This window comes from Eleutherodactylus coqui, chromosome 5 (assembly GCF_035609145.1).
Source record: "Eleutherodactylus coqui strain aEleCoq1 chromosome 5, aEleCoq1.hap1, whole genome shotgun sequence".
Lineage (NCBI taxonomy): Eukaryota > Metazoa > Chordata > Amphibia > Anura > Eleutherodactylidae > Eleutherodactylus > Eleutherodactylus coqui.
In genome coordinates, this window is record NC_089841.1 from 3,536,468 (window position 1) to 3,608,556 (window position 72,089).

Genomic DNA, 72,089 nt, shown 5'->3' on the forward strand with positions numbered 1-72,089 from the left:
GCTATCTGTGACATGCATCTCATGTAGCAGAGCTGTGTCTGTGACACACATGTAATGTAGCAGAGCTGTGTCTGTGATGCGTATGTCATAGAGTAAAACTATGTCTATCAATTGCATATAGCAAAGCTATGTGTGTCTCTCACACACGCATGTACAAGAGCTGTATATGTGATGTGCATGTAGCAAAGCTGTGTATGGGTGCCTGTACACGAACGGAATTTCCAGCGCGTTATTTTAGGCACATTATCTGCCCCAGACCGCAGCCAATATACTCCTATGAGGATCCGCAGTTGTCCCCAGATGGACGGATTTGTATCGCGTTTTTTCACGCGCGTGAAAAAATCTGTGACCTGTTCTAATTTGGGTCGGGTTCTGCGCGTGAAGCCTCCAATACAAGTGAATGGGTGCGTTTTTTCACGCAGTACATCCGCAGTGCAGCTGCGGATGGAGTCACTGGTTGCCATGACTACAGGAAGTAGGCATGGTAGGAGGCGTCCCAACACACAGCAGAGCTTCACAGGCAAATTTCAGCAGCAGCACTATCCTTCCAGTCACCTCATCCACCAGACAGCAGCCACAAGCCACCAGCCTGCAGCCACCTGCCATCAGCCACCAGCCTGCAGCCACAAGCCACCAGCCTGCAGCCACCAGGCGTAATGAATAATGATCGACATGGGCAAACTTGTCGCAATGATGCAGGACTTCCCTAGCATATGGGACAGTAACTGCCCAGAGTACTTAAACAAGAATCGAAAGGAACAATCCTGGCTTCAACTCTCCGCTCAGGTTTATGGGGATGCCTGGACGAACACAATAGAAGCGGAAAAGAAGAACTTGCGTGAGTATTATTCGCTATTGCGTCAAATGTCCGTTTTTTTTCATTTTAACCCCTTAGTGGCCAAGCAGTTTTACTTTTGTTTTTATTGTGCTTTTTTCCATCCCCACTTTTAACCCCTTAGTGACGGAGCTTTTTTGCTTTTTTCCTTTTTTTCCCCCTACTCCCTAAAAAAAATCGTAGTTCCTTTATTTATCCATCAACGTCGCTGTATAAGGGCTTGTTTTTTGCGGGACGAGTTGTATTTTGCACTATTTATTGTACCATATAATTTACTGAAAAACCTTTAAAAAATTGTAATCGGAGAGAAAAAAAAAAAGACATTCCACCATCTTTCGGTCGTCCTGTTTCTGCAGCGCGCAAAGTGCAACAAAAACGACCTGATATTTTTATTCTTTGGGTCAGTACGATTACTACGTTACCAAACTTATATAGGATTTTTTTTGCTGTAGTACTTGTATATTTTTTTTAAAGATATTTAATTTTTTAAGATTATTTTCTGTGTCCATTTTCTGCGTGCGATAACTTTTTTATTTCTTTGGCGACATAGTTGTGTGAGGGCTCATTTTGTGCGGTATGTCCTGACGTTTCTGTTGGTACCATTTTCGCATACAGTTGACTTTTTGATCGCCTTTTATTACATTTTTTCTCGGAAATAGGGTGACCGAAAAAGTGCATTTTGGGCGTATATTCTTTATTTTTTTTGACCACATTCACCGTGCAGGGTAAATCATACATTACTTTGATAGACCAGACTTTTACGGATGCAGCGATACCAAAACGGTCACACTGCAGGACGGGCGACTCTCCGCAACGCTGGCAGAAAAGAGCACATGACCGGCTCCATTGCCGGACTTGTGTTCTTTCCTCCAGCTCTGTGGAAAGACGTCCATCCTGCATTGCAGCCGTCTTGTGCAGGAAGACGGGTGCATCAGCTGCCAGGATGCGCCCAAGTTACTAAGCCCTCCCTGTTTGTTTTTTGCGGGAACAGTTGTATTTTCCACTGGTGCCACTGAAGCGGCATTTATTGGGTTAATAGCCTTGTTCAGCAGACACCCGCCATGTGTAGAGGGAGATAGGTAGGATTTCTTGCCAATGCAGGATGTAAGAACGCAAAATCTGTAGTAATGAATTCCTCTTGTGAATTTTTTTGCAGTGACTGAGATAAAGTCACGCTGGAGAAGCGCCTGAAAAAAGTTACATGGATCAACCATGCCCACAAAGACATCTGCTCACCGGGTGAAAGCATGCTGCCAGAATAATGTAACGGTGCTCGCACAAGCAAGAGGGACAAAACGGAGTCTGGGTGTTGGTTTTTAAGCTGTTTTCCAAGGAATAGGCAGTTCTCTAGGGGTTGGGTTTACAATAAGGGGTGTCTGCTGGTTTGTCTGCGCGTTTTTTTCCGCAACACATCCGCGTATATCCGCGCGTGATTTTTCACGCATCCGCACCTATCCGCAAGCACATTTAGGTACCATACGCGCGTGAAAATCCGCTAGCGGAATCCGGAACGCTCGTGTGCAGGCGGCCTATGTGTGATGTGCATGTAGCAGAGCTGTGTGACGAACAGCAACATTGCTACTATAATTTCCTAATAATTACTACTATCGCCATATACAGGGAGATGTATAACTTATACCAGCTGTACATATATAATTATATACAGAATATACCCATGTTATATCAGCATGCTCCATATCACTATATACAGGATGTATAACTTATACCAGCTGTACATATATAATTATATACAGCAGATACCCAGGTTATACCAGCATGCTCCATATCACTATATACAGGAGATGTATAACTTATACCAGCTGTACATATATAATTATATACAGAATATACCCATGTTATATCAGCATGCTCCATATCACTATATACAGGATGTATAACTTATACCAGCTGTACATATATAATTATATACAGCAGATACCCAGGTTATACCAGCATGCTCCATATCACTATATACAGGAGATGTATAACTTATACCAGCTGTACATATATAATTATATACAGGAGATACCCAGATTATACCAGCATGCTCCATATCACTATATACAGGATGTATAACTTATACCAGCTGTACATATATATAGTTATATACAGGAGATACCCAGGTTATACCAGCATGCTCCATATCACTATATACAGGATATATAACTTATACCAGCTTTACATATATAATTATGTACAGGAGATACCCAGATTATACCAGCATGCTCCATATCACTATATACAGGAGATGTATAACTTATACCAGCTGTACATATATAATTATATACAGGAGATACCCAGGTTATACCAGCATGCTCCATATCACTATATACAGGAGAGATATAACTTATACCAGCTGTACATATATAATTATATACAGGAGATACCCAGGTTATACCAGCATGCTCCATATCACTATATACAGGATGTATAACTTATACCAGCTGTACAGATATAATTATGTACAGGAGATACCCAGGTTATACCAGCATGCTCCATATCACTATATACAGGATGTATAACTTATACCAGCTGTACATATATAATTATATGCAGAAGATACCCAGGTTATATCAGCATGCTCCATATCACTATATACAGGATGTATAACTTATACCAGCTGTACATATATAATTATATACAGCAGATACCCAGGTTATACCAGCATGCTCCATATCACTATATACAGGAGATGTATAACTTATACCAGCTGTACATATATAATTATATACAGGAGATACCCAGGTTATACCAACATGCTCTATATCACTATATACAGGATATATAACTTATACCAGCTTTACATATATAATTATGTACAGGAGATACCCAGATTATACCAGCATGCTCCATATCACTATATACAGGAGATGTATAACTTATACCAGCTGTACATATATAATTATATACAGGAGATACCCAGGTTATACCAACATGCTCTATATCACTATATACAGGAGATGTATAACTTATACCAGCTGTACATATATAATTATGTACAGGAGATACCCAGGTTATACCAGCATGCTCCATATCACTATATACAGGAGATGTATAACTTATACCAGCAGTACATATATAATTATATAATGAGATACCCAGGTTATACCAGCATGCTCCATATCACTATATACAGGAGATGTAAAACTTATACCAGCTGTACATATATAATTATATACAGGGGATACCCAGGTTATACCAACATGCTCCACATCACTATATACAGGATGTATACCTTATACCAGCTCTACATATATAATTATATACAGGAGATACCCAGGTTATACCAGCATGCTACATATCACTATATACAGGGAGATGTATAACTTATACCAGCTGTACATATATAGTTATGTACAGGAGATCCCCAGGTTATACCAGCATGATCCATATCACTATATACAGGATGTATAACTTATACCAGCTGTACATATATAATTATATACAGGATACCCAGGTTATACCAGCATCCTCCATATCACTATATACAGGATGTATAACTTATACCCGCTGTACATATATAATTATATACAGGAGATACCCAGGTTATACCAGCATGCTCCATATCACTATATACAGGAGATGTATAACTTATACCATCAGTACATATATAATTATATAAGGAGATACCCAGGTTATACCAGCATGCTCCATATCACTATATACAGGAGATGTATAACTTATACCTGCTGTACATATATCATTATATACAGGAGATACCCAGGTTATACCAGCATGCTCCATATCACTATATACAGGATGTATAACTTATACCAGCTGTACATATATAATTATATACAGGAGATACCCAGGTTATACCAGCATGATCCATATCACTATATACAGGAGATGTATAACTTATACCAGCTGTACATATATAATTATATACAGGAGATACCCAGGTTATACCAACATGCTCTATATCACTATATACAGGAGATGTATAACTTATACCAGCTGTACATATAATTATGTACAGGAGATACCCAGGTTATACCAGCATGCTCCATATCACTATATACAGGAGATGTATAACTTATACCAGCAGTACATATATAATTATATAATGAGATACCCAGGTTATACCAGCATGCTCCATATCACTATATACAGGAGATGTATAACTTATACCAGCTGTACATATATAATTATATACAGGGGATACCCAGGTTATACCAGCATGCTCCACATCACTATATACAGGATGTATACCTTATACCAGCTCTACATATATAATTATATACAGGAGATACCCAGGTTATACCAGCATGCTACATATCACTATATACAGGGAGATGTATAACTTATACCAGCTGTACATATATAGTTATGTACAGGAGATACCCAGGTTATACCAGCATGCTCCATATTACTATATACAGGATGTATAACTTATACCAGCTGTACATATATAATTATATACAGGATACCCAGGTTATACCAGCATCCTCCATATCACTATATACAGGATGTATAACTTATACCAGCTGTACATATATAATTATATACAGGAGATACCCAGGTTATACCAGCATGCTCCGTATCACTATATACAGGAGATGTATAACTTATACCATCAGTACATATATAATTATATAAGGAGATACCCAGGTTATACCAGCATGCTCCACATCACTATATACAGGATGTATAACTTATACCAGCTGTACATATATAATTATATACAGGAGATACCCAGGTTATACCAGCATGCTCCATATCACTATATACAGGATGTATAACTTATACCAGCTGTACATATATAATTATATACAGGAGATACCCAGGTTATACCAGCATGATCCATATCACTATATACAGGATGTATAACTTATACCAGCTGTACATATATAATTATATACAGGAGATACCCAGGTTATACCAGCATGCTACATATCACTATATACAGGGAGATGTATAACTTATACCAGCTGTACATATATAATTATATACAGGAGATACCCAGGTTATACCAGCATGCTCCGTATCACTATATACAGGATGTATAATGGATACCAGCTGTACATATATAATTATATACAGGAGATACCCAGGTTATACCAGCATGCTCCATATCACTATATACAGGAGATGTATAACTTATACCAGCTGTACATATATCATTATGTACAGGAGATACCCAGGTTATACCAGCATGCTCCATATCACTAGATACAGGATGTATAACTTATACCAGCTGTACATATATAATTATATGCAGAAGATACCCAGGTTATACCAGCATGCTCCATATCACTATATACAGGAGATGTATAACTTATACCAGCTGTACATATATAATTATATACAGCAGATACCCAGGTTATACCAGCATGCTCCATATCACTATATACAGGAGATGTATAACTTATACCAGCTCTACATATATAATTATATACAGGAGATACCCAGGTTATACCAACATGCTCTATATCACTATATACAGGATGTATAACTTATACCAGCTTTACATATATAATTATGTACAGGAGATACCCAGGTTATACCAGCATGCTCCATATTACTATATACAGGAGATGTATAACTTATACCAGCTCTACATATTTAATTATTTACAGGAGATACCCAGGTTATACCAACATTCTCTATATCACTATATACAGGAGATGTATAACTTATACCAGCTGTACATATATAATTATGTACAGGAGATACCCAGGTTATACCAGCATGCTCCACATCACTATATACAGGAGATGTATAACTTATACCAGCTATACCTATATAATTATATACAGGAGATACCCAGGTTATACCAGCATGCTACATATCACTATATACAGGGAGATGTATAACTTATACCAGCTGTACATATATAGTTATGTACAGGAGATACCCAGGTTATACCAGCATGATCCATATCACTATATACAGGAGATGTATAACTTATACCAGCTGTACATATATAATTATATACAGGAGATACCCAGGTTATACCAGCATGCTACATATCACTATATACAGGGAGATGTATAACTTATACCAGCTGTACATATATAGTTATGTACAGGAGATACCCAGGTTATACCAGCATGATCCATATCACTATATACAGGAGATGTATAACTTATACCAGCTGTACATATATAATTATATACAGGAGATACCCAGGTTATACCAGCATGCTCCATATCACTATATACAGGAGATGTATAACTTATACCAGCTATACCTATATAATTATATAATGAGATACCCAGGTTATACCAGCATGCTCCACATCACTATATACAGGATGTATACCTTATACCAGCTCTACATATATAATTATATACAGGAGATACCCAGGTTATACCAGCATGCTACATATCACTACATACAGGGAGATGTATAACTTATACCAGCTGTACATATATAGTTATGTACAGGACATACCCAGGTTATACCAACATGCTCCATATCACTATATACAGGAGATGTATAACTTATACCAGCAGTACATATATAATTATATCATGAGATACCCAGGTTATACCAGCATGCTCCACATCACTATATACAGGATGTATACCTTATACCAGCTCTACATATATAATTATATACAGGAGATACCCAGGTTATACCAGCATGCTACATATCACTATATACAGGGAGATGTATAACTTTTACCAGCTGTACATATATAGTTATGTACAGGAGATTCCCAGGTTATACCAGCATGATCCATATCACTACATACAGGATGTATAACTTATACCAGCTGTACATATATAATTATATACAGGATACCCAGGTTATACCAGCATGCTCCATATCACTATATACAGGAGATGTATAATGTATACCAGCTGTACATATATAATTATATACAGGAGATACCCAGGTTATACCAGCATGATCCATATCACTATATACAGGAGATGTATAACTTATACCAGCTGTACATATATAATTATATACAGGAGATACCCAGGTTATACCAGCATGCTACATATCACTATATACAGGGAGATGTATAACTTATACCAGCTGTACATATATAGTTATGTACAGGAGATACCCAGGTTATACCAGCATGATCCATATCACTATATACAGGAGATGTATAACTTATACCAGCTGTACATATATAATTATATACAGGAGATACCCAGGTTATACCAGCATGCTCCATATCACTATATACAGGAGATGTATAACTTATACCAGCTATACCTATATAATTATATAATGAGATACCCAGGTTATACCAGCATGCTCCACATCACTATATACAGGATGTATACCTTATACCAGCTCTACATATATAATTATATACAGGAGATACCCAGGTTATACCAGCATGCTACATATCACTACATACAGGGAGATGTATAACTTATACCAGCTGTACATATATAGTTATGTACAGGACATACCCAGGTTATACCAACATGCTCCATATCACTATATACAGGAGATGTATAACTTATACCAGCAGTACATATATAATTATATCATGAGATACCCAGGTTATACCAGCATGCTCCACATCACTATATACAGGATGTATACCTTATACCAGCTCTACATATATAATTATATACAGGAGATACCCAGGTTATACCAGCATGCTACATATCACTATATACAGGGAGATGTATAACTTTTACCAGCTGTACATATATAGTTATGTACAGGAGATTCCCAGGTTATACCAGCATGATCCATATCACTACATACAGGATGTATAACTTATACCAGCTGTACATATATAATTATATACAGGATACCCAGGTTATACCAGCATGCTCCATATCACTATATACAGGAGATGTATAATGTATACCAGCTGTACATATATAATTATATACAGGAGATACCCAGGTTATACCAGCATGATCCATATCACTATATACAGGAGATGTATAACTTATACCAGCTGTACATATATAATTATATACAGGAGATACCCAGGTTATACCAGCATGCTCCATATCACTATATACAGGAGATGTATAACTTATACCAGCTGTACATATATAATTATATAAGGAGATACCCAGGTTATAACAGTATGCTCCATATCACTATATACAGGAGATGTATAACTTATACCAGCTGTACATATATAATTATATACAGGAGATCCCCAGGTTATACCAGCATGCTCCATATCACTATATACAGGGGATGTATAACTTATACCAGCTGTACATATATAATTATATACAGGACATACCCAGGTTATACCAGCATGCTCCATATCACTATATACAGGATGTATAACTTATACCAGCTGTACATATATAATTAAATACAGGAGATACCCAGGTTATACCAGCATGCTCCATATCACTATATACAGAATGTGTACCTTATACCAGCTGTACATATATAATTATATAAGGAGATACCTAGGTTATACCAGCATGCTCCATATCACTATATACAGGATTATAACTTATAGCAGCTGTACATATATAATTATATACAGAAGATACCCAGGTTATACCACCGTGAAGATGATGCAAACATGTCACCACAGAGGGGTCAATGCTGCCATGAAGCTGATGCAAACATGTCACTACAGAGGGTTTGCTGCCATGAAGCTAATGCAGCTTACATGATATGGCTACAAGCCACAATGTCACCTCAGCCATCAGCTGAAGTTCATAAATCATGTGTAGCTCATATGCGAAAGCAACATAGCAGAGCTCTGTGTATAACGTGCATGTAGCAGAGCTGTGTGGTTATAATGTGCATGTAGCAGAGCTGTGCGGGTATAATGTGCATGTAGCAGAGCTGTGCGTGTATGTGTATGTAGCAGAGCTGTATGTGTGTATATAATGTGTATGTAGCAGAGCTGTGTATAATGTGCGTGTAGCAGAGCTGTGTTTGTATAATGTGCATGTAGTAGCCCTGTATATGTATAATGTGCATGTAGTAGAGCTGTGTGTATATAATGTGCATGTAGCAGAGCTGTGTGTGTATAATGTACATGCAGCAGAGCTATGTGTGTATAATGTGCATGTAGTAGAGCTGTGTGTTTATAATGTACATGTAGTACGGCTGTGTGTATAATGTACATGTAGCAGCGCTGTATATGTATAATGTGCATGCAGTAGAGTTGTGTGTGTATATAATGTACATGTAGTAGATCTTTGCGTGTATAATGTGTATGTAGCAGAGCTGTGTGTGTATAATGTGTATGTAGCAGAGCTGTGTGTGTATAATGTGCATGTAGCAGAGCTGTGGGTGTATCTTTCTATAAATGTAGTGTTGGTGAGTCCTGGGTGATACAGATAGCAGTGTTCTGGTATATTCTTAGTCTGGGAACATGATAGTTCTGCAGGTACAGCGAAGGCATCCAGTGCAGCCAGAGAATGCAGTTCATTCCAATGGTCATTTTCAGACCATTCTGTAATACAGGGGAGATATATGAGAACTTGTTGTACATTTAGGGGTACATTAGTCCCCGCTATACCCTTGGGCCCCCAGACTTATCTCCATCCAGCACCAACTTCAGCTCACTATCTTTGCAGCCTTCTGGATATCACAGTGATGAAAGATGAGCAGGAACCCGAGGAGTGCCAACAACAGATGGGAATAACTTCTCCTGCTGCCGCCGTCCGCCACACAGGAATATTTCAGTATTAGGGGGTCTGTGGGAGTGGACTAATGATGACCAATGTTAGCTACGACTTGTGCTGCAGGAAGGACTATAGTGAGAGGTTCCACCACATTTTCAAAAGTGGGCAGGCCTAACATTAGGAGGCGTGGCCACATGTGGCACATCACATTTAGGACAATTGTCAGCAGTAGCAGCTTCCCCGGGGTCTGGCTGTGGGGTCTTCTGGATGAGGAGCAGTGACATTATATTTGTATATCACTACATGAGACTTCTAGCATGCTAAACTATAGTGAGGAGGAAAGACTTAAAGGGGGATTCCGGTTACTAGACAGCCCTTTATCAATCGGACCCCCTGTGTGAAAATAATGGATACTCACTCCTCCACAGCCGGTGGGATCCAGCGCTGCAGCCCGCTGCGGTCCAGGGTTTGTTGTGACAGATGATGTCTCAGGAAATCACATGACCGCTGCAGGGTTACATTCTGGAGTTCATGATGTGAGCGTGGATGCTAGGAGAACAAGGAGCTGGGGGGGGGGGGGGGTTACAGTTATGGGGTTTGTTTGGAGGGGACTCAGGAGCTGATATTGCTTTATCCACACTGCTGCCCCCTGTGTCACACAGCTGACACTCACTGTCAGCATCAGAGATAAATCCAGTAACGGCTGTGTAATGGGATTCTGTCATCGGTTTCAAGCTTCCTGAACCACGGGCATCATGAGCTCAATATGGAGATGCCTACTGCTGCCATGAGGACCTTATTCTGAACCGCTGTGACATTTCACAATAAATGCACTTTAAAGTTTGAGTCGGAGCTCTGAGTCACAGGATGGGCCGCACCGCCTCTCCCCGCCAGCAGCATGCGGAGTGACCACTCTCTTCTGTTTAGCAGCATAAAGCCGTGTCTCCTGAGAGTCCATCCAGTCCAGCTTCTTCCTTGTATGTGGGTCTCACAGCATGGTGGCAATCTGTTTACAGCATGTCCTCCTCCTTCTCCCACACTGCAGCACTTCTCACAAACTCCCAATTCGTTCTACTGGCTCCCGCACTCTGCAATACCCACATACACTCACTGCCCCCAGATAAAGATAATTGAAACTGGGACCCAGACCAGGAATTATGAACACAATCCTCAAAGTTATGATTCGTTTTAAAACTAACAAGACTTGACTAATAAATTGCAGATTTATTCTAAAAAAAGACCAGAATGCAAATATATATAAGTATACAAGAATATACAGAAAAGGATGTTAGAACGTGAATAAGGTTATACAGGCATATGCAACAAACAGAATTCTAAAATACACAGGAAGAAAATAAAAGAAAGATAACGGGCGGGCTTTTGGTCCAATTCCTGGTCGTGCAAAGTCACTGAAGCAATGGCAAAGTCCTTACACTGTTGTGCATCTCCACAAGTTTGACAATTTGAATAAGGGACCCACTTAGTTTTAACGCCTCCACAGAACCACACCCCCGCCGGTCTTTTTCTGACGCCATCAAGGCGGGTTGAGTAGATGCAGGGAAGTTCTGTAGGAAACCCAGATTTAATATTTTGGCCATATTTTCACAGGTGGTGCTCCACTGAGGAAGATATGGCCACAATGTTTAATATCAGGAATTTACCAAACATGATAGGGGACAGATGCTTGGCTACGCCTATAGGTAATTCTTGGGTGGGGTTGCACAAGAATGGGAGTAACTGTGCCTGGTCTACGTGTGTTCTCGGTTCTGAAAATGTATCCGACGTTGAGCTGGGGCCTTCGTGTGACCCATAATCTCCAAAATTAAATTCTCCATTGACATGGACACTAGCAGTCATGGTGCCAGAATGTCTGCGAGAAATATCCAAGGTGTCCTCACCAGCAGGGGAGTAATTAGTATCTACCTGTCACTAGCTAACCTTATCATGATCAAAAGACTTCCTGAAGAAGAGTACATATCAGGGATGTGAGGGAAAGAAGGGGAAAGACAAGTGGGGAGGATGCCAGCTCAACGTTTCTAGTGTCCTGATCAGCAGCTGATTGATACCGGACAGCTGGGGAGAAACTTTAGCAATATCTTTGTACCACAGTTGTATACAAAAAAAAAATGCACATATTCTGAACGTTAGCACACATTTCTTTCTATATGACTTTTCTCATGTCTATGAAAATTTGATTTATGAGTAAAACATTTCCCACATTCTGAACATGAATACGGCTTCTCTCCTGTGTGAAGCTTGTTATGTTGAACAAGATTTGATTTAGCTTTAAAACACTTGCCACATTCTGAACATGAATATGGCTTCTCTCCAGTGTGAACTCTCTGATGTCTACCAAGATGTGCTCGCTGAGTAAAACCTTTCCCACATTCTGAACATGAATATGGCTTCTCTCCTGTGTGACTTCTCTGATGTATAACAAGATGTGCTCGCTGAGTAAAACATTTCTCGCATTCTAAACATGAATATGGCTTCTCGCCTGTGTGACTTCTCTCATGTTTAACAAGATCTGATTTCTGGGTAAAGCGTTTCCCGCATTCTGAACATGAATACAGCTTCTCTCTTGTGTGAATTCTCTCATGTATAACAAACTGTGATTTATGAGGAAAGCATTTCCCACATTCTGTACATGAATACTGCTTCTTTTGTGTATGTATTCTCTCATGTATAATGAGATTTGATTTGTAGGGAAACCGTTTCCCACATACTGAACATGAATACGGCTTCTCTCCTGTGTGAGTGCTTTGATATTGAACATCCTTTCTGTGACTTTTCTCCTGCTTATCAGGCTGTGATGAATCAGAAGACAGGCGTTGTAGAAGAGGATCAGATGGCAGATCTGTGCAGTAAAGGGCTGAGGGTAGATCTGGGATAATGACCTGCTTTTCATATGTATCCAGTGAGATACCACCATCCTTTGACGATATGAGATATCCCTCTGAGCTTCTGGTACAATTATCTGACAAAAAAATACAGATTTTATTATTTTTGAATACAACTTTTAACAAAACACGATGTATATATCTGTCATGCATCAGCAAGGGGGTTATATAGCAGGCTGGGGAACTGAGCACGCTCCATAACTGGGGGCTACAAGTGGTTTCATATAGCTGACAGCAGTGAGTAAAATTATCATTGCAGGATCATTAAATCATCCCAGCCAGATGTCTGTCCACTTCCATTGAAGGCGAACTCCCAACTTCCCGTGGTAACCAGTTCCACTGCTTGATTCCCACTCACTGTATAATATCTAATCTGTGTCCCTTTCAGTTTCATCCCATTGCTTCTAGTCTTTCCTTGCGCAGATGAGAATAGGGCTGATCCCTCTGCACTGTGACCGCCCTTCAGATATTTGTAGACTGCTATTAAGTCTCCTCTCACCCTTCTCTTCTGTAAGCTAAACATTCCCAGATCCTTTAACCGTTCCTCATAGGACATGATTTGCAGACCGCTCACCATCTTGGGAACTCTTCTATCAACTTGTTTCAGTGTGTCTGCGTCTTTGTTAAAGTGGGGTGCCCAGAACTGGACCGAGTATTCCAGATGAGGTCTGACTAAGGAAGAGTAGAGGGGGATAATGACCTCACGTGATCTAGACTGTATGCTTCTCTTAATACATCCCAGAATTGTGTTTGCCTTTTTGGCTGCTGCATCACATTGTTGACTCATGTTCAGTCTTGGATCTATTAGTATACCCAAGTCTTTTTCACATGTGCTGCTGCTTAGCCCAATTCCACCCATTCTGTATGTGCTTTTTTCAGTTGAGGTCTAAGAAACAGTAGAGGGAAATAATTACATGATCTAGACTCTATGCTTCTCTTAACCCCTTAGTGACGGCCCCATCGTGAAACTATGTCCTGCCTGAGTGGGCTTTAATCCTAGAGGACGTAGTATTATGCGTCCTCTTACGATTAATGCCCCTCAGACTCTGGACGTGACAGCTCCATGCTGTCGGTGCCCGCAGGTAGCCGACAGCATGGAGCTGTCATCCCGGGCTGCGGGCAGTCCCCCCCGGCAATGCGATCGGCGCTATCCAATCGATAGCGCTGATCGCATAAAAGTTAAAAAAAAGTTTTTAGAAAGTTAAAGATTCAGCTGCCCTCGTGGATTGGATCCATGGGGGCAGCTGAAATTACTCACCCCCGTCCGCCGCACTGGTCCCCGCTATTCTCGTCCTCCGGGTCCCGTAGCCGGCCTTCTGCGCATGCGCGCCAGGCGGCATTACGTCAGCCGCATGCGCAGATGGCCCGGAGCCACGGGAAACTCAAAATCTCCTGGCTCCTGGAGCGCTCCCCGGTACCGCGATCGCCGTTATCCAATGGATAACGGCGATCGCCGAAAAGTGAAAAAAAGTTTTAAAAACAGTAAAGTTTCACCTCGCCTCATGAATCGGATCCAGGTGGGGAGGTGAAAATACTCACAGCAGTCCTCCCCGATGTCTCAGGACCCGATGTCCCCTTCTGCGCATGCGCGCCCAACGTCAATCATCGGGTGCATGCACAGAGGCGTTCGAGTCCCGGGAAATTCAAAATCCCTCTGCTCCTGGCTGCCATGTGTAGCCAGGAGCAGAGGGATGTCACCGGGGACATGATCACTGTTGGATAACAAGTTAAAAAAAGTTTTAAAAAGTTTAAAAAGCTTACGTTTCATCTCCCCCCACGGATCATATCCGTGAGGGAGGATTAAAGTACGTACATTTATCCGTGGACTTTACCCCAGCTTCTGCGCACGTGTCCGTCACCAAAATGGCGGACCCATGCGCAAAAGCTGTATATTGCCAGGATAATTTAAATTCTCCCTGTTCCTGGCTGCAAAACTTAGCTGAGAGCCTGGAGAGCGGTTCCTGGTCACGTGTTCACCGTTATCCAAAGGATAATGGCAGTCATGTAAAAGTTTAAAAAGAAATTGAAGTTTTATCTCCCCTCACCAATGCGATCGGTGAGAGGAGATGAAAGTTTTTACCGGAGGCCTCCGTCTTTGCACCCCGACGCAATCCTCCTTCGTGAACCTTCCCGAATTCTGCACATGCGATTGCCGGCAAAACACCGGACACATGCGCAGGAGTCGGGGAGCACAGGAAACTTAAAATCTCCTTGCTCTCAGCGACCAGCGGTCGCCGAGAGCCTGGAGCAGTGACAGGTGGCCTTGTTGAGCGGTCCCCGGTCACGTGATAAAAAGGTAGCGATCTACCTTAGGCCGGTCTCACATGACCGGGTAGGAATTATGGATTCCGCATGCATAACGCAGCAGGTTCTATTTTACTGCGGATATCCGCAACATAGAGCCCATTGTGCTCCATGGTCGTGGATATACCCACTGCCCATACGCTACTACCTTGTATACGGGCTGCGGGTACCAGCGTCATCGCTGGGAGTCAATTTTTATTCCGTACAAATGAGCAATGGGGCCTGGAATTTATTCAGTTGTGCCCTGCAATCCAACGGGTGTTCCCTCCTACAGGCCTAGCCATGTGTCCCGTAAGAAGATTAGGGCCACAATGGGTATGTTTCTGAACTCGGGACAAACAGGAGTATCCATTTTGGGGTGAAAGTCTTCATTCCTATGTACCCTGTACAAAAAAAACTGTTTTCAAATTGAAAAAAATTGCCAAAAAAAATTTGAAAATCGTAATTTTTTCCTTCTGCTTTGATAAGATTCATTCAAATACTGTGGGGTCAAAATACGCAGTACACCCCTAGATGAATTTGTTAAGGGATCTAGTTTTCAAAATGGGGTCATTTGAGGGTTTTTTTTATCGTTTTGGCCGCTCAATGGCTCTACAAGTGGGCAATGGGGCCTGAAATTTATTCAGTGGTACCCTGAAATCCCAACGGATGTTCCTTTCATTATAGGCCTTGCCATGTGTCCTGTAAGTAGATTAGGGCCACAAGGGGTATGGTTCTGAACACGGGACAAACAGGGGGATCCATTTTGGGGTGAAAGCCTTCATTTATATGTGTGCTGTACAGAAAAAACTGTTTTTATATTGACACAATAGCCCAAAAAATGAAAATCGTAATTTTTTCCTACTGCTTTGCTTAGATCTATTCAAAAATTGTAGGGTTAAAATACACAGTACACCCCTAGATGAATGCGTTAAGGGGTCTAGTTTTCAAAATGGGGTCATTTGTGGGGGTCCTCCACGTTTTGGCCGCTCAAGAGTTCCACAAAAGTGCTATGGGGCCTAAAAGTCCTTCAAGCAAAATTTATGTTCTAAAAGCCACCGACTACTCCTTTCATTTTGGGCCCCGTTGTGCATCCAGACATAAGATTAGGGCCACAGTGTGTATATTTCTAAAAACAGGACAAACGGGGGCATCCATTTTGGGGTGCAACTCTTCCTTCATATGTATGTTGTACAAAAAAAGCTGTTTTTAAAATGACAGAATTGCCAAAAAAACGGAAATCACAATTTTTCCTTTTGCTTTGCTTGAATTCATTCAAAAACCGTGGGGTCAAAATACGCAGTACACCCCTAGATAAATTCGTTAAGGGGTCTAGATTTCAAAATGGGGTCATTTGTTGGGGTTCTCTATGGTTTTGGGCGCTCAAGAACTCTACAAGTGGGCAATGGGGCCTAAAAGGACTTCAAGCTAAATTTATGTTCTGAAAGCCACCGACTACTCCTTTCATTTTGGGCCCCGTTGTGCATCCAGACATAAGATTAGGGCCACAATGGGTATTTCTCTGAACACGGGACAAACAGGGGGATCCATTTTTGGTGTGTAAATCCTCATTTTCATGTAAACTATAGGAAAAAAATATATGTCTTTAAAATGACATATTTGCAAAAATATGAAATTTTTGTTTTTCTCCTTTAAATTTAATTAATTCCTGAAAAAACACTGTGGGGTCAAAATACTCATAACACCCCTCAGTGAGTACATTAAGGGGTGTAGTTTATAATGGGGTCATTTGGGGGGGTATCTATTATTCTGACACTCATGAGCCTTTGCACTCTTGGCTCGGTGCAGGAAAACAAAGTGTTCCTCAAAATGCTGAAAAGTAATGTTAAATTTGTACGTCTCCTAAATGGTTAAAAAAAAAACACAAAAGTTTTTCAAATGTGCATCCAGAATAAAGTAAACAGATGGAAATATATATCTTATCAAAAATTTGTACAGTATGTTTGCACATATTTGCGTAATTACAGTTGAAAATGTGAAAAAAAAATGACAATTTTTTCAAAGTTTTCCCAATTTTGGTACTTTTAATAAATATTCATGAATGCTATCGGTCTATTTATTTCAACCTATATGAAGTACAACATGTGGCGAAAAATCAATGTCAGAATCACTTGGATATGTAAAGCCTTTACGGAGTTATGCTATGTTAAGTGACACATAGCAGATTTTCAAAATTTGGCTCTGTCACTAAGGCGCAAACAGGCTCCGTCACTAAGGGGTTAACCCCTAAGCTGTACATGACGTACAGTTACATCTCGCAGGTTCGGTGTAAGTATGCAGGGTGATCGCAGGTTGATCTCGCTCCAAACAATGTGGGTGTTGGCGGTTTTTTTACAGTTGGCGCCCACCTGGAACAGCTTCGATAAGCAGCACCGCTTATCAGAACAATTAACCTCTAAGCTCAATTCTGACAGCAGCATTTAAATGCCCCCTGATCGATGTTTAGGGTCCCGCACTGCCCCCCGCAATAAGATCACGGGCTGCTGTGTAGTTGCCATGGCAGCTGGGGGCCTTCTGAAAGGCCCCAAGGATGCCTTAGCAGATTACATTCTACCACCATCTGACAGGTAATGCTGTGGCATTACATCATACTGTAGAAGCAATCAAAGCCCCTCAAGTTCTTATCCCCTCTGGGGACTACAAAAAAAACCTAATTAAAAAAAAATTTTAAAAAGTAATAAGCGTTTAAACCCCGCCCCTATTGCCACATCTATATATATAAAATTGGATGTCTGTCTGTGAGTCTGTTTGTTTATTTGTCCTTTATGCGCTACTACATTCATCCGATCGCCATGAAACTTTGGGAAGTTGCTGAGTACACTCCTGGGAAGGTTATAGGCATAGTACAACTATCCTACGATAGGTGGCGCGTGTGCGAGCGTCGTCGACAGTTACGACCCCCCCACGTAGAGCGTTCGATTTCCATCATTGGCACCAATTCTCTCACTTCCCGATATCATAAAAACTTGAAATTTGGCACGGGCATTGAATATGTCATAAATAGGAAAAGCTAATGGGTCCCAACTCGATTATTTAATTCTAGCACCAAAGAATTAGCGTCCAAATTTTACGTACGGAATCTAATTCTCTCACTTCCCAATGTCATAGAAACTTGAAATTTGGCACGAGCATTGATTATGTCATAAATAGGAAAAGCTAATGGGTCCCAACTCGATTATTCAATTCTAAGCGCCAAAGAATTAGTGTTCAAATTTTACGTACGTAATCTAATTCTCTCACTTCCTGATATATATAAATGAATGTATGTCTATCTGTCTGTTTGTCCTTTCTGCATTACTACACCATTCATCCGATCGCCATGACACTCTGGGAAGTTGTTGAGTACACTCCTGGGAAGATTACTGGCATAGTACAACTATCCTGCGATAGGTGGCGCGCGTGCGAGCGTCGTCGACAGTTATGCCCCCCAGACAACGATCGTTTGATTTCCATCTCAAGCACGAAAGCAAAAGGCATTACGAGCAACGGGAGGCGTGTTCAACTACAAGATGATGCATCCGCCGAACGTATCACAAGACAATTGCTGGATATTGAGAATGCTGAGGTAACATGAAAGCTGTGCTGTGATTGGTTGTTATATGTTATACTGAGGTAACATGAAAGCTGCCCTGTGATTGGTTGTTATATATTATACTGAGGTAACATGAAAGCTGCGCTGTGATTGGTTGTTATATATTATACTGCTGAGGTAACATGAAAGCTGCGCTGTGATTGGTTGTTATATATTATACTGGGGTAACATGAAAGCTGTGCTGTGATTGGTTGCTATTTCTAATACTGCTGAGGTAACAGGAAAGCTGTGCTGTGATTGGTTGTTATATATTATACTGAGGTAACATGAAAGCTGCGCCGTGATTGGTTGTTATATATTATACTGCTGAGGTAACTTGAAAGCTGCGTTGTGATTGGTTGTTATATATTATACCGCTGAGGTAACTTGAAAGCTGCGCTGTGATTGGTTGTTATATATTATACTGCTGAGGTAACATGAAAGCTGCGCTGTGATTGGTTGTTATATATTATACCGCTGAGGTAACTTGAAAGCTGCGCTGTGATTGGTTGTTATATATTATACTGCTGAGGTAACATGAAAGCTGCGCTGTGATTGGTTGCTATATATTATACCGCTGAGGTAACTTGAAAGCTGCGCTGTGATTGGTTGTTATATATTATACTGCTGAGGTAACATGAAAGCTGCTGTGCTGTGATTGGTTGTTATATATTATACCGCTGAGGTAACTTGAAAGCTGCGCTGTGATTGGTTGTTATATATTATACTGCTGAGGTAACATGAAAGCTGCTGTGCTGTGATTGGTTGTTATATATTATACCGCTGAGGTAACTTGAAAGCTGCGCTGTGATTGGTTGTTATCTAGATATATAAAAACGAATGTCTGTCTGTCTGTCTTTGCAGCAACGCGCGACGGGTAAGCTAGTTTATAATAAAATAATCTAAATAAAACATAAAAACAAATTTACGGATGCAGAGATACCAAAAGTCCAATCAAACAACGTAACGCATTATTTACCCCACGCAGTGAACGTCACCAGAAAGGGGGAAAAAAACAGAATTGCGGTTTTGGGTCACCCTCTCTCCAATAATAAAAAAGTTATAAAAAAATTGATCAAAAAGTCATATGTACTGCAAAATGGTACCAATAGAAACCATAGGATTAGAGATGAGCGAGTATACTTGCTAAGGCACATTACTGGAGCGAGTAGTGCCTTAGCCGAGTATCTCCCTGCTCATCTCTGAAGATTCGGCGGCCGGCGGGGAGGAATGGAGGAGAAATCTCTCTCTTCCTCTCTCCCCCCCGCAACTCACCTGTCACCGGCCGCCGAATCTTTAGAGATGAGCGGGGAGATACTTGGCTAAGGTGCTACTCGCTCGAGTAATGTGCCTTAGCGAGTATACTCGCTCATCTCTACATAGGATGTCTCACAACTATGTCGGGGAACACGATCGCTCTAACTGTTGCATCAAACTTATCATGGCAGAGTCCGATCATTCTAGCGAGGCTGCGAGTGAGGAGTCGCCAAACTGCAGGTGGGTTTGTAACCAGCTTTCATTGGGTTCTGCCACATGCAGGCCGAAAGCACAAATCACCCCCTGATCCGGTCTAATGCACTACCGCACTCTACACTGCCGCTCACATACACTCGCTGCCACCACCAACTTGCAAAGGTAAGCTGGAACCCAGACTATGTATTATGCACACAATCTCTTCGGAGTTATGGTTCATTTTAAAACAGACAAGGCTTGACTAATAAATTGAAGGTTTATTCTAAAAAAGACTAGCCATGCAAATATTATATATACATATACAAAGCATATATAAGGGTGTTACACAGGAGTATAAGGGTATACAGGAGAAGAAGAAAAAGAGTTGGGAATCATTAAGCACCCATTCTGCCCAGGAACTAGTACCAGGCTCTTACAAAGGAGAACAATTAGGAGGTACATCAAGAAATGACTTTGCCCACAAAGAACAGTCTAGTAAGCACTCAGAATTCTCTTAAATGGAGAAAGAGAAGTGTTGTTGTGAAGAAGAAGAGGAGATGGTGGTTGTGGGGGATTCCCTACTGCGAGGAACAGAGACCGCTGTCTGCAGACCTGACACCTCACGAGAGGGCTGCTGTTTTCCAGGTGGACGAATCAAAGATGTGTCTTTTAGGCCATCAAGATTCTTCAGGTCTACAGACTACCACCCATTTCTACTAATACATGTAGGGACAAAACCATACATTCTGAATATATGTATACCCTACACACTGTTTATATATATATTTTTTTCTTCTAATGGCCATACTATATACCAAGGGTTTCTTTACTATAAAAACTACTCACCCCTCATATTTATTATAACTGCTGCACCCCGTATACATATGAAAGCGAAACCATGGGCCTAAACCACGCCCCTATAACAACTGCGTTCAGCTACTTTATTTGAGAGCGACGCACGTGATGAACGCGATTGCGTCACCACGATGCAGCAAGCATGAAAGACTTGACCATTAGTCCTTTGTAATGACGCGGGACGCTTAAACAGCGTAGCCGCATCATCCAACCATGTGACCTACAGCATGACGCGGCACGTACGTACAACGTGACCGCGTCATCAAGTCACGAGTCCTCCGCTACGACGCGGCGCGCACTAACAGCGTGACTGCGTCACTCAGACCCCAGCATCACCTAACCACGTGACCTACAGCATGACGCGGCATGTACGTACAACGAGACCGCGTCATCAAGTCCCGAGCCCTCCGCTATGACGCGGCACGCACTAACAGCGTGACCGCGTCACTCAGACCCCAGCATCACCTAACCACGTGACCTACAGCATGACGCGGCACGTACGTACAACGTGACCGCGTCATCAAGTCACGAGTCCTCCGCTACGACGCGGCGCGCACTAACAGCGCGACCGCGTCACTCAGACCCCAGCATCACCTAACCACGTGACCTACAGCATGACGCGGTACGTACGTACAACGTGACCGCATCATCAAGTCACGAGCCCTCCGCTATGACGCGGCGCGCACTAACAGCGTGACCGCGTCACTCAGACCCCAGCATCACCTAACCACGTGACCTACAGCATGACGCGGCACGTACGTACAACGTGACCGCATCATCAAGTCACGAGCCCTCGGCTACGACGCGGCGCGCACTAACAGCGTGACCGCGTCACTCAGACCCCAGCATCACCTAACCATGTGACCTACAGCATGACGCGGCACGTACGTACAACGTGACCGCGTCATCAAGTCACGAGTCCTCCGCTACGACGCGGCGCGCACTAACAGCGTGACCGCGTCACTGTATGTAGGGACAAACGACACTGCAGATAGTTGAATGGTCTGCAGTGGATATATGCAATATCTATATTTCCTGGACAGTGGACATACGTTTCATATGTAGTGGACAGTTTTACGTATATTATGCATTCTGTATCTTCTGTATACCTATGACAGTATTTTTCCATCTTGTGTTTGCTTAAACACAAATATCTTTTTCTATACCCAATATATCCACTTCCTCATATATACAATGAAACTCTCCGTTCTCTGAACTCTAACAGACTTTTACTGTAACTAACATTAAGGGGAACACTCCACTTCCCGATTCCTAACAGACTTCAGCTAAAATAGGTCAGACACACGAAGCCGCAGTCAATAACATCACCGCTTTTAGCAAACGCACTAGTCAACATAAGCAATTTACGGGAAATGTATGCAAATAATGTTCAAGTCATAGCCTCCAATCATATCGGAGCATCCACACGTGGTGCCCAAGACAACCCACTCATCTCGCCCTGCCCTCTCCGGACTGCTGCCACGTGACGGGCAATAACAGATGACCGGATGAAGGAAGAATCTCAAGACGCTTATCCAATAATCAAACAATACGCTGTATCTGTGTAGTCTTTGGCCCGCCCAAAAAGGGCAGATATGTTAAACTTTATAAGAGAGGCTGCGCGCCCAACAAGAAGCAGAATTGGGGAAGTTTTCATATACTGAACTTGTGTCAGTGTGATTGCTTCAGGCTGTGCGCACAGTCTCATAACATGAATTTGGAAGGATGCAAACATTCCTATTGATTACGCCGTGGACCCCCAAAGGTCATCCACGACAGGTCCTTGATTGCAGAGACTTTGAAGACCTCAGCAGGAAAGTGAAGAAACTAGAAGCACTTTCCTGGATCTAAATGAGCAACTGGTAACACTGAGAACCATTGGCATCATAGAAAAGAGTTTGGTGCTCACTGAGCAGGCACTTGCTGGGGTAGAGGTGGGTGCAGATGGTAGTTCGGAAGAGCAGGGGGAGGCAGGCAGCTGGCTGGGTGACAGATAGAAGGAAGGGTAGAGGGAAGGCTAGTTTTCTCGAAAATACTACCTGCACCAACAGCCACTCTAGAAAGGCAGCAGGATCTTAGGGAGGTAAACAAGTGGCCCCGGAATTGGTGTAAGAAGGAGGGATTTGGGTTCAGGGAGAACTGGGCTGACTTTGCTGTCGGCTACAGGCTCTACCATAGGGACGGGCTGCATCTTAATGGGGAGGGTGCAGCTGTGCTGGGGAAGAAGATGGCTAAAAGGGGGGAGGAGTGTTTAAAGTAGAAACTGGGGGGGGAGGGCAAAAAGAGAAATAGGGGGCTAGTCAGTGTAGCTAGCGACCTGGGTCTAAGCAATGGAATAGAAAGGGGAGGGGTATGTCTTTATGTAAATCCTACTTACTGCCGAGGCTACGGGAGGATATAGCGGCAGGAGGTGCACAGGTGGAATCTCTGTGGGTAGAAATACAGGGAAAAAAAATAATAAAATCCTGATAGGGGTCTTCTATAGGCCACCAAATAGAAGAAACTGAAATCTTACTATTAAGGCAGATAGAAGAAGTGTCAAAGCGCAACGAAGTAATTATAATGGGGGACTTTAATTATCCAGATATAATATGGGAAAACGAAACCTGCAAATCTACAAGGGTGATAAGTTCTTGAGAACAATTAAAGATAACTACCTTATCCAACTTGTGCGGGAGCCAACTAGAGAGAGGGCAACTCTGGACTTAGTACTAACAAACAGACTGGACAGAATAATGGGGGTGCAGGTGGAGGGACACTTGGGAAATAGCGACCACAGTATAATTAATTTTCAGCTGTCATTCAATAAGAAGCCTTATCAGGGAGCGACAAATAAACTAAACTTTAGTAAAGCAAAATTTGATCAGCTTAGAACTGCTATCGGTAACATTAATTGGGACAACATCCTCAAAAATATCAGTACAGAGGACAAATGGGAGGAGTTTAAAAGCATCCTAATCACCTCATGTGAGCAGTTCATTCCCTTTAAAAACAAAAGAATCTCAGGTAAAAGGAAACCAATGTGGCTCGACAAGACGGTAAGGAGGGGCAATAAATGAAAAAAAGGAAGCGGTCAAACTACTAAAGCAAGAAGGCAGCGAAGAAGCGCTAAAATCATACAGGGAAAAAAAACTAAATATGTAAGGAAAAGATCAAAATTGCCGAGTAGGAGGCAGAAAGACGGATCGCCAAAGAGAGCAAAAACAACCAGAAACTATTCTTCAACTATAATAACAGCAAACAGATTTGCACTGTGAGCGCTGGCCCTTTAACAAATAATGCAGGAGAAATCATAGAAGATGATGGGGGGGGGGGGGGGGTAGCAAATCTATTAAATGGTTTCTTTTTAAGTATATTTATGAACGAAAAGGAAATGTCACACGAGATGCAGGGAGATAAAATGAACTCCCCGCTAAATATTGAATGCCTAACACAGGAGAAAGTGCAGAGCCGGTCAAAGAGGATTAAAAAAAAACCTAAAAGAAAAACGATAAATCGCCGGGTCTAGATAGCATACATCCAAGGGTTCTAAGGGAACTAAGTGATGTGAAAGACAAAGCACTATTTTTTATATTTATGGACACTTTCAAGACTAGGGTTGGCAATGCGCCAATCCAATGGTACAACATGGTTCCAATATACAAAAAGGGGACCAAAAGTGAGCCTGGTAACTACAGGCCAGTAAGTCTCACTTCAGTAACTGGAAAAATATTCAAGGGTTTTCTGAGAGACGCCACCTAAGAATACCTCAAGGAGAACAACGGTATAAAAATCCTCACCAACATGGGTTCGTGAAGGGTCGATCATGTCAGACCAATCTGATCAGCTTCTACGATGAAGTAAGCTCTAGGCTGGACCTGGAAGAGTCTACTGATCTCGTATACCTGGACTTCTCTAAAGCATTTGACACCGTGCCACATAATAGGCTGATATATAAAATGAGACAGCTCGGATTGGGTGAAAACGGGTGTATCTTGGTAAAGAATTGGCTCAGAGATAGAAAGCAGAGAGTGGTAATAAATGGTTCATACTCTGATTGGGCCCCGTCGCTAGCGGGGGCCACAGGGTTCAGTATTAGGCCCCATTCTGTTCAACATATTTATCAATGACCTGATAGAGGGGCTGCACAGCAAAATATCAGTATCTGCAGATGATACAAAATTATACAATATAATCAATGCAACGGAGGACAATGTGCGGCTACAAACGGACCGAGATAAGTTGGGGGCTGGGGGGGGGGGGGGGGATGGTGAATGGAGGTCAATGTGGATAAATGTAAGGTTCTGCACATGGGCAGGAGAAACGGATGTCACCAATATACACTAAATGGGGTACTGCTAGGGAGAAGACCTGGGGGTACTAGTGGGCTGCAGACTTAACTGGAGCAATCAATGCCAGTCAGCTGTTGTAAAAGCTAATAAAGTCTTGGGGTGCAGTAAAAGAGGTATAGGGGCGAGGGACGAGAACATTATCCCCCCATTATATAAGGCACTTGTCAGGCCTCACATGGAATACTGTGTACAGTTCTGGACACCGGTGCTCAGGAAAGAGGTTACAGTGCTGGAGGGGGTTCAAAGAAGGGCAACTAAACTAATGCATGGAATGACGGGACTGGAATACCCAGAGAGGCACCAAAACTGGGATTATTCACCCCGGAAAAAAGACGGCTAAGGGGCGACCAAATAACCATGTATAAATACATGAGGGGACGATACAAGGATCTCTGCCAGGATCTGTTTATACCCAGGACTGCGACGGTAACAAGAGGGCATCCGCTACGTCTAGAAGAAAGCAGGTTTCATCACCAACCCAGAAGGGGGTTCTTTACTGTAAGAGCAGTGAGACTGTGGAACTCTCTGCCTGAGGACGTGGTGATGGCAGGATCCATAGAGGAATTTAAGAGAGACTAGATGTCTTTCTGGAGTGGAAGGATATTACAGGATATATATTTTAGGGGAGCAGCGGGTTGTTGACCTGGGCCTTACAGACAGGTAGGAACTATTAACAGGCTGAGCTAGATGGACATAGTCTTCATTCGGCCTTACATACTATGTTACTATGTATACATTTGGCAGGCGACTTGCTTCACTCATCAGCAGAGCCTTACACTAGAACAATATGGGAAGTGAAGTAAAAGGCCAAAAATATACATCCAATGAATACAGTTGATATGACCTTGTTATTAGATGTGGAAAGGAAGAACAAAGACAAAAAAAAATACAGAAAAAAATTCAGAAGGCAAGTAGAGGAGCAAGAGACACTGATCACAAGCTAACATGTTCCTACACAAATGCATGGGAAACAAGGCGAATTGGAGCTTCGAACACAGGAAGAGAAATATGAGGTCATCGGCATCATGGACACTTGGTGGGATGATACACATGATTGGGTACAAGGCTTGAAGGATACAATGTATCTATAAGGAACAGACCTAATAAAAGGGGAGGAGATGTTGTGTTGTATGTTAGGAGAACATTCATCTCCACCGAGATTCAAGCTTCAGAGCTGGGAGTTCTATAGAAACTGTTTGGGTAAGAATACAAGCAGAGAACAACAGAAAGGACACCATTGTGGGCATTTACTATAGGCTGCCTGGACAAGCAGAAGATATGGAGGAACTCTTTCTACATCAGATGGCCAAGCTCTCAAAGAAGCCCAACATAGTGATCATGGGAGATTTTACCCATCAGACATTTGTTGGGAATCTCTCTCAGGTAAAAGTAATGGGTCCAACAGATTCTTAGCCGCTCTTGTGACAACTTTATCTTCCAGAAGGTAGAAGAGAAAACAAGGGGATCTGCTATCTTGGCCCTAATTCTTACCAACAGGGAGGGAATGGCTGAGGAAGTAAGGGTGGCTGGGACCTTAGGAGGCAGTGATCATGATATCCTTGGATGTTGGATAACAAGGGGAGGAAGACCTGAGAAGACTCAGACCTCAAGGGTGGATTTCAGAAAAGCAGATATTAATGAACTCAGAAAGAGGAAGAATCCAATGGCTGGATGTTCTTAAGGACAGAAATGTCCAAGAAGGTTGGGAAATATTGTGGAATGAGATTCTCAAAGCACAATCGTTAATAAAGATGAGCAAGCACCAAAATGCTCGGGTGCTTGTTGCTCGAGTCGAACTTTTCGTAATGCTCGAGAGCTCGTTTCGAGTAACGAACCCCATTGAAGTCAATGGGGGACTCGAGCATTTTTGTATATGACCGATGCTCCGCAAAGGGGATGATTTGTGAAACACCGGAAAACCTCAGAAAGTCATAGAAACACCACAGAAACGGATAGGGAACAGCAGGGGCAGCATGCATGGCTGCATCTGAGGCTCCCAGGTTCCACTATGCAGCCAAATTGGGGGCAAGAGCCTGGCGGTCACCCCCCTAACAATTTACTTGGCACAGACCATTATTAGCAAGGCACACGCGCTGGCACCCCTTAGCTAAGCACGACACTAGCTGCAACCAAGGACAATCACTGCCTGCAGGTGACACCGCTGCCTCTTCTGCTGGGTTACATGCTAGCATTACTTTCCAACCCCCCGCATGAGCCTGCGTCCACAGCGCACGCAAAATTTTCCCTGCGCAGTGTTCAGCTGCCCTCATGCCACACGCTCACTTCATAGCCCCACCACCCTCATGTCTATAGCAAGAGTATAGGCAGACCCCTGTAACATTCCTGTAGAAAGAGTATAGGCGAACCCCTGAAACATTGGTTTACCAAGAGTATAGGCAAGCACCTAAAAAAAAAGTGTTTACTAAGAGTATAGGCGAACCCCTGAAACATTGGTTTACCAAGAGTATAGGCAAGCACCTAAAAAAAAAGTGTTTACTAAGAGTATAGGCGAAGCCCGGAAAAATTAGTTTGCCAACAGTATTGGCAATGACCTGAGAAATTCGTGTACCAAGAGTACAAGTGTACCCATGAAAAATTGCTGAACCGCGAGGGCAGTGAAACCCATAAACATTTTTTAAAGATACAGCTCGCTGACGGAGAATGGGTAAAACTGTATGCATATATGTGGGGAGGGATACGGGTGTAATGTTGATACAGAGATATGGATCCTTCCAGTGCGGCTCACTCATAGACATAATAAAGAACAGCAAACACCAGAAAATAAAAACCCTGAGGAAGGTAAAGAGCAAGAACAATGAGTAGGAAAGTCAGGATTGTTTCGTGGAATGTGCGAGGCATGAGCGACCAGACAAAACGCTCGGCAATATTACAGGTAATCAAGGAGCAGGGCCCGGCCATTATATGCCTGCAGGAAACGCACTTGTCTAAAGAAACCACAGATACACTCAAAGTGGGGGGAATGGGGCAAAGCTTCCACTCTACACACACAAGATACTCCAGGGGGGTCAGTATAGTAGTGCATAAAAACATACCGTTCAAATGCCTGGCGCGAAAAATAGACCCAGAAGGCCGATTCATATGTTTACACTGTAGAATATACAATTACACATGTATCCTGGCCTCGGTATACATCCCGCCCCCATACAACAACACAGTAATGCGGCAAATAGTAGGATTTACAAATGACACGCCGGACGTCCCAATCCTAATAATAGGCGACTTTAACTCGGTAATTAACCCCGCACAAGATAGACTAAGGACAGAAAATATAAATGAGGAAAGGAACCAGACATCACTGGGCCGATTAATAAACGAAATATCACTAATAGACATATGGCGAACACGACACCCCACAAATAAACAATATTCATGTTATTCGACCACACATCAATCCCTATCCAGGATAGACCTAGCAATAGGGAACACTAGGCTATACAGTGACATAACCGCAATAGAATACCTGCCGAGAGTTGTTTCTGATCATTCCATACTACGCCTGGATCTACAACACAGCAACGCCGCCAACTACACCCAAAGACGGTGGAAATTAAACCCGCACTGGCTAAACCTACTAAATAAAGAACATGGGAAAACAGCCCTAGCGGAATATTTTGAACTAAATAAAGGCACTACAAGTGTGGCGGTCAGCTGGGAGGCCATGAAAGCATATGCGAGGGGGGTATATATACAGCAAATCACCCAGGCAAAAAAGGGACACAGAGAGAGAGGGCAGAAACTACATGAAAAACTGAAGGAAGTGGAAGAAAATCCCATAAAAGAGAATACCATAACAACACTTAACATATGGAAGGAAGCCCAGGAGGCCCTTAATAAATATACACTAGAAGCAGCAGCCACCAAAAATGGGTTCAGGAAGCAGGCATACTACGAGGAGGGAGAATGAACGGGGCACATGCTGGCACTTATAGCCCGAGCACAAACGAGCCCCACATACATTATTGAATTAAAAAACGTACAAGGCGAAATCGTTAGGGATACAACATCCATAAGAGAGACTGCGCGGGCATACTACTCCTCCCTGTACTCCTCAAGATTGGACAAACCAACAGAACAAATTGAGGAATACCTGGTGGGGATAGCAACACGGAGGCTGACGGAAGAACAGAGAGAATTCCTAGATGCACCAATAGACTTGGAGGAACTACAGGAGGCAGTGAAGGATATGCAAAGTAACAAGGCCCCAGGGGAGGACCAATAGAATTCTATAAACAGTACGCAGATATCCTATTGTCACATCTGTTAGAGACAATGGAGGAGGCAGAACAGAAAGGGGAACTACCCAAAACAATGAGAAAGGCAAAGATAACAATTATATTAAAACCAGAGAAGGACCCCCTGTTGATGGACTCGTACAGGCCAATATCGCTGCTGAACGCAGATGTTAAAATAATAGCTAAAGTCCTAGCTAATAGACTATCTAGAGTGGCCCCCGCCCTGGTGCGCCCGGATCAGAGCGGGTTCATACCAGCAAGATCAACAGCAACAAACATCCGCAGAGTATTCCTAAACTTACAAATACCAGTAGACAACGCCGGAGATAGAATCCTATGTTCATTAGACGCAGCTAAGGCGTTTGATAGCGTCGAATGGCAATACTTATGGAAAGTATTAGAAAAAATGGGATGTGGCCCAATATTTGTGAGACGGGTAAAACTCCTATATACCGGAGTGGAGGCGGATGTACTCATTAACGGGGGGTCCTCAGAGACATTTCCATTATACAGAGGGACAAGACAGGGGTGCCCATTGTCACCTCTCTTGTTCGCACTAGCAATAGAGCCCTTAGCGTGTAAAATAAGAACACACCAGGGAATAACGGGGTTCCAAAGGGAAAATACAGAGGAGAAAATCGCCCTGTACGCAGATGATATGCTGCTGTTCCTGGGGGATGGTGGAGAGTCCCTAGAAACTACCATGCAAATAATTAAAGAATTCGGGACTTTCTCGGGACTATCCATCAACTGGAATAAATCGGAAATACTTCCAATAGATAACCCCGAGATGCAAATCACTAACAGAGAAATAACCCTGAAATGTACACCAACAATTAAATACCTGGGAGTTAAAATCAGCAGAAAAGTCAACGAATACGCAAAAATAAATTTAGAACCACTCATGGAAAAGTGGAAACAAAAGCTCCACATATGGCGCAAATTACCCATGACCATTATAGGAAGAGTGAACCTCATAAAAATGATATGGATGCCGCAACTACTATATCTAATACACAATGCCCCCCACTGGATAACACAAAAATTCTTCCATAAAGTCAGGGGACTATTCAGGGAACTTATATGGGGGGGGGGGGGGGGAAGACGCCTAGGATTAAATTGGAATTGCTATATAATTCCAAAGAAAAAGGCGGACTGGCCTTACCCAATCCGTTTGCGTATTTCATGGCCTCCCAGCTGCAACACCTCAGGGGATGGGAGACGGAAGAGGTGCAGGACGCCAGTTTCGGGATCCTTAAAGACTTCTTTGATGGGTCACATTTGTTTGAAACTCTGGAATGTGGAACATTTAAAAGAGATGGCCAGAACGCCCCCACACTATTACTTATACACAAAGTATGGTGGAAGGCCAGAGATATGCTTGGTATAACAGGCTGTACACAACACACCCCCATATGGAACAATCCAAACCTACCAGAGATTAACAAGCTACAAGGCTTCCAGGGATGGAAAAACAGGGGAATTAGAAGGATGGGACAGATACTGGAGGGGGGAGAGCTGAAAACACCTGAACAGCTAAGACAGAACTACGACATCCCTAATAGGGATTTTTACAAATACCTACAGCTTAGGCATGCTGTACAAGCAGAAAAGAGCTCGGCAGAGATAACAGTGTCAACAAACGCAGTGGCGGGCATAATAGGAAAGGCGACCACTACAGCTGGGAAAATATCTATATTATACTCCTATATACAGGACACGGTCAATGCACACAACCCAATACTAACAAAAGCAAAATGGGAAGCAGACATAGGTCCCATTGAGGAGTCGCACTGGGAGGAGATCCTGCAAATGACACCCAAACTATCTCTAAGCGAAGCACACAGAATATCACAAACATTCCTAATACATAGAGTTTACCGTACTCCGGCCTTTCTGCATAACATAGGTATAAGAACCTCCCCAATATGTGTAAGGTGCAGGGCCCACACGGTGGACCTAATCCACATGCTATGGAGATGCCCGAAACTGCACAGATACTGGGCGGAAGTACGGGATGCAATAAACGCAGCATTCGGCATAGACATGGATTTCACACCATACGTGTGTATCCTAGGATATACGCATGATCTTGTGTTAGATGATAATGAAAAACTGGCGGTATCCAGACTATTATATATAGCTAGAAAGACAATAGCTCAACACTGGCTAGATGAAGAGCCGCCTACGCTAGGGGAATTCAAAAATAAGGTCAATCAAATTTTACCATGGGAAAAAAGTATATATACTAAACGCAAGACCAGCCAAAAATACTATGATATATGGCTGAGATGGATACACGCCCAGAGCCAGACGAGGAATGATGGAACCAATATATGAGAAGTGGGGGGGTGAGCCGTGTGGGTCGGCACCAACGGGTTGGGGATCTGACCCGGGAGAGGAGAGGAGGTAAATAAGACACAGTAAAGCAGGCATATGCCATATATAACGTTTATTGAACAAAATAGAGCTGCTCACAAGACTAGTATACTGGAAAAACAAACTAGAAAGAATTGGGAGGACAGGATAAGATAATATAAAGGGGAGAAGGAGAGACCAGACAACGGGCAATGATATACTGCTACCCCTTGTAAGTAGCAAAAACAATCACCGAACCAATAGGATGACAAGAAAAAGAAGACAAAAGAAGATAAGCGGCACGAAGAATGAAGAACAAAGGACGACACTAGAAACTGTTAATACCACCTAAGATAGACTGAGGAGATACAGAGACCTGTCATTTAAAGGACTAAATGTCGAGAGAGAGACTTTAGGGGCGGGGACAGGGGAAACAGTTATAAGTACAAAAATGCTACAAAGACATGTAAAAGATGAAAAGTTGAATAAAAATATTTTCAATCAAAAAAAAGATACAGCTCGCTGTTGCTTAATTTGTAACAGAGCCTGAAGGCAGCCCTGTGAAAAAAAAATGGTTTAAGTTTAACTTTTAAAACTTTTAAACAGAGCCTTTTGGGCCGCAGAGAAATTGGCAGTTCAAGGTGATGACATGATGTTTTAGGAGGAGGAGGAGAATATCCGAGAGGGATAGACAAAGCTAATTCTCCTTTTTTGGGGTGATAGAGGATGCATTTTTGCAAAGAATCTTTAGGATCCGCTGCTTTCCACCGGTGGAAAAGAGAAGTCTGCGGAAATCCAGCCTTTGTTCATCTTTATGAGTGTAAGCAAGTCGGCACTGGCAGTTGACAGGCGCGTATGCTAATCCATAATGATTCCCCCAGCTGCACTAAACACCCTTTCTGACAAGATGCTAGCGGCAGGGCAGGCCAGCACCATCAGGGCGTACAGCGCAAGTTCGTGCCACGTGTCCAGCTTTGACACCCAATAGTTGTATGGACCAGAGACATCACGGAGGACAGTGGTACAATCGGCTATGTACTCCCTCACCATCTTTTTACAGTGCTCCCTCTGACTCAGCCTTGACTGGGGAGTGGAGACACAGTCTTGCTGGGGAGCTATAAAGCTGGCAAAGGCGTTGGAGAGTGGCCCTCTGCCTGTGCTGTACATGCTGCCTGATCCCCGCACCTCCCCTGCTAGTTGGCCCTCAGAACTGCATCTTCTACCGCTAGCGCTGTCAGATGGGAACTTTAGCATCGCTTTTTCCACCAGGGCCCTGTGGTATTACATCACTCTCATACCCCTTTCCTCTTTGGGAATTAGAGTGGAAAAGTAGCAGTAGTGCACCAATTTTTCTTTTTCAGCATCTAGGCCTGTGCAGGCCATTACAGCTATACTGTTCTGTGTGTGCAGTGCATTAGGCAGAGGGCTGAATGCTAAACAGTACTCTAATATTTCCTGGGACACTGCAGATCATTGCAGCTATACCTCTAGCTCTCCATTTTATATACTCTGTTCTCCGGGTCCATGCCCCCAGGTTGTATATTCTGTTCTCCGGGTCCATGCCCCCAGGTTGTATATTCTGTTCTCCGGGTCCATGCCCCCAGGTTGTATATTCTGTTCTCCGGGTCCATGCCCCCAGGTTGTATATTCTGTTCTCCGGGTCCATGCCCCCAGGTTGTATATTCTGTTCTCCGGGTCCATGCCCCCAGGTTGTATATTCTGTTCTCCGGGTCCATGCCCCCAGGTTGTATATTCTGTTCTCCGGGTCCATGCCCCCAGGTTGTATATTCTGTTCTCCGGGTCCATGCCCCCAGGTTGTATATTCTGTTCTCCGGGTCCATGCCCCCAGGTTGTATATTCTGTTCTCCGGGTCCATGCCCCCAGGTTGTATATTCTGTTCTCCGGGTCCATGCCCCCAGGTTGTATATTCTGTTCTCCGGGTCCATGCCCCCAGGTTGTATATTCTGTTCTCCGGGTCCATGCCCCCAGGTTGTATATTCTGTTCTCCGGGTCCATGCCCCCAGGTTGTATATTCTGTTCTCCGGGTCCATGCCCCCAGGTTGTATATTCTGTTCTCCGGGTCCATGCCCCCAGGTTGTATATTCTGTTCTCCGGGTCCATGCCCCCAGGTTGTATATTCTGTTCTCCGGGTCCATGCCCCCAGGTTGTATATTCTGTTCTCCGGGTCCATGCCCCCAGGTTGTATATTCTGTTCTCCGGGTCCATGCCCCCAGGTTGTATATTCTGTTCTCCGGGTCCATGCCCCCAGGTTGTATATTCTGTTCTCCGGGTCCATGCCCCCAGGTTGTATATTCTGTTCTCCGGGTCCATGCCCCCAGGTTGTATATTCTGTTCTCCGGGTCCATGCCCCCAGGTTGTATATTCTGTTCTCCGGGTCCATGCCCCCAGGTTGTATATTCTGTTCTCCGGGTCCATGCCCCCAGGTTGTATATTCTGTTCTCCGGGTCCATGCCCCCAGGTTGTATATTCTGTTCTCCGGGTCCATGCCCCCAGGTTGTATATTCTGTTCTCCGAGTCCATGCCCCCAGGTTGTATATTCTGTTCTCCGAGTCCATGCCCCCAGGTTGTATATTCTGTTCTCCGGTTCCATGCCCCCAGGTTGTATATTCTGTTCTCCGGGTCCATGCCCCCAGGTTGTATATTCTGTTCTCCGGGTCTATGCCCCCAGGTTGTATATTCTGTTCTCCGCGTCTATGCCCCCAGGTTGTATATTCTGTTCTCCGCGTCTATGCCCCCAGGTTGTATTTTCTGTTCTCCGGGTCTATGCCCCCAGGTTGTATATTCTGTTCTCCGGGTCTATGTCCCCAGGTTGTATATTCTGTTCTCCGGGTCTATGCCCCCAGGTTGTATATTCTGTTCTCCGGGTCTATGTCCCCAGGTTGTATATTCTGTTCTCCGGGTCTATGTCTCCATGTTGTATATTCTGTTATCCGGCTCTATGTCCCCATGTTGTATATTCTGTTCTCCGGGTCTATGTCTCCATGTTGTATATTCTGTTCTCCGGGTCTATGTCTCCATGTTGTATATTCTGTTATCGGGGTCTATGTCTCCATGTTGTATATTCTGCTATCTGGCTCTATGTCCCCATGTTGTATAATCTGTTATCCGAGTCTATGTCCCCATATTGTATATTCTGTTATCCGGGTCTATGTCTCCATGTTGTATATTCTGTTATCCGGGTCTATGTCCCCATGTTATATGTTCTGTTATCCGGGTCTATGTCCCCATGTTATATGTTCTGTTATCCGGGTCTTTGTCCCGATGTTGTATATTCTGTTATCTGGGTCTATGTCTCCATGTTATATATTCTGTTATCTGGGTCTATGTCCCCATGTTGTATATTCTGTTATCCGGGTCCATGTCTCCATGTTGTATATTCTGTTATCTGGGTCTATGTCCCCATGTTGTATATTCTGTTATCCGGGTCTTTGTCTCCATGTTGTATATTCTGTTATCCGTCTCTATGTCTCCATGTTGTATATTCTGTTATCTGGGTCTATGTCCCCGTGTTGTATATTCTGTTATCCGGGTCTATGTCTCCATGTTGTATATTCTGTTATCCGGGTCTATGTCTCCATGTTGTATATTCTGTTATCCGGGTCTATGTCTCCATGTTGTATATTCTGTTATCCGGGTCTATGTCTCCATGTTGTATATTCTGTTATCCGGGTCTGTGTCCCCATGTTGTATATTCTGTTATCTGGGTCTATGTCTCCATGTTGTATATTCTGTTATCTGGGTCTATGTCTCCATGTTGTATATTCTGTTATCCGGGTCTATGCCTCCATGTCGTATATTCTGTTATCTGGGTCTATGTCTCCATGTTGTATATTCTGTTATCCGGGTCTATGTCTCCATGTTGTATATTCTGTTATCTGGGTCTATGTCTCCATGTTGTATCTTCTCTTATTCGGGTCTATGTCCCCATGTTGTATATTCTGTTATCTGGGTCTATGTCTCCATGTTGTATCTTCTCTTATTCGGGTCTATGTCCCCATGTTGTATATTCTGTTATCTGGGTCTATGTCTCCATGTTGTATATTCTGTTATCCGGGTCTATGTCTCCATGTTGTATATTCTGTTATCTGGGTCTATGTCTCCATGTTGTATCTTCTCTTATTCGGGTCTATGTCCCCGTGTTGTATATTCTGTTATCCGGGCCTATATCTCCATGTTCTATATTCTGTCATTCGGGTCTATGTCTCCATGTTGTATATTCTGTTCTCCGGGTCTATGTCTCCATGTTGTATATTCTGTTATCCGGCTCTATGTCCCCATGTTGTATATTCTGTTCTCCGGGTCTATGTCTCCATGTTGTATATTCTGTTATCGGGGTCTATGTCTCCATGTTGTATATTCTGCTATCTGGCTCTATGTCCCCATGTTGTATAATCTGTTATCCGAGTCTATGTCCCCATATTGTATATTCTGTTATCCGGGTCTATGTCTCCATGTTGTATATTCTGTTATCCGGGTCTATGTCCCCATGTTATATGTTCTGTTATCCGGGTCTATGTCCCCATGTTATATGTTCTGTTATCCGGGTCTATGTCCCCATGTTGTATATTCTGTTATCCGGGTCTTTGTCCCGATGTTGTATATTCTGTTATCTGGGTCTATGTCTCCATGTTATATATTCTGTTATCTGGGTCTATGTCCCCATGTTGTATATTCTGTTATCCGGGTCTATGTCTCCATGTTGTATATTCTGTTATCTGGGTCTATGTCCCCATGTTGTATATTCTGTTATCCGGGTCTATGTCTCCATGTTGTATATTCTGTTATCTGGGTCTATGTCCCCATGTTGTATATTCTGTTATCCGGGTCTTTGTCTCCATGTTGTATATTCTGTTATCCGTCTCTATGTCTCCATGTTGTATATTCTGTTATCTGGGTCTATGTCCCCGTGTTGTATATTCTGTTATCCGGGTCTATGTCTCCATGTTGTATATTCTGTTATCCGGGTCTATGTCTCCATGTTGTATATTCTGTTATCCGGGTCTATGTCTCCATGTTGTATATTCTGTTATCCGGGTCTATGTCTCCATGTTGTATATTCTGTTATCCGGGTCTGTGTCCCCATGTTGTATATTCTGTTATCTGGGTCTATGTCTCCATGTTGTATATTCTGTTATCTGGGTCTATGTCTCCATGTTGTATATTCTGTTATCTGGGTCTATGTCTCCATGTTGTATATTCTGTTATCCGGGTCTATGCCTCCATGTCGTATATTCTGTTATCTGGGTCTATGTCTCCATGTTGTATATTCTGTTATCCGGGTCTATGTCTCCATGTTGTATATTCTGTTATCTGGGTCTATGTCTCCATGTTGTATATTCTGTTATCTGGGTCTATGTCTCCATGTTGTATCTTCTCTTATTCGGGTCTATGTCCCCATGTTGTATATTCTGTTATCTGGGTCTATGTCTCCATGTTGTATCTTCTCTTATTCGGGTCTATGTCCCCATGTTGTATATTCTGTTATCTGGGTCTATGTCTCCATGTTGTATATTCTGTTATCCGGGTCTATGTCTCCATGTTGTATATTCTGTTATCTGGGTCTATGTCTCCATGTTGTATCTTCTCTTATTCGGGTCTATGTCCCCGTGTTGTATATTCTGTTATCCGGGTCTATATCTCCATGTTGTATATTCTGTCATTCGGGTCTATGTCTCCATGTTGTATATTCTGTTATCCGGGGTCTATGTCCCCATGTTGTATATTCTGTTATCTGGGGTCTATGTCTCCATGTTGTATATTCTGTTATCTGGGTCTATATCTCCATGTTGTATATTCTGTCATTCGGGTCTATGTCTCCATGTTGTATATTCTGTTATCCGGGGTCTATGTCCCCATGTTGTATATTCTGTTATCTGGGGTCTATGTCTCCATGTTGTATATTCTGTTATCTGGGTCTATGTCTCCATGTTGTATATTCTGTTATCCGGGTCTATGTCTCCATGTTGTATATTCTGTTATCCGGGTCTATGTCTCCATGTTGTATATTTTGTTATCCGGCTCTATGTCCCCATGTTGTATATTCTGTTCTCCGGGTCTATGTCCCCATGTTGTATATTCTGTTCTCCGGGTCTATGTTTCCATGTTGTATATTCTGTTCTCCGGGTCTATGCCTCCATGTTGTATATTCTGTTATCCGGGTCTATGTCTCCATGTTGTATATTCTGTTACCCAGGTCTATGTCCCCATGTTGTATATTCTGTTATCGGGGTCTATGCCTCCATGTTATATATTCTGTTATCTGGGTCTATGTCCCCATGTTGTATATTCTGTTATCCGGGTCTATGTCTCCATGGTGTATATACTGTTATCTGGGTCTATGCCCCCATGTTGTATATTCTGTTATCCGGGTCTATGTCTCCATGTTGTATATTCTGTTAGCCGGGTCTGTGTTTTCATCTTTGGTCATGTGATCAGCGCCCGTTCCATCAGATCAAGAGTCGGTCAGTGTAAAGGACCCTCAGTCCCAGAATTGGAAAACTACTCCCCCCCCATCAGTACAGATATGATATAATGGTAAGTAGTTCCCGCTCACATCGGTGTGCTCCACGCCCGCGCTGTAGTTGTCATCATGTGTCATCGCCTACAACGGTCGGACATTTCATCCAGATTTAGTTTGTCCTCCGGCTGAATGGGGGATATACAGGGGAGACTGATCGATCCCAGAGCTTATAGATCTACAGGAGTATCTGCAGCCGCTGACTGAGGAGAATCTGTGACTTCCCTGCTGTACTCAATGGTTACTACTCACCTGCAGGAATCTCCTCTTTACACCGCTGATCGCCCCTCACATTCCTCTCTGTAGCATTAATATTGGGCAGATCTTCATCCGGATACAAAAGCTGTGAGACAAATATTGTAAAAGTCAGCAGCCGGTTGGAGAAGTTGTGTGGGACGTCTTACAGGACTAAACAAGATCATTAATTACCATGAGGACCAGGACTGACCCGACAGCAGTAGTCATCAGTCATGTCAGAGTGGATGCCCTTTAGGGTTCAACTAAAGGGATTCTGTCAGCAGGTTCATGCAGTTTGGCTTGGAGCTCTGAGCCATGGAGGGGGCCGTGCTGGCTTCTTCCTCCTGCATTATGCAGATTGACAGCTTGCTCCCATTTCATGTACAGGTAGATAGCCATCACTCTGTATGCTGGTAGAGGCCGACATGGCCCCCTCCATGACTCAGAGCTCAACTCCAAACTGCAAGAATCCCTTTAATTCAATAAATCTTTGTAGCTGTGTTTGATTCTACATATCAGGGGTCAGTACAGAGATCTCTCCCATTATCTATTATACCCAGGACTGTAACAAGGGGGCGGTCTAATAACTATGTATAGATATATCAGGGGTCAGTACAGAGATCTCTCCCATCATCTATTATACCCAGAACTGTAACAAGGGGGCACTCTAATAACTATGTATAGATTTATCAGGGGACAGTACAGAGATCTCTCCCATCATCTATTATACCCAGGACTGTAACAAGGGGGCGCTCTAATAACTATGTATAATATATCAGGGGTCAGTACAGAGATCTCTCCCATCATCTATTCTACCCAGGACTGCAACAAGGGGGCTGGAGTAGGTTGGGAGTAGGTGGAGCCTTGCAGTCTGAGCAGAGCTGAGCTACTGAGCAGACGTGTCTGGAGCCCTTTCCCTCTCCCTGGAGAGGTGAGGGGGCCTCCATGAGTGTGCAACCTAGCACATCCTCCACCGTTCCCCGGGTGAGACCAGCGGGGAATGATGGTGTGTTACTGGTCTCAGGAGGAGAGCGATTAAGAAGATCCCAGAGGCTGATGCAGCAAGACTCCATGGAGAGTGCAGGCCAACCTGGAAAGAAAGGTGAGTCTTCCCAAGGACAGGATGGTGGCAGTTCCCTTATCCAGTACAAGGGGTGGGGTGGGCGCCGTCCCGGGGAGACCACCAACAAGTATAGTGCTAGAATTCATCTATGTACTAATGAATTTGAGGCGTGCGGTCAGAGGCTTAAAAAGCTGCAGATGGAGCTGAAATCTTTGAAGGCTCGGGCAGAGACTGCTACAAGGAGAAAGGACCGTGTCACTATATCAGAAGAGATGGGGAAGGTGAGAGAGGCCATTAAGCTTCATTCCACTAGAAAAGAATACATTTTACAGAATGCTGGTGGATTTAAAGAAAGACTGAGCAACCAAGAGAGATTCGACAGCATGAGGAACCTCTCTGGGAAGGAGTTGGCAGTAACCTCTGTGTCTGACAGTGAGGAGGATGAGGCAGGTGTAATGGCGTCTCCAGGTGTGATGTCCTGGAGGGCGTCTCCTGATCTATCACCTGTGGAGATTTCCCAGCCCATCCCCCCAAGGCAGCCCAGCCCAAGGCTGAGTGCTTCTTACTCCTCAGATGAGGAGGAAAGGGAGGGAGAAGGTGGTTATTTAATGGCAGAAATTAAAAGAATGGAATCCCCTACTAATCTGTCTAATCTTTCTTTTGGGGACGACCTACCTGAGGAGGGCAAAGAAAGATCAGGAAAAGGCAAGCAGAAGAAAAACAAGAAGAAGAAGCAATTACAGGTCGTATGCACACGTTTTGTACCTTTTCCTAGCCCCTCTGGTCAAACAGACTCGGCATCTGTGGTGGTCCCGGGAATGGATCAGAGGGAGAGAATCTTTCCCAGCGGCACCCAGGGGGAGGATGGGAAAGACCCCTCTGCTCAGCCGACCCCGGTACCAGTAATGGTGTTGGATGCTGAGCAGGGAGGGAAAGGTATGCCATCCGTTGTTAGTCAGGCACCTGCGGTGGGTGTTGAGACTCCCATGGACTGCACGCTCGCGGGTGGCGTGCCGTCTTCTGAGATAGACCCCGCCCTCCGGAGCACGCAGGCATCCGGGGAGGGGGTGCAGGCTATCACCTTGTCAGAGGTGAATCCTGATGCCCGGAGCAGGCAGACATCAGCGGCGGTGTCAGAGTCTGGGCGCGATATTGCAGCTGCTCCGGCAGCACGGGACACCAGGGCATCGGCGGCGGTGCCGGCATCTAGGAAGGGGGCGGAGCCTAGTGACGTTACAGTGGCAAAATCGGTGACATCAGGTCATGGAGGTCAAATGGCAGTTGGAGTGAAGAAGGCTTCTCCTGTTTCAGGGGTACTAGTGTCAACAGGGATGCAGGTGGTGGGACGTGAAAGTGTGAAGGAGGTCCAGGGGAAGGGGCTACATGAGGGTGGGTGTAGCATATCTACTGTGATTGCAGAGGAGGAGGGTGGTAGTAGGAATGCTGGTAGGAGCACTGGGGATGGTAGTGGATCCAGAGTCACAGGAGGGGAGGAGAGGATGTCTGGGATAGTACAACAGCCAGAGTCTAGGGATGGGAGGGCGGTTTGTCCAGAAAGGGATGCTTTGGGGATGATTGCCCACCCATCTGGTGCTACAGATAATAGGACTGGTGCCCAGGAACAGGCCAGGGCTGATGTTGCCGTAGTAGGGGGTGCGGTGGGGGCTGTGTCTGACCCATCTCCCCTCCCGGTGGTGCCTGGCCCCAAAAGTTATGCTGGAGCGGTTACCGGGGGGGCAGAGAGGCCTTTTTCCCGTGGGGCTGGACAGGGAAATTTACAGCGGCGTCTCTTGGAGGCCCTGAGGCGGGGAGAAAAGACGGCCAATATAGAGGGTGAGCAGGTTAACCTCGAGTTCTGGATCCAGCGGCATGGACTTGGGGCCTTCCGAGAGAATAGAGGGAATTGGTCGCTCCCAACAAGCGGGCCATCGGGGGCCAGAAGGAATGTAGTCCGTCTTCGGCACATAGGTAGCAGAGATACATGCCCAAAACGGGGGAAGGTGGTTGAGCTCCTGCTGAATATGGGCTTCAGGGCATATGACATCTTTGCCCTGATCCATCCTTTTGGCACCTCGGAGTTTGATATCAGCTTTGTTCGGTCAGAAGGTCTTGAACTTTTCTGGTCGAATTATGAGCTGGTTCAGACTAGGCCCGACTGGCGGGATTTCGAGGTGATTCCCGTTTCCCGCCAGGACACGGTGAAGTCAGTGACCGTTTTAACCCGTAATGAGTCACTGTCGTTCATTGACATCATGACCTGGATATCTCGTTACGGGGAGGTGCAGGGTAACCCCACAAAGAACCGTGACGAGTACGGCATCTGGTCTGGAGCCTGGACTTTCCTGGTGAAATTGAGGCGGTCCGGAAACTCTGTTACCCACATTCCCTCCTCTGCTTTCTTGGGAAGAGATAGGATCCTGGCCTTTTACCAGGGGCAGCCGAAGGTCTGTCACAAGTGCGGTGACCCCACACATTTCAGTGCGGCATGTACCAAAGTGATGTGTACATTGTGTGGGGGAGAGGGTCACCATGCCGCCTCGTGTACAGACATTCGCTGCAACCTGTGTGGTGTCCTAGGACACCCCTTCAGTCGCTGTCCTCAGCGTGCCCGTGCTGATGTTGCTCCTGATCCGACTGGGGTACCCCGGGGCAGCGGGGCCTCAGCTGGAGAGGGGGAGGGCGGAAGTAGGGGGTCTGGAGGTCCGGTGATGGAAAAAGGTGGAAGAGTGAGTAAGACCAGACAGCAGATGTCCCGAAAGGAGGCAGGGGAAGGGGGGGAATCTAGTAGGATGACCCTGGTCCCTGTTTCCCAAGGGCCAGTGACCACCTCTGAGGACATAAGGGGCAGCGATTTGGAGGAAGAGGTCAGGAGACTGGCAAGAGAGGAGGACGAAAGGTCCAGTTCCCTATCAAGTTCCCATCCAGAAGACAGTGTGGATGAGGAGAGTAGGGAATGGCAAAAGGAAAAACGTAAGAAGGGTAAACAGAATAAAAAGAAGGGGAAAAAGAAATCTTCTCCCCCTCCAGGTCAGATGCTAAAGGAGGGCCAAACCGGCTCCCCTCTGGTCACCTTAACAAACCGCTTTCAGACTCTGGAAGGAGGCGACCCTGAATCCTCCTCATTAGAGGAGGAGGAGGTGGGGGAGCCAAGGAATAGAGTAGTGCCGGTGGGGGACGTCGCTCCCCTCCCCCCTGAGGGGCCACAAGTTCCTCCGGGGGTTAGGGGAGACTCAGTGCCACGGGACAAAGGTGAGGGCTCCTCTCCGAATCTGGAGGGGTGTTCGCAAAAAGAAATAAACAATCATGTAAAAAATATAAATATTGTAGAAATGGATATGTCGGAGTGTTTAAAAAGGGGTGGTAGGGATTCTGGTGGGGAATCGGGTAATGTAAAGAAGAGAGCTGTCCAACTCGATCACCCTTGATGGCGGCACTCACCCCGTTGACGTTGGCGACCATTAATGTCGCTAGCATTAAGTCTGATATGGCTCGCTTTATGGCCTTTGATTTTTTCAGCCGGAATGAAGCTGATATTTTGTTTTTGCAAGAGACCAGGCTAACAGACCTGGCCAGTATCCATAAAGCAAAGAGGGAGTGGACTCATGGGCCCTCCTATTGGTCTCTTGCGGCCGAACCATATAGCGGGGTGGCGGTTCTTTTTAAAACCGCAGCGGTTGAATGCAGACGGGTAATCGAGGTGGAAATGGGGAGGTGCTTGGTCTTGGACGTCCTTATGAGAGGTCAAGAGCTTCGGCTCATAAATATTTATGGTCCTCAGAGCAAGAACGAGAGGAAGGACCTCTTCATAAGGATCAAGCCCTTTCTTTTTACGAGTCGACTGGTGATCTTTGGCGGAGACTTCAATAATGTCTCGAGGCTCTGTGATAGGGGAGGTGCCAGAGACAAGTTGGCTTACGACAGCGTCGCTTTGAATAATATAGTGAGTGAGGCTCGCCTGGTGGATGTCCACGTTCGGCACACCACAGGCGACACGGGGTTCACTTTTTATCGAGGTAGTTGTAGATCTAGAATAGATAGGTTTTATTTAAAGGAGGAGGCTGTCTCCTCACCAATTCTGGTGGTGGAGGTGGAATTCTCCGATCACTGTTTAATTATGTTTTCTCTGAATGTTTCAGAAACCCCTCGGATGGGAAGAGGTTTATAGAAGTTAAATTCGGCACTCCTGGAGGAGGAGGAAATAAGACAGTCCTTTGAGGATTTTCTGCAGAGCCAGCTTCCACTGATGGGCCTTTGTAACAGTAAGTCAGAGTGGTGGGAGATCTTCAAGAAACGGGTTGCAAAATATTTCCGTGAGCTCTCAAACCTCAGAAGTTTGACCCAGTACCGTTTATATCAAGCTTTGAGGAGGAAACTCGAGCAAATTGTCTCGACTGGGGGCAGCCGTGAGGAGGCCTCCAGGGTGAAAGCCTTGCTGAAGGGATGTCAGTATGATAGGCACACATCTTTAGTTTTTGAGAGGGATTTCGGGAAATTCCGCTCGCCCGACCCCTACAGAAACTGTAAGTTGTCAGCGAATAGTAGGTTGGTAACGGGTCTGGTTGATAGTACAGGATCTCTGAAAAGGTCCAGTTCAGGGATCTTGGAGGTCGTCAGATCTTTCTACTCACACCTTTTGGCAAGGAAAGATCTAGATCGAGTCAAGATGTCGGCTTTCCTGGCTGATACCATCCCTGAGCAGGGGGTGGCGTCGGCGCTTGACGTTTTGACGGAACCGATCAGGGAAGAGGAAGGGAGACTGGCCTTTGATGGGCTTGCGCTCAAGAAAACGCCAGGTCCGGATGGCTTAACATCCGAATTTTATAAGACCTTTAAGGAGCTGTTGGCTCCCCTGTTGACCGAGATATTTAATGAATGTCTATCCTCGGGCATTCTGCCAGAGTCAATGAGGAGGTCGGCCCTGATCATTTTGTCAAAGGGTAAAGATCCATCCCGGATTGAGAATTGGCGTCCCATAGCACTTCTCAATACGGACCGGAAGGTTCTTGCAAAGATCATTTTTAACAGGTTGGTGCATTTTGCACCCAAACTACTTTCGGGGGACCAGCACTGCTCTGTTCCTGGCCGAAGTACTTTCAGTGCTGTACTGGGTGTCCGGGAGGCTGTGGAACAGGGTAGGGCCGGTAATTGGAAAGGGTTCTTGCTGTCCTTGGATCAGGCAAAGGCCTTTGATAGGGTTGACCATGAGTACCTCTGGTCAGTCCTTCTGAGATACGGTTTACCAATAGGGTTTATTGATTGGCTTAAAGTTTTGTATGCAGGGGCTGAGAGTTTCCCGCTGGTGAACGGTTGGGTCGGGCGCCCCTTTGGGGTGGGGTCCGGTGTCCGCCAGGGTTGTCCTTTGAGCCCATTGCTATATGTGTTCGCAATTGACCCCTTTTTAAGGCGGTTGAGTGGCGGACCATTGGCGGGGGTCGGGATGAGCCTGGAGGGGCCGGAGTCTGCACTTAAGGCGGTGGCCTACGCTGACAATGTCACTGTCTTTGTCTCGTCCAAGGAGGAGGCTGGATGGGTGATGTCAGAGGTGGTTAGGTATTCGGAGGCTTCCGGATCCCGAGTCAATTGGGACAAGTGTGAAAGTCTCTGGCTGGGGGTAGGAGATCCTGATTTCAGTCTCCCGGACACTCTCCCGGAGCCTCAAGAATTTGCAAAAGTTTTAGGCATCCAATTTGGCCAGGGTGATTACCCAGGGAGAAATTGGGACGGTAAACTGAAAGATGCCAGTCAGAAGGTTGACCAGTGGAAGGGATGGTCTTTCTCCCTGAGAGAAAGGGTTAGCCTTATCAAGACTTTCCTGCTCCCGTTGTTAATCTATTTGGGCAGTGTATGTATCTTGCCGGAGCCTCTCTGGACACGGGTCTATAGTCTGTTCTTCCAGCTGTTGTGGGGGAACCGACTAAACCTAGTAAAGCGGGAAGTCACATACCGCACAAGGAGACTAGGGGGGTTGTGTATGGTCAACCCTGTGGTATTCCTAGTGAATACCTTTCTTAAAACCAATATAGCAAACTTCTGGAATACAGGAAGGGCTCCTTTGTGGGTAGTCTCCTCTAAGGCATGGTTTCAGCCTTTCTTCCAGGAATGGGAGACAGGAGGGCGTGTGAAAGATTTTCGTTCAACCCATGGAGATCTCCCGGCTTACGTTGCGCCGGTTCTGAAGGTCATCCGTCGCTGGGGTTTGGGAGCTGAGGAGATTAGGACTCTGTCAAGGAGGTTCCTTGATAATAGGGTTCTGGTCACCCGCTTCCAAAATCCACTGGCCCTCAGGGACTGCCCAGGTCAGGACCTAGAGGTAGGGTTAGTTTTGTTAAATTCAGTAAGGGTCCCATTGAAGTTTTGGGATTTGGCCTGGCGCTCCTTCCATGGTAAGTTGTATGTGAGGGATAACTTGAAGTACAGAAAGGTGGAGGAGAGGGACTGTCCCCGGGAGGAGTGTGGCTCTGTAGTGGAAACTATGGAGCATTTCTTACTTCAGTGTCCCTTTAATACAGAGGTCTATAGAAGGGTAGGGGCTTCCATCGGTTGGCCTAGGCTGGCTGTCCTCTCCTATCCTGAGTGGGCCTATGGGGCATTCAGAGATCTGGGTGGACGGGACAGGTGCACATTATATCTAGTTAGTCTAGTGGTTAGGTACTACACGTGGCACGCGCGGTGTTTAGTTTCGACGCGTCAAAAAATCCTCCCTGTGGATGTGGTGTGTAGGGACATCCTCGGGGACCTGGTGAAGGTGCGTTCTTTGGAGTTCAACAGGTTGGGTGCACTCAGGGCCTCTCGCCTATGGAGGGGTCTTTCTTTTGGAGTGCCCTAGCCCGGGGTCTCCTTTCCCGGTGATGGGCTAATTTTATTCTATTCACTTGATAGCTTTTTGTTTTAGTAAATAGAGGAAGAAAAGAGGGCTTGTAAGCACTGAACTTGAGCTTCTTAATGGTATAAGGTGTGTGGTATGTAGGGTATAAGGTGTGTGGTGTGTAGGGTATAAGGTGTGCGGTATGTAGGGTATAAGGTGTGTGGTATGTAGGGTATAAGGTGTCGTATTAGTATAAACTAAGAAGAAGAAAGTATAATATAAAAAAAAAAAAAGTTTATATTTCTGTCCATTATTTCTGTAGACGGGTATTTGGGTTGTTTTCTTTTTGAGATATGGTTTTGTTTTTAGGTTTATATTTAGGCCACATGGGGGAAAAAAGAAGAGGGGGTTAAAAACAAAAAAAAAAAAAAAGTTTATATTTCTGTCCATTATTTCTGTAGACGGGTATTTGGGTTGTTTTCTTTTTGAGATATGGTTTTGTTTTTAGGTTTATATTTAGGCCACATGGGGGAAAAAAGAAGAGGGGGTTAAAAAAATTAAAAAAAAAAAAAAATTAAATAAAAAAAAAAAAAAAAAAATAAGAAAAAAATGCGTGTGTGTATATATATTGCATATTGTAAACTGTATTATGGAGAGTATAATTATCACAAATGAATAATGATGTATATATTCACGTTGTAAGAGAGATGGGTCGGTGCAGCTCCTGCCGTGGCTTCTGCTACAATGTCTGTAACACATCTTTGTGCAGCATCGGTCTTGGTGGGGTATGACCTCGTTAGTAATTGTATCCTTTTCTATTCTGTTTCCGGACGGACGGTACATACCTGAGGAACACCTGGAGTCTGAAAAAAAGGTCCCTAACCAGAAAACATCTGGCTTACAAGGAAGTCTGAAGTGGGCGCATACTGGAGGTCCGATGGATACAGTTTGAAGCAAACCTGTTTATGTTGTCTTGGACATTTCTGTTGTTTTCTTGGCTTACTCCAAAAGGCTTGTTTTGTTATGTTTTTCATTTTTCTAATAAAATAGAGTTACAGAGATCTCTCCCATCATCTATTATACCCAGGACTGTAACAAGAGGGCGCTGTAATAACTATGTATAGATATATCAGCAGTCAGCGCAGAGATCTCTCCCATCATCTATTATACCCAGAACTGTAACAAGGGGGCACTCTAATAACTATGTATAGATATATCAGGGGTCAGTACAGAGATCTCCCCCATCATCTATTATATCCAGGACTGTAACAAGGGGGCGCTCTAATAACTATGTATAGATATATCAGCAGTCAGCGCAGAGATCTCTCCCATCATCTATTATACCCAGGACTGTAACAAGGGGGCGCTCTAATAACTATGTATAGATATATCAGGGGACAGTACAGAGATCTCCCCCATCATCTATTATACCCAGGACTGTAACAAGGGGGCGCTCTAATAACTATGTATAATATATCAGGGGTCAGTACAGAGATCTCTTCCATCATCTATTATACCCAGGACTGTAACAAGGGGGCGCTCTAATAACTATGTATAGATATATCAGGGGTCAGTACAGAGATCTCTCCCATCATTTATTATACCCAGCACAGTAACAAGGGGGCGCTCTAATAACTATATATAGATATATCAGGGGACAGTACAGAGATCTCTCCAATCATCTATTATACCCAGCACTGTAACAAGGGGGCGTTCTAATAACTATGTATAATATATCAGGGGTCAGTACAGAGATCTCTCCCATCATCTATTATGCCCAGGACTGTAACAAGGGGGCGCTCTAATAACTATGTATATCAGGGGTCAGTACAGAGATCTCCCATAATCTATTATACCCAGGAGTGTAACAAGGGGGCGTTCTAATAACTATGTATAATATATCAGGGGTCAGTACAGAGATCTCTCCCATCATCTATTATGCCCAGGACTGTAGCAAGGGGGCGCTCTAATAACTATGTATAGATATATCAGGGGTCAGTACAGAGATCTCTCCCATCATCTATTATACCCAGGACTGTAACAAGAGGGCGCTCTAATAACTATGTATAGATATATCAGGGGTCAGTACAGAGATCTCTCTCATCATCTATTATACCCAGGACTGTAACAAGGGGGCGCTCTAATAACTATGTATAGATATATCAGGGGTCAGTACAGAGATCTCTCCCATCATCTATTATACCCAGGACTGTAACAAGGGGGCGCTCTAATAACTATGTATAGATATATCAGGGGTCAGTGCAGAGATCTCTCCCATCATCTATTATACCCAGGACTGTAACAAGGGGGTGCTCTAATAACTATGTATAGATATATCAGGGGTCAGTACAGAGATCTCTCCCATCATCTATTATACCCAGGACTGTAACAAGGGGGTGCTCTAATAACTATGTATAGATATATCAGGGGTCAGTACAGAGATCTCCACCATCATCTATTATACCCAGGACTGTAACAAGGGGGCGATCTAATAACTATGTATATATATTAGGGGTCAGTACAGAAATCTCTCCCATTATGCAGCCACTGTCCTCTCCAGTCTCTGGTGGCAGCCGGTGATAGCGCCCTCTTTCTGTCATGTCTAGATAGTGTAGGCAGCGTTCCTGTAACTTTGAGCTTGTGAGCTGCATCCAGCTAGACCTCCAGGAACATTCAGTGCCTTTGTTTTACTTGCATCCCTCTCCTTGTTTGAACATGGCAATGATAGTCTCTCTTACCTTTTTGGACCAGTCTCTTGCCTTATCCATAACCAAACACCCCAGTCACCAAAGCTCTCGCCAGTCCAGGTGTCTGATGTATTTTCTCTCAAGCACACCTGATGTAACCAATGAAGCCCTTGATTAGTTGCACCCGATGTGCTTGAGACAACTGATCTACAAACGTGTGCTTTTGTGAGGGATTCTATTCAGGGGTGAATAATTCGGAGACGGCAGTTAAACGGCCAATACAGCATTTTGTGGAGGAGTCCGAGGACCACTTGTTGTTTCAGTTGTGTTGAGCTATTTACATTGTTCTGGTTTGATGGCAATAAAACAAAAAGGTTTGTAAATTTGGCTAATAAACCTGATCTGCAATGGGGGAGAATAGCTTTGTGTGCAGCTCTATGAATATAGCAACTGACTAAATGCCTCCTTCAGTACAGGACAATATTCAGTTAGCTTTAGCACCAGCTGATTGGCATTGTGCAGTGAGTCAAGACATCTTAGCCTCCTCTACCTGCTGGTTCTCCGGGACACTGAGCTTTTCTTCTGGCCAATCCAGGGAATACAGACGTCTGGGACATTTCTCTGGGGGGTTTCTTTCCATGAGTCCATCTGTAGGAAACACACAGTGACAGAATAGATTATCACCAGGTGATGAGCAGATGATGGGCTCTAGGTGACCCCCAAGGACCGATCCCCTTCTTACAGATGATGGGCTCTAGATGACCCCCAATGACTGATCCCCTCCATACAGGTGATGGGCTCTAGGTGACCACCCCCCCAATAACTGATCCTCTCCTTACATATGATGGGCTCTAGGTGACCCCCAATAACTGATCCCCTCCTTATAGATGATGGGCTCTAGGTGACGCCCAATAACTGATCCCCTCCTTATAGATGATGGGCTCTAGGTGATCCCTCCCCCCCAATGACTGATCCTGTCCTTACATATGATGGGCTTTAGGTGACCCCCAATAACTGCTCCCCTCCTTACAGCTGATGGCCTCTAGGTGACCCCCAATGACTGATCCCCCTCCTTACAGGTGATGGGCTCTAGGTGACCCCCAATGACTGATCCCCCTCCTTACAGGTGATGGGCTCTAGGTGAACCCCCCCCCCCCAATGACTGATCCCCTTCTTACAGGTGATGGGCTCTAGGTGACCCCCAATGACTGATCCCCTCCTTACAGGTGAAAGCCTCTAGGTGACCCCCAATGACTGATCCCCTCCTTACAGGTGATGGGCTCTAGGTGACCCCCCAATGACTGATCCCCTTCTTACAGGTGATGGGCTCTAGGTGACCCCCAATGACTGATCCCCCTCCTTACAGGTGATGGGCTCTAGGTGACCCCCTATGACTGATCCCCCTCCTTACAGGTGATGGGCTCTAGGTAACCCCCAATGACTGATCCCCCTCCTTACAGGTGATGGGCTCTAGGTAACCCCCAATGACTGATCCCCCTCCTTACAGGTGATGGGCTCTAGGTGACCCCCAATGACTGATCCCCCTCCTTACAGGTGATGGGCTCTAGGTGACCCCCCAATGACTGATCCCCTTCTTACAGGTGATGGGCTCTAGGTGACCCCCAATGACTGATCCCCTCCATACAGATGATGGGCTCTAGGTGACCCCCAATGACTGATCCCCCTCCTTACAGGTGATGGGCTCTAGGTGACCCCCCAATGACTGATCCCCTCCTTACAGATGATGAGCTCTAGGTGACCCCCAATAACTGATCCCCTCCTTATAGATGATGGGCTCTAGGTGATCCCTCCCCCCCAATGACTGATCCTGTCCTTACATATGATGGGCTTTAGGTGACCCCCAATAACTGCTCCCCTCCTTACAGCTGATGGCCTCTAGGTGACCCCCAATGACTGATCCCCCTCCTTACAGGTGATGGGCTCTAGGTGACTCCCAATGACTGATCCCCCTTCTTACAGGTGATGGGCTCTAGGTGACCCCCAATGACTGATCCCCTCCATACAGATGATGGGCTCTAGGTGACCCCCAATGACTGATCCCCCTCCTTACAGGTGATGGGCTCTAGGTGACCCCCCAATGACTGATCCCCTTCTTACAGGTGATGGGCTCTAGGTGACCCCCAATGACTGATCCCCTCCTTACAGGTGATAGGCTCTAGGTGACCCCCAATGACTGATCCCCTCCATACAGATGATGGCCTCTAGGTGACCCCCAATGACTGATCCCCTCCTTACAGGTGACGGTCTCTAGGTGACTCCCAATATCTGATTCACCCCTTACAGATGATGTGCTCTAGGTGACCCCCCCAATGACTGATCCCCTCCTTACAGATGATGTGCTCTAGGTGACCCCCAATGACTGATTCCCCCCTTACAGATAATGGGCTCTAGGATCCACCTAGAGAAAATACCCAGAGACTGAATACATTATATATACACTAGCTGATATACCCGGCTTCACCAGTTATACCAAGAACACTCCGATATGTAGAATGGTAGAGTTGGAAGGGACCTCCAGGGTCATCGGGTCCAACCCCCTGCTCAGTGCAGGATTTACTAAATCATCCCAGACAGATATCTGTGCGGCCTCTGAACACTTCCATTGAAGGAGAACTCCCCACCTCCCGTGACAACCTGTTCCACACATTGATCCCCCTCACTGTCTAATATCTAATCTGTGTCTCCTCCCTTCCAGTTTCATCCCATTGCTTCTAGTCTTTCCTTGTGCAGATGAGAATAGGGCTGATCCCTCTGCACTGTGACAGCCCTTCTGATATTTGTAGGCAGCTATTAAGTCTCCTCTCAGCCTTCTCTTCTGCTAAACATTCCCAGATCCTTTAACCGTTCCTCATAGGACATGATTTGCAGACCGCTCACCATCTTGGTAACTCTTCTCTGAACTTGCTCTTTATGTGAAACTGTAGCCAAGGCTTTACAGAAGCCCAGACCGGTGATATCCACGACGCCATTTTCATCCTCTACTTTTATGAAGGTAAATGCATTGTGGCTTGCAGTTTGCCGAACCCCACGCCCCAACTATCAGAAGAAACCCACTCACTGGACTTCATGTAATTGTACGGTCACGGCAAACTGCAAGCCAACCGTACTGACGGCCATTACATTTGAATGAGAAGAGTATGGCAGCCAAAGTCATGTAGCTGCAGCCGTACTGGTGGCCCCTTTACCAATTCACAGGGGTTCCACCAATTACCAATATGAAACTAAGAGAACAATAAAGGCAGACAACGATATACTATTGGCCACCATCGCTTACAAGCCCCACCAAGCAGACTGAAAATACAACCTAGCAGACTCTTACTGGTGATGCTAGATCCCTTCTCCTCTGGGTCTGCAGGCACTAAATGCAAAGCAGAGTTGTTGGTGATAGTTTGGGGGTCGGGCGTAGCATGGGCCGAGGCACCTCCCCAGCTCTGCACCCTCCTGTACTCTAGAAGGGCTGGCGGGGGTAATTTGGGGGCGGGGATAGCATGTAGCTCCAGGGGCGCATGCCCTACTCCCCCCTGATACAATCCTGCTAAATAGGTCTATTACCGGGTGATGTCAGCGGCCGGTGGTCCTCCATCATGACGTCCTTGTACAGATCCCGGTGTCCTCCTATATACTCCCACTCCTCCATGGAGAAATAGACGGTGACATCCTGACACCTTATAGGAACCTGACAACACAATATACAGTCATCACCCAGAAGCCTCCAGTGCTGTTACTGTATAATGTCCCAGCATTCCCTGCACCGTCACCTCTCCGGTCAGCAGCTCCGTCATCTTCTGGGTGAGCTCTAGGATCTTCTGTACATTGATGTTCTCATGCATCGGTGGGTGAGGGGGCGGCTCTGTGAAGGGGCTCAGGGATCTTCCCCATCTATCACACACAGGGGCCCGACAGCCATCACTAGAGGTCTTCACTACTGTGTAATCCTGGATATGGGGAGACATTAATAAATATCACTACAGACATTACCAGAGTCCATCACCTCTCCAGTGACATCATCTGTTATCTCCATAGATAAGAAAGATGTAGTGTGACATCAGACCATCTCACCTCTCCAGTGACATCATCAGACTCTCTTACCTCCTCAATAACATCATCTGTTTTTACCGTAGATAAGAATGATGTAACGTGACGTCGACAGACTCTCTCCCCCCTCCCCGGTGACGTCGACAGACTCTCTCCCCCCTCCCCGGTGACGTCGACAGACTCTCTCCCCCCTCCCCAGTGACGTCGACAGACTCTCTCCCCCCTCCCCGGTGACGTCGACAGACTCTCTCCCCCCTCCCCGGTGACGTCGACAGACTCTCTCCCCCCTCCCCGGTGACGTCGACAGACTCTCTCCCCCCTCCCCGGTGACGTCGACAGACTCTCTCCCCCCTCCCCGGTGACGTCGACAGACTCTCTCCCCCCTCCCCGGTGACGTCGACAGACTCTCTCCCCCCTCCCCGGTGACGTCGACAGACTCTCTCCCCCCCTCCCCGGTGACGTCGACAGACTCTCTCCCCCCTCCCCGGTGACATCATCAGACTCTCTCACCTCCCCAGTGACATCATCAGACTCTCTCCCCTCTCCCCAGTGACATCATCAGACTCTCTCACCTCCCCAGTGACATCATCAGACTCTCTCCCCTGCCCAGTGACATCATCAGACTCTCTCCCCTGCCCAGTGACATCATCAGACTCACCTCCCCAGTAAGCTGGAAGAGTATCTCTAGGGTGAGATGTAATACACTTTCTGCCATCTTGTTTCTGTCCTCCTCCATCTCTGATGAATCGATCATGTAGGGACCTGAAGGGAAAGAATGTGAAACAATGGAAAAACATCATAATGAACTAACAGGAGATAATAAATATTCTGACTGTCGCAGACCCCTCAGAGGGCCCTTCTTCACAGCCCCCACAGGACGCAGCGGCCAAAGGGTTACAATAACTCCTACTGGTCCTCTCTGCTGGGGGAGGAGCTCCACCTCTAAGGCATTGAAAGGGTTACAGCTGGTAACTCCTATCATCCACCAGGGGGCTCCAGCTCCTTCATGACCACCCATCATACCGCCTGCTGATGTCACAAGGTCTCATAACGCTCCTGTACCTGTAGCCGAGGAGATGCTAGAATGGAGGGACTCTTAGGAGGTCTGAGGACAGGGTGTCACATGGTCTAATGATCACATGACAGAAAGGGGAGGAGCTTACTAATAATACAGCTCTATGCCGAAAGAAGAGGCTGCGGGGATAGAGATAGCCCCCTGCTGGTCGGAGGGTCCTGGCGCTTCACACCCCAGGATTTCTCTTCCTCTGTGACAATGCTGCCCCCTGCTGCTCGGAGGGTCCCGATGCTTCACCCCCCAGGATTTCTCTTCCTCTGTAGGAATGCTGCCCCCTGCTGGTTGGAGGGGCCCGATGCTTCACCCCCCAGGATTTCTCTTCCTCTGTGGGAATGCTGCCCCCTGCTGGTCGGAGGGTCCCAATGCTTCACCCCCCCCAGGATTTCTCTGCCTCTGTAGGAATGCTGCCCCCTGCTGGTCGGAGGGTCCTGATGCTTCACCCCCAGGATTTCTCTTCCTCTGTGGTGAGAATGCTGCCCCCTGCTGGTCGGAGGGTCCTGATGCTTCACCCCCAGGATTTCTCTTCCTCTGTGGTGAGAATACTGCCCCCTGCTGGTCGGAGGGTCCCGATGCTTCACCCCACAGGATTTCTCTTCCTCTGTAGGAATGTTGCCCCCTGCTGGTCGGAGGGTCCTGATGCTTCACCCCTAGGATTTCTCTTCCTCTGTGGGAATGCTGCCCCCTGCTGGTCGGAGGGTCCGGATGCTTCACCCCCCAGGATTTCTCCTCCTCTGAGGGAATGCTGCCCCCTGCTGGTCAGAGGGTCCCGATGCTTCACCCCTTAGGATTTCTCTTCCTCTGTAGGAATGCTGCCCCCTGCTGGTCAGAGGATGTCGGTGCATCACCCCCCAGGATTTCTCTTCCTCTGTAGGAATGCTGCCCCCTGCTGGTCAGAGGATGTCGGTGCATCACCCCCCAGGATTTCTCTTCCTCTGTAGGAATGCTGCCCCCTGCTGGTCAGAGGATGTCGGTGCATCATCCCCCAGGATTTCTCTTCCTCTGTAGGAATGCTGCCCCCTGCTGGTCAGAGGATGTCGGTGCATCACCCCTCAGGATTTCTCTTCCTCTGTAGTAATGCTGCCCCCTGCTGGTCGGAGGGTCCGGATGCTTCACCCCCCAGGATTTCTCCTCCTCTGAGGGAATGCTGCCCCCTGCTGGTCAGAGGGTCCCTCTGCTTCACCCCCTGGATTTCTCTTCCTCTGTAGGAATACTGCCCCCTGCTGGTCGGAGGGTCCCGATGCTTCACCCCCCCAGGATTTCTCTTCCTCTGTGGGAATGCTGCCCCCTGCTGGTCAGACGGTCCCACCTGTGGGTGAAGCATCGGGACCCTCTGACCAGCAGGGGGCAGCATTCCCACAGCGGAAGAGAAATCCTGGGGGGGTGAAGCATCGGGACCCTCTGACCAGCAGGGGGCAGCATTCCCTCAGAGGAGGAGAAATCCTGGGGGGTGAAGAATGGGGACCCTCCGACCAGCAGGGGGCAGCACTACTACAGAGGAAGAGAAATCCTGGAGCGTGATGCATCGGGACCCTCCGACCAGCAGGGGGCAGCATTTCTACAGAGGAAGAGAAATCCTGGGGGGTGAAGCATCGGGCCCCTCTGACCAGCAGGGGGCAGCATTCTCACAGAGGAAGAGAAATCCTGGGGGGTGAAGCATCAGGACCCTCCGACCAGCAGGGGGCAGCATTCCTACAGAGGAAGAGAAATCCTGGGGGGTGATGCATCGGGACCCTCCAACCAGCAGGGGGCACCCCCCAGGATTTCTCTTCCTCTGTAGGAATGCTGCCCCCTGCTGGTCGGAGGGTTCCGATGCTTCACCACCCAGGATTTCTCTTCCTCTGTAGGAATGCTGCCCCCTGCTGGTCGGAGGGTCCCGATGCTTCACCCCTTAGGATTTCTCTTCCTCTGAGAGAATGCTACCCCCTGCTGGTCAGAGGATCGCGGTGCATCACCCCCCAGGATTTCTCTTCCTTTGTGGTGAGAATGCTGCCCCCTGCTGGTCAGAGGGTCCCGATGCTTCACCCCCCTGGATTTCTCTTCCTCTGTAGGAATGCTGCCCCCTGCTGGTCGGAGGGTCCCGATGCTTCACCCCTTAGGATTTCTCTTCCTCTGAGAGAATGCTGCCCCCTGCTGCTCAGAGGATGTCGGTGCATCACCCCCCAGGATTTCTCTTCCTCTGTAGGAATTCTGCCCCCTGCTGGTCGGAGGGTCCTGATGCTTCACCACCCAGGATTTCTCTTCCTCTGTGGGAATGCTGCCCCCTGCTGGTCGGAGGGTCCCGATGCTTCACCCCCAGGATTTCTCTTCGTCTGTGGGAATGCTGCCCCCTGCTGGTCGGAGAGTCCCGATGCTTCACTCCCCAGGATTTCTCTTCCTCTGTGGGAATGCTGCCCCCTGCTGGTCGGAGTGTCCCGATGCTTCACCCCCCCCCCCCCCCCCCCCCAGGATTTCTCTACCTCTGTAGGAATGCTGCCCCCTGCTGGTCGGAGGGTCCTGATGCTTCACCCCCAGGATTTCTCTTCCTCTGTGGTGAGAATGCTGCCCCCTGCTGGTCAGAGGGTCCTGATGCTTCACCCCCAGGATTTCTCTTCCTCTGTGTGAATGCTGCCCCCTGCTGGTCAGAGGGTCCCGATGCTTCACCCCCCCCCTCGCCCCCAGGATTTCTCTACCTCTGTAGGAATGCTGCCCCCTGCTGGTCGGAGGGTCCTGATGCTTCACCCCCAGGATTTCTCTTCCTCTGTAGGAATGCTGCCCCCTGCTGGTCGGAGGGTTCCGATGCTTCACCCCCAGGATTTCTCTTCCTCTGTAGGAATGCTGCCCCCTGCTGGTCAGAGGGTCCCGATGCTTCGCCCCCCAGGATTTCTCTTCCTCTGTAGTAATGCTGCCCCCTGCTGGTCGGAGGGTCCAGATGCTTCACCCTCCAGGATTTCTCCTCCTCTGAGGGAATGCTGCCCCCTGCTGGTGGGAGGGTCCCGATGCATCACCCCCAGGATTTCTCTTCCTCTGTAGGAATACTGCCCCCTGCTGGTCGAAGGGTCCCGATTCTTCACCCCCCCAGGATTTCTCTTCCTCTGCGGGAATGCTGCCCCCTGCTGGTCGGAGTGTCCCGATGCTTCACCCCCCCCCCCCCCCCCCCCCCCCCCCCAGGATTTCTCTACCTCTGTAGGAATGCTGCCCCCTGCTGGTCGGAGGGTCCTGATGCTTCACCCCCAGGATTTCTCTTCCTCTGTGGTGAGAATGCTGCCCCCTGCTGGTTGGAGGGTCCTGATGCTTCACCCCCAGGATTTCTCTTCCTCTGGGGTGAGAATGCTGCCCCCTGCTGGTCAGAGGATCCCGATGCTTCACCCCTTAGGATTTCTCTTCCTCTGAGAGAATGCTACCCCCTGCTGGTCAGAGGATCGCTGTGCATCACCCCCCAGGATTTCTCTTCCTCTGTAGGAATGCTGCCCCCTGCTGGTCGGAGGGTCCTGATGCTTCACCCCCCAGGATTTCTCTTCCTCTGTAGGAATGCTGCCCCCTGCTGGTCGGAGGGTCCCGATGCTTCACCACCCAGGATTTGTCTTCCTCTGTAGGAATGATGCCCCCTGCTGGTCGGAGGGTCCCGATGCTTCACCACCCAGGATTTGTCTTCCTCTGTAGGAATGCTGCCCCCTGCTGGTCGGAGGGTCCCGATGCTTCACCCCCCAGGATTTTTCTTCCTCTGTGGGAATGCTGCCCCCTGCTGGTCAGAGGGTCCCGATGCTTCACCCCCAGGATTTCTCTTCATCTGTGGGAATGCTGCCCCCTGCTGGTCGGAGAGTCCCGATGCTTCACTCCCCAGGATTTCTCTTCCTCTGTGGGAATGCTGCCCCCTGCTGGTCGGAGTGTCCTGATGCTTCACCCCCAGGATTTCTCTTCCTCTGTGGTGAGAATGCTGCCCCCTGCTGGTCGGAGGGTCCCAGTGCTTGACCCCACAGGATTTCTCTACCTCTGTAGGAATGCTGCCCCCTGCTGGTCGGAGGGTCCTGATGCTTCACCCCCAGGATTTCTCTTCCTCTGTGGTGAGAATGCTGCCCCCTGCTGGTCAGAGGGTCCCGATGCTTCACCCCCCAGGATTTCTCTTCCTCTGTAGGAATGCTGCCCCCTGCTGGTCGGAGGGTCCCGATGCTTCACCCCTTAGGATTTCTCTTCCTCTGAGAGAATGCTACCCCCTGCTGGTCAGAGGATCGCGGTGCATCACCCCCCAGGATTTCTCTTCCTCTGTAGGAATGCTGCCCCCTGCTGGTCAGAGGATGTCGGTGCATCACCCCCCAGGATTTCTCTTCCTCTGTAGGAATGCTGCCCCCTGCTGGTCGGAGTGTCCTGATGCTTCACCACCCAGGATTTCTCTTCCTCTGTAGGAATGCTGCCCCCTGCTGGTCGGAGGGTCCCGATGCTTCACCACCCAGGATTTCTCTTTCTCTGTAGGAATTCTGCCCCCTGCTGGTCGGAGGGTCCTGATGCTTCACCCCCAGGATTTCTCTTCATCTGTGGGAATGCTGCCCCCTGCTGGTCGGAGAGTCCCGATGCTTCACTCTCCATGTTTTCTCTTCCTCTGTAGTAATGCTGCCCCCTGCTGGTCGGAGTGTCCCGATGCTTCACCCCCCAGGATTTCTCCTCCTCTGAGGGAATGCTGCCCCCTGCTGGTCAGAGGGTCCCGATGCTTCACCCCCCCAGGTTTTCTCTTCCTGTCTGGGAATGCTGCCCCCTGCTGGTCAGACGGTCCCAGCAGGGGGCAGCATTACCACACAGGAAGAGAAATCCTGGAGGGTGAAGCATCGGGACACTCCGACCAGCAGGGGGCAGCATTACCACAGAGGAAGAGAAATCCTTGGGGGTGAAGCATCGGGACCCTCTGACCAGCAGGGGGTAGCATTCCCTCAGAGGAGGAGAAATCCTGGGGGGTGAAGAATGGGGACCCTCCGACCAGCAGGGGGCAGCACTACTACAGAGGAAGAGAAATCCTGGGGTGAAGCATCGGGACTCTCCGACCAGCAGTGGGCAGCATTCTCTCAGAGGAAGAGAAATCCTGGGGGGTGAAGCATCAGGACCCTCCGACCAGCAGGGGGCAGCATTCCTACAGAGGAAGAGAAATCCTGGTGGGTGATGCATGGGGACCCTCCAACCAGCAGGGGGCAGCATTCCAACAGTGGAAGAGAAATCCTGGGGGGTGATGCATCGGGACCCTCCAACCAGCAGGGGGCAACATTACCACAGAGGAAGAGAAATCCTGTGGGGGGGGGGGAAGCATCGGTACCCTCTGATCAGCAGGGGGCAGCATTCCCACAGAGGAAGAGAAATCCTAGGGGGGTGAAGCATCAGGACCCTCCGACCAGCAGGGGGCAGCATTCCCACAGAGGAAGAGAAATCCTTGGACCCTCCAACCAGCAGTGGGCAGCATTCCTACAGAGGAGGAGAAATCCTTGGACCCTCCAACCAGCAGGGGGCGGCATTCCTACAGAGGAAGAGAAATCCTGGGGGGTGAAGCATCGGGACCCTCCGACCAGCAAGGGGCAGCATTCCTACAGAGGAGGAGAAATCCTGGGGGGTGAAGCATCGGGACCCTCCGACCAGCAGGGGGCAGCATTCCCACAGAGGAAGAGAAATCCTGGGGGGGGAAGCATCGGGACCCTCTGATCAGCAGGGGGCAGCATTCCCACAGAGGAAGAGAAATCCTAGGGGGGTGAAGCATCAGGACCCTCCGACCAGCAGGGGGCAGCATTCCCACAGAGGAAGAGAAATCCTTGGACCCTCCAACCAGCAGTGGGCAGCATTCCTACAGAGGAGGAGAAATCCTTGGACCCTCCAACCAGCAGGGGGCGGCATTCCTACAGAGGAAGAGAAATCCTGGGGGGTGAAGCATCGGGACCCTCCGACCAGCAGGGGGCAGCATTCCCACAGAGGAAGAGAAATCCTGGGGGGTGAAGCATCGGGACCCTCCGACCAGCAGGGGGCAGCATTCCCACAGAGGAAGAGAAATCCTGGGGGGGTGAAGCAGCGGGACCCTCCAACCAGCAGGGGGCAGCATTCCTACAGAGGAAGGGAAATCCTGGGGGGGTGAAGCATCGGGACTCTCCGACCAGCAGGGGGCAGCATTCCTACAGAGGAAGAGAAATCCTGGGGGGTGAAGCATCAGGACCCTCCGACCAGCAGGGGGCAGCGTTCACACAGAGGAAGAGAAATCCTGGGGGGTGAAGCATCGGGACCCTCCGACCAGCAGGCGGCACTATTCCTACAGAGAAAGAGAAATCCTGGGGGTGAAGCAGAGGGACCCTCTGACCAACAGGGGGCAGCATTCCCTCAGAGGAGGAGAAATCCTGGTGGGTGAAGAATGGGGACCCTCCGACCAGCAGGGGGCAGCATTACTACAGAGGAAGAGAAATCCTGGGGGGTGATGCATCGTGACCCTCTGACCAGCAGGGGGCAGCATTCCCACAGAGGAAGAGAAATCCTGGGGGTGAAGCAGAGGGACCCTCTGACCAACAGGGGGCAGCATTCCCTCAGAGGAGGAGAAATCCTGGTGGGTGAAGAATGGGGACCCTCCGACCAGCAGGGGGCAGCAATCCCTCAGAGATGGAGAAATCCTGTGGGGTCAAGCACTGGGACCCTCCAACCAGCAGGGGGCAGCATTCTCACCACAGAGGAAGAGAAATCCTGGGGGTGAAGCATCAGGACCCTCCGACCAGCAGGGGGCAGCATTCCCATAGAGGAAGAGAAATCCTGGGGGGTGAAGCATCGGCACCCTCCGACCAGCAGGGGGCAGCATTCCTACAGAGGAAGAGAAATCCTGGGGGTGAAGCATCGGGACCCTCCGACCAGCAGGGAGCAGTATTCCTACAGAGGAAGAGAAATCCTTGGACCCTCCAACCAGCAGGGGGCAGCATTCCCACGGAGAAAGAGAAATCCTGGGGGGGTGAAGCACCGGGACCCTCCGACCAGGAGGGGGCAGCATTCCTACAGAGGAAGAGAAATCCTGGGGGGTGATGCATCGGGACCCTCCGACCAGCAGGGGGCAGCATTCTCTCAGAGGAAGAGAAATCCTAGGGGTGGAAGCATCGGGACCCTCCGACCAGCAGGGGGCAGCATTCCCACACAGAGGAAGAGAAATCCTGGGGGGTGAAGCATCGGGATCCTCTGACCAGCAGGGGGCAGCATTCTCTCAGAGGAAGAAAAATCCTGGGGGGTGAAGCATCGGGACCCTCTGTCCAGCAGGGGGCAGCATTACCACACAGGAAGAGAAATCCTGGGGGGTGAAGCATCAGCACCCTTTGACCAGCAGGGGGCAGCATTCCCATAAAGGAAGAGAAATCCTGGGGGGTGAAGCATCGGGACCCTCCGACCTGCAAGGGGCAGCATTCCTACAGAGGAAGAGAAATCCTGGGGGGTGATGCATCGGGATCCTCCGACCAGCAGGGGGCAGCATTCCTACAGAGGAAGAGAAATCCGGGGGGGTGATGCATCGGGACCCTCCGACCAGCAAGGGGCAGCATTCCCACAGAGGAGGAGAAATCCTTGGACCCCCCAACCAGCAGGGGGCAGCATTCCCACGGAGAAAGAGAAATCCTGGGGGGGTGAAGCACCGGGGCCCTCCGACCAGGAGGTGGCAGCATTCCTACAGAGGAAGAGAAATCCTGGGGGGTGATGCATCGGGACCCTCCGACCAGCAGGGGGCAGCATTCCTACAGAGGAAGAGAAATCCGGGGGGGTGATGCATCGGGACCCTCCGACCAGCAAGGGGCAGCATTTCTACAGAGGAGGAGAAATCCTTGGACCCTCCAACCCGCAGGGGGCAGCATTCCCACAGAGAAAGAGAAATCCTGGGGGGGTGAAGCATCGGGACTCTACGACCAGCAGGGGGCAGCATTCCTACAGAGGAAGAGAAATCCTGGGGGGTGATGCATGGGGACCCTCCAACCAGCAGGGGACAGCATTCCCACAGAGAAAGAGAAATCCTGGGGGGGTGAAGCATCAGGACCCTCTGACCAGCAGGGGGCAGCATTCTCACCACAGAGGAAGAGAAATCCTGGGGGGTGATGCATGGGGACCCTCCAACCAGCAGGGGACAGCATTCCCACAGAGAAAGAGAAATCCTGGGGGGTGAAGCATCAGGACCCTCCGACCAGCAGGGGGCAGCATTCCCACAGAGGAAGAGAAATCCTGGGGGGTGAAGCATCGGGACCCTCCGACCAGCAGGGGGCAGCATTCCCACAGAGGAAGAGAAATCCTGGGGGGGGTGAAGCATCGGGATCCTCTGACCAGCAGGGCGCAGCATTCCTACAGAGGAAGAGAAATCCTGGGGGGGTGAAGCATCAGGACTCTCCGACCAGCAGGGCGCAGCATTCCTACAGAGGAAGAGAAATCCTGGGCGGTGAAGCATCGGGACTCTCCGACCAGCAGGGCGCAGCATTCCTACAGAGGAAGAGAAATCCTGGGCGGTGAAGCATCGGGACTCTCCGACCAGCAGGGGGCAGCATTCTCTCAGAGGATGAGAAAACCTGGGGGGTGAAGCATCAGGACACTCCGACCAGCAGGGGGCAGCATTCCCACAGAGGAAGAGAAATCCTGGGGGTGAAGCAGAGGGACCCTCTGACCAACAGGGGGCAGCATTCCCTCAGAGGAGGAGAAATCCTGGTGGGTGAAGAATGGGGACCCTCCGACCAGCAGGGGGCAGCATTACTACAGAGGAAGAGAAATCCTGGGGGTGATGCATCGGGACCCTCTGACCAGCAGGGGGCAGCATTCTCACCACAGAGGAAGAGAAATCCTGGGGGTGAAGCATCAGGACCCTCTGACCAGCAGGGGGCAGCATTCCTACAGAGGTAGAGAAATCCTGGGGGGTGAAGCATCGGGACCCTCCAACCAGTAGGGGACAGCATTCCCACAGAGAAAGAGAAATCCTGGGGGGTGAAGCATCAGGACTCTCCGACCAGCAGGGCGCAGCATTCCTACAGAGGAAGAGAAATCCTGGGCGGTGAAGCATCGGGACTCTCCGACCAGCAGGGCGCAGCATTCCTACAGAGGAAGAGAAATCCTGGGCGGTGAAGCATCGGGACTCTCCGACCAGCAGGGGGCAGCATTCTCTCAGAGGAAGAGAAAACCTGGGGGGTGAAGCATCAGGACACTCCGACCAGCAGGGGGCAGCATTCCCACAGAGGAAGAGAAATCCTGGGGGTGAAGCAGAGGGACCCTCTGACCAACAGGGGGCAGCATTCCCTCAGAGGAGGAGAAATCCTGGTGGGTGAAGAATGGGGACCCTCCGACCAGCAGGGGGCAGCATTACTACAGAGGAAGAGAAATCCTGGGGGTGATGCATCGGGACCCTCTGACCAGCAGGGGGCAGCATTCTCACCACAGAGGAAGAGAAATCCTGGGGGTGAAGCATCAGGACCCTCCGACCAGCAGGGGGCAGCATTCCTACAGAGGTAGAGAAATCCTGGGGGGTGAAGCATCGGGACCCTCCAACCAGTAGGGGACAGCATTCCCACAGAGAAAGAGAAATCCTGGGGGGTGAAGCATCAGAACCCTCCGACCAGCAGGGCGCAGCATTCCTACAGAGGAAGAGAAATCCTGGGGCGGGGGGGAAGCATTGGGACCCTCCAACCAGCAGGGGGCAGCATTCCTACAGAGGAAGGGAAATCCTGGGCGGTGAAGCATCAGGACTCTCCGACCAGCAGGGGGCAGCATTCTCTCAGAGGAAGAGAAAACCTGGGGGGTGAAGCATCAGGACCCTCCGACCAGCAGGGGGCAGCATTCCCACAGAGGAAGAGAAATCCTGGGGGTGAAGCAGAGGGACCCTCTGACCAACAGGGGGCAGCATTCCCTCAGAGGAGGAGAAATCCTGGTGGGTGATGCATCGGGACCCTCTGACCAGCAGGGGGCAGCATTCCCACAGAGGAAGAGAAATCCGGGGGGGGGGATGAAGCATCGGGACCCTCTGACCAGCAGGGGGCAGCATTCTCACCACAGAGGAAGAGAAATCCTGGGGGTGAAGCATCAGGACCCTCCGTCCAGCAGGGGGCAGCATTCCTACAGAGGTAGAGAAATCCTGGGGGGTGAAGCATCGGGACCCTCCGACCAGCAGGGGCATTCCTCTGTGGGAATGCTGCCCCCTGCTGGTCGGAGTGTCCCGATGCCCCCCCCCCCCCCAGGATTTCTCTACCTCTGTAGGAATGCTGCCCCCTGCTGGTCGGAGGGTCCTGATGCTTCACCCCCAGGATTTCTCTTCCTCTGTGGTGAGAATGCTGCCCCCTGCTGGTCGGAGGGTCCTGATGCTTCACCCCCAGGATTTCTCTTCCTCTGTGGTGAGAATGCTGCCCCCTGCTGGTCAGAGGGTCCCAATGCTTCACCCCACAGGATTTCTCTTCCTCTGTAGGAATGCTGCCCCCTGCTTGTCGGAGAGTCCCGATGCTTCACTCCCCAGGATTTCTCTTCCTCTGTGGGAATGCTGCCCCCTGCTGGTCGGAGGGTCCTGATGCTTCACTCCCAGGATTTCTCTTCCTCTGTGGGAATGCTGCCCTCTGCTGGTCAGAGGGACCTGATGCTTCACCCCGCACGGATTTCTCCTCCTCTGTAGGAATGCTGCCCCTTGCTGGTCGGAGGGTCCCGATGCGTCACCCCCCCAGGATTTCTCCTCCTCTGTAGGAATGCTGCCCCCTGCTGGTTGGAGGGTCCCAATGCATCACCCCCCAGGATTTCTCTTCCTGTCTGGGAATGCTGCCCCATGCTGGTTGGAGGGTCCCGATGCATCACCCCCCAGGATTTCTCTTCCTCTGTAGGAATGCTGCCCCCTGCTGGTCGGAGGGTCCTGATGCTTCACCCCCCAGGATTTCTCTTCCTCTGAGAGAATGCTGCCCCCTGCTGGTCGGAGGGTCCCGATGCTTCACCCCCAGGATTTCTCTTTCTCTGTGGGAATGCTGCCCCCTGCTTGTCGGAATGTCCCGATTCCTCTCCCCCCAGGATTTCTCTTCTTCTGTGTAGGAATGCTGCCCCCTGCTGGTCGGAGGGTCCCGATGCTTCACCGCCCAGGATTTCTCTTCCTCTGTAGGAATACTGCTCCCTGCTGGTCGGAGGGTCCCGATGCTTCACCCCCAGGATTTCTCTTCCTCTGTAGGAATGCTAACCCCCGGCTGGTCAGAGGGTCCTGATGCTTCACCCCCAGGATTTCTCTTCCTCTGTAGGAATGCTGCCCCCTGCTGGTCGGAGGGTCCCGATGCTTCACCCCCAGGATTTCTCTTCCTCTGTAGGAATACTGCTCCCTGCTGGTCGGAGGGTCCCGATGCTCCACGCCCAGGATTTCTCTTCCTCTGTAGGAATGCTGCCCCCTGCTGGTCAGAGGGTCCTGATGCTTCACCCCCAGGATTTCTCTTCCTCTGTAGGAATGCTGCCCCCTGCTTGTCGGAAGGTCCCGATTCCTCTCCCCCCTGGATTTCTCTTCTTCTGTGTAGGAATGCTGCCCCCTGCTGGTGGGAGGGTCCCCGTGCTTCGCCCCCCCAGGATTTCTCTTCTTCTGTGTAGGAATGCTGCCCCCTGCTGGTCAGAGGGTCCCGATGCTTCACCCCCCCAGGATTTCTCTTCCTCTGTAGGAATGCTGCCCCCAAGCTCGGGACGTATGTATCATATCAGGAAGATGTTTTCCTGGTCCTCATCATACGTGATCTATATGATCACAGCCCTGGTGGCCTCATCTGTATTGGTGAGACCACAATGGACGTACGAGCACGAGTAGCCAAGCACAAAAGCATCATTAGAACTGGTAATTCTGATGTTCCAGTGGCAAGCCACTTTTTCCAAGCAGGCCACACGATCAGCCTGTTACGGTTTTGTGTCCAACGTGGTGGTGGTGATAGAGAAGGGTGTCCTAAAAAATTGGAACTCCAGTGGATTGTTAATTTGTATTTTTTGCACCCAAGGGGTCTGCACCTCTCTAGAAGTGCGTATTGCAGGGGGTAATATGATGGGATTATGGATTGAGGCGAGACACTTCATGATGTGGTGGGCTGGTCAGCCGTGGTTGGATCTGTATGTTTGGTGTGTTGGGACACTTCATGATGTGGTGGGCTGGTCAGCTGTGGTTGGATCTGTATGTTTGGTGTGTTGGGACACGTTGTGATGTGGTGGGCTGGTCAGCCGTGGTTGGATCTGTATGTTTGGTGTGTTGGGACACTTCATGATGTGGTGGGCTAGTCAGCCGTGGTTGGATCTGTATGTTTGGTGATGTGTGTTGGGCACTTCATGATGTGGTGGGCTGGTCAGCTGTGGTTGGATCTGTATGTTTGGTCTGTTGGGACACGTTGTGATGTGGTGGGCTGGTCAGCCGTGGTTGGATCTGTATGTTTGGTCTGTTGGGACACGTTGTGATGTGGTGGGTTGGTCAGCCGTGGTTGGATCTGTATGTTTGGTGTGTTGGGACACGTTGTGATGTGGTGGGTTGGTCAGCCGTGGTTGGATCTGTATGTTTGGTGTGTTGGGACACGTTGTGATGTGGTGGGCTGATCAGCCGTGGTTGGATCTGTATGTTTGGTGTGTTGGGACGCGTTGTGATGTGGTGGGCTGGTCAGCCGTGGTTGGATCTGCATGTTTGGTGTGTTGGGACACGTTGTGATGTGGATCTGGAGCTCGGTATCATACAGTTCCTCGTGTGTTGTCACTATGTCTTATCTTGTACATTTCTTCCCCGTCATATGTTTGGTGTGTTGGGACACGTTGTGATGTGGTGGGCTGGTCAGCCGTGGTTGGATCTGTATGTTTGGTGTGTTGGGACACGTTGTGATGTGGTGGGCTGGTCAGCCGTGGTTGGATCTGTATGTTTGGTGTGTTGGGACACTTTATGATGTGGTGGGCTGGTCAGCTGTGGTTGGATCTGTATGTTTGGTGTGTTGGGACGCGTTGTGATGTGGTGGGCTGGTCAGCCGTGGTTGGATCTGTATGTTTGGTGTGTTGGGACGCGTTGTGATGTGGTGGGCTGGTCAGCCGTGGTTGGATCTGTATGTTTGGTGTGTTGGGACACGTTGTGATGTGGATCTGCAGCTCGGTATCATACAGTTCCTCGTGTGTTGTCACTATGTCTTATCTTGTACATTTCTTCCCCGTCATATGTTTGGTGTGTTGGGACACGTTGTGATGTGGTGGGCTGGTCAGCCGTGGTTGGATCTGTATGTTTGGTGTGTTGGGACACGTTGTGATGTGGTGGGCTGGTCAGCCGTGGTTGGATCTGTATGTTTGGTGTGTTGGGACACTTCATGATGTGGTGGGGTGGTCAGCTGTGGTTGGATCTGTATGTTTGGTGTGTTGGGACGCGTTGTGATGTGGTGGGCTGGTCAGCTGTGGTTGGATCTGTATGTTTGGTGTATTGGGACGCGTTGTGATGTGGTGGGCTGGTCAGCCGTGGTTGGATCTGTATGTTTGGTGTGTTGGGACGTGTTGTGATGTGGATCTGGAGCTCGGTATCATACAGTTCCTTGTGTGTTGTCACTATGTCTTATCTTGTACATTTCTTCCCCGTCATATGTTTGGTGTGTTGGGACACGTTGTGATGTGGTGGGCTGGTCAACTGTGGTTGGATCTGTATGTTTGGTGTGTTGGGACACGTTGTGATGTGGTGGGCTGGTCAGCCGTGGTTGGATCTGTATGTTTGGTGTGTTGGGACACTTCATGATGTGGTGGGCTGGTCAGCCGTGGTTGGATCTGTATGTTTGGTGTGTTGGGACACTTCATGATGTGGTGGGCTGGTCAGCCGTGGTTGGATCTGTATGTTTGGTGTGTTGGGACACTTCATGATGTGGTGGGCTGGTCAGCCGTGGTTGGATCTGTATGTTTGGTGATGTGTGTTGGGACACGTTGTGATGTGGTGGGCTGGTCAGCCGTGGTTGGATCTGTATGTTTGGTGTGTTGGGACACGTTGTGATGTGGTGGGCTGGTCAGCCGTGGTTGGATCTGTATGTTTGGTGTGTTGGGACACGTTGTGATGTGGTGGGCTGGTCAGCTGTGGTTGGATCTGTATGTTTGGTGTGTTGGGATGCGTTGTGATGTGGTGGGCTGGTCAGCCGTGGTTGGATCTGTATGTTTGGTGTGTTGGGACACGTTGTGATGTGGATCTGGAGCTCGGTATCATACAGTTCCTCGTGTGTTGCCACTATGTCTTATCTTGTACATTTCTTCCCCGTCATATGTTTGGTCTCCTTTAGGATGGTCTATTCGCTCTATAAAGTGGTTGATAGAATCAGTTCAGATTTGCGCTGGCGTGCGGTTTTCGTGCTCCCTTGTAGCATCGGACGGCATGGTCTGATTGTTGTAAGGATAATGTTTTTTCCTATGGATGATTAATAAAGTGTATTGAATGTGACTTATTATAGTGTTGGCCCGCCCTGCCCAGGGCTTCGGCTCTACATGCCCTAATAGTGGTGGGCATACCTGGGGGGCTGTACATCTCCCTGGTGGTGTATATCTCAGTCACATGTGATTTGATATTTATATGGTGATCTGGAGAATACATACCGCCCCTGGATCTCTCACGCGGTTGCACGGGCGTCCAGCACCCTGCTGCCAGTCACCCACTCTCTTTCACCCAGCCAGCGCCCTGCATACGATCCTGGCAGAATGGCAGATGTTAGCATAATGCTCTTTATATCAGTTGGCAGAACTCAGCTTATATGTATTATTTATTGGCTTGGCTAGCAGCTAATCTTTTCATTGGCGACTTCATTCCTATCCCTATTTCTCTTAACTGTGTCTTGCACTAGACGTAACACTCGGGTAATTGCGGAACGCAATCTGCGCAGGCGCATTATGAGTCAATTTGAGCTCTAACTAATGGTATTAACATGTGAGCCTGCACCTCTCCATTGACATTACACAGCGGCTGTTCACTACTGAACGGCCTCTATTTACACTGAGCGATGAGTGATGAGCTTTATACAGCATATGGCACTGGATGATGAGCTCCATCACTCATCATTCAGTGAAAATAGTGGCCGTTCAGTAATGAACGGCCGCTGTGTTATGTGAATAGAGGGGGGGGGGAGAAAAGAAATCTCCTGCACTGCCCTGCCCCCTGCTGGCCGCTCCGTGAGTGAGACAGCTCTGCTAGCTCCCGTGTGACAGCACCGTAGCAAGGAAACACAGGGACGAGTGTCGGGCATCGTTTGCTCCACAGTCGTTCAGTGTAAATGGACCCTTAAGAGGTCAAACATTCACTTGCAAGAATGCTGCCTTCCAATAGGTGGCGCTGTAGAGGTGTGGCTCCACCTTCCGTACTTACAGGCTGAGATACGCCGCTGCCGTGTGTTTTTCTGCCCATCAGCAGTCTTTTTATGCACACCCTATTGATTTGGGGTGACATTATGTAGCGTCTCCGCTGTTTCCCGTTATTTCCGCTCCTCCGCTGATTTCTATTTGGGAGTGTAATACGCACCAACATGGGACATGCTGCATTTGTTTCACACAACGGAAACTCGTATTAAAAATCCGCACATAATCCGCTGCGTGTTTACGCTCATGTGGAATCCCCCTTAGGCTGGGCTCACACGGATTCGCAGAGGTTTTGTGCGGTTTTTCTGCTTCTGTGACAAAACCGCTTTACTGATTATTTTTGGCGCTTTTTCAGCTCAGAAAATCTGCGTTTTTTTCCGCAGCGCTTTTTATTTTTTGCAACGCAATTTAGTGCGTATTTTGCTGCGTCCATGGAGGTCTGTGGACCAAAAAGAGCTGAGGCACTGCGGAAAACTTCAGTCCTGTGAGAACAGCTTTTTGCCAAACACTTTGACTTCGCCTTGTACTGTAAATGCTGCAGTATTTGTCGCAGCTGCGGATATGTAACGGCAAACTGCAGCAGATCCACCCCGTGTGAACCCAGCCCAGTGCTCTTTGTACTCGGCTCCTCCAACTCTTTCAGATGCCAGAAAAGTGCACAATTAGAAAGCAGATTCTGAGTAGTTTCATCCCAATACACTCTTTGTAAAGAGAGAATCCTCCCCCAGAAGAAGTTGTCGTTCTGCCGCAAAACTGCAGTTCCATCTCAGGCAGATGAGAATTGTGGTGATTAGATGGACGGTCATCGGAGGTCCTAAAAGTGGTTCCTCCTTGGCCTATAAGAGGCTCTCGGAGGCTCCTTGTGTGTAGTGACTTCTTCTTCCGCTTGTAGAGCTTGTTGACCACTAGACGCCTCTACAACTCCGAGAAGAGATTTCACTCCGTTACCTGAGTCTGAGGGGGCACATTATTGGGATGTGAGAAGCTGGATGGACGTAGCGATGAATTGTCCCCCACCGACCGTTCTGTCCAGACTGTTAGGAGGTGTTGGGACCAGTGGATGTGTGAGAGCATGTAGTGGCCCAGTGGGTCCTACAGAACACTCGTGATACACTTTTCCTGTCTCACCTGTCTCTATGCCGTCCATGGATACAGAAGGTTCTGTCTGTGGGAGAGACCATGTGTCTCCCCTTCTGCTCTAAGCATAAGGCTCATCACTGACGTCAGCTGGTCTCTCATTGGCTGACAGTCAGGTTTAATCTTACTGGTGCAGAGTCCAAGGGCGGGAAGCAGCTTTACAAGTCCCTATGCAGTGTGAGGAGTCCAGAAAGTGCAGGAAGGAAAGAGAGGTCATAAAAAGGAGAGGCAGAGAACAGTTAGCCAGGTGTGAGCAAGGAGAGGTTGCAGTTCTGTTGTCGGAGAGGAGTTTATTACAGCACGTATGCTACCTGGGGTAGAGTGAGGTGAAAACCCATTCCCTTGGCATCGTGCAGCAGAGAAGGAAAAGGAGAGCCTTTCTGGGGTCCATCTTCATCAAACAGTGAGTTATAGCTGCCTGATGAAATCCAAGCCCGGATTAGCATACAGCCACTTGCCCCTCTGCTTCATAATAGCCTTCAGTCTAATTCAAATCAATCATTCATCTTAATCCACTGGTGGGGAAAGTTGTCTAGTTTAATCAATCTACAGTAAATCAAGAGAGCTTTAAAGTCAGCGTATGATCAAGTCAATACTGCTACATCTTCTTGTTATTCAAATTGTCTGTGTAATTGTTGGAAATACGTTACAGAGAACTGTTAACTGAATTGTTAAATTTTCAAAGTTTAGTAAATCTGCACTCTCTCAGATTACTAAAATACCACTGGACTCGTCTCTGTTATTTCTGCCGCAGATCATCCTGAGTGTCCAGTAAGAGAAATGGCATCACGTGACAAGGACTAGGCCTCCGGCCATACGAACAGTAAGTTTATTG

The 72,089-nt window shown here is 47.5% G+C and overlaps 1 protein-coding gene across 1 annotated transcript; it reads right to left on the minus strand.

Annotated features, from left to right (window-relative positions):
• Positions 1-13,209: 13,209 nt before the first annotated feature.
• On the minus strand, positions 13,210-54,926 carry LOC136627269 (gastrula zinc finger protein XlCGF66.1-like). The gene is made up of 8 exons (XM_066602241.1): positions 54,841-54,926; positions 54,437-54,540; positions 53,502-53,678; positions 53,296-53,419; positions 50,273-50,370; positions 49,774-49,871; positions 39,183-39,273; positions 13,210-13,345 (listed from the first exon to the last, which is right to left on the minus strand). Exons 2-7 carry the CDS (start codon positions 54,530-54,532, stop codon positions 39,219-39,221), a joined length of 648 nt encoding a protein of 215 aa, XP_066458338.1. The 5' UTR covers positions 54,533-54,540; positions 54,841-54,926; the 3' UTR covers positions 13,210-13,345; positions 39,183-39,218.
• Positions 54,927-72,089: the final 17,163 nt, after the last annotated feature.

Excerpts from the sequence above, each read along its gene's own strand:
- LOC136627269 (XM_066602241.1), bottom strand. The coding sequence starts at position 54,532 with ATGATCGATTCATCAGAGATGGAGGAGGACAGAAACAAGATGGCAGAA. Across the intron at positions 50,371-53,295 it reads CCGGCCGCTGACATCACCCG|ATGGACTCATGGAAAGAAAC; the intron begins GTAATAGACCTA and ends TGTTTCCTACAG. Across the intron at positions 49,872-50,272 it reads GTGTCCCGGAGAACCAGCAG|GTGTGCTTGAGAGAAAATAC; the intron begins GTAGAGGAGGCT and ends TGGTTACATCAG.